This window comes from Scomber scombrus, chromosome 3 (assembly GCF_963691925.1).
Source record: "Scomber scombrus chromosome 3, fScoSco1.1, whole genome shotgun sequence".
Taxonomy (NCBI): domain Eukaryota; kingdom Metazoa; phylum Chordata; class Actinopteri; order Scombriformes; family Scombridae; genus Scomber; species Scomber scombrus.
In genome coordinates, this window is record NC_084972.1 from 15,872,688 (window position 1) to 15,925,709 (window position 53,022).

Consider the following 53,022-nt stretch of genomic DNA (forward strand, 5'->3'; position numbering starts at 1 on the left):
GTACTTAAGCGATGACACAATAGAACAATTCAAACTAAAAAACGTATCAACCCTATTTTTAAATATCTAAACTACAATTGGTCAGAATTATGTGTCGTTAAACCTTGGGAAACACCTGGTAGTAGACGCCAACCACTCTGACCTGAAGATGAAACACCGTGTTGATAAAGACATGTTACATCATTGCTTACTCATGAATATCAAGACACCCGAAATGATTAAATGCTTTTGTTTATTCTGTATGACTTTTACATAAAGTATAAAACAAAGTACAACAAACCAAAATAGAAAATAAGTGAGAAAAATGGGAAGGGGTATATCATCTGGATTTCTTAACTATATGAGTTAAAATGTCTCCCCAGCATTAAAGATTCATTAGTGGATCACGCCCTCACGGACCAATTAATTCACCAAATAATTAATATAGTACAACATATCAAGAGTGCATACACAAAATATTAATAGAACAACTCAAGAGAGATGAATAGTCTTAAGTACACTACTGGTTAAATTTCATCAGTCTCCTGTTCATAGTTATTACAAAATGTAGAAGCATCATGTATATTTCACCAGACTGTACAAGCTTTGAAATTAAATTGCACTGTCATTGGGATTGCATAGTGTGTTAGAAGTCTGACAGAGAGAAAGAGCAGAAACCCGAGGAAGCCCTTGTAGACTTCTCAGCAAAGCAGGTAGATGGTAGATGGTTGTCAGTAACGCCTCTTTCTGCTCATCAGATTCGCAGGGTCTGCCTTAATTAAAAGGAAATTCATATGGACAAACGTCTACATTTTATGGGTACTATTCACAGATTGCACCAAGGGACCACCAGGTCCATCCCTGTGTTTGTATGAGTTTTGTTCCCTGAATATGCAATTTCATACATATGCTGTAAATCACACTCCCACGTGTGCCTCGAGATGAGCGGTGTGTCAAGCTGATTTCTTATTGTGCTCGGCTGAGTCATGCAAAAATAGGATGTAATGTTAAAGCTAAGATGCGGTGCTATTTGTCTTTTTTCTAGGTGGACTTCATAACTGAGCGAAATCATATGTCAAGCGTTATATTTCTAAAGTTATGAACACATTTAATGAAACACGAAATGGGGATAAATAAATCAATCACTCAAATGTTGTTGTACCTACTGTAGGTACCACCAGTGCAAAGTGCAGTAATTCAATGGATAATATTCCTTTTTACATCAAAATGATTAAACATCTTTCTAACTTCGTGTTTGGCATGATTGAATGTTGCAATGAGACAGATCTACAACTGCAAAAGTCTAGAAATAACAGAAAACTTATTTACATGTTGACAGTAAGGGTTCATCACTGAAATACAGCATAATCCAGTACAAAGAACCTATAAATTATGGCAAGGAGCACAAGAAAAGCACAAGATTGCAGGAAACCAAATACGATTTGCAGATACATCTTGATGTAAATTTTTTCTATCTCTTTTTCTTTTTTCTATTTTTCTTACAAGTACTATTTTATTTGCCAGTCAACTGTGTTTCTGATGTGGCTCAGCTTAGCCACCACATCCACAAGTGCTTATAAATCCAGTGACTGAACACAGAAAGTAATCCAGACAACATGATGACTTGCCGCTATGGACTACAGACTTACCAACAACTTTGTTGGACTTTAAAGTAATTTTTTTTTACAAAGTTCCACAAAGACAAAACATTTAAAATCAACTTTGATCGTGAAGAGGAAAAGGAAAGGGCCAACTCTCAAACACTTGCTCTATTACGCAGTACAAAACTGAGAAGGGTATGACTGTGCAATACAGAGTACAATGGCAATAAAATTGGATCAACGGTTATGGAACTTTTTTTTTTTTTAAACATTTTTACAGAATAACCTGGTAGCCTGGAAACAGTCATGATATTGGTTTTAGCCTTCTCCTCACACATTTTTTAATGTTTTATGGCCTTCAGGAAACGTTCCTGTCATTAATTCCTCAAACGAGATTCCTCAGAATAAAACATGATCCTGAAACGTTAGTTATAATGCCTCACTTTTATAATAAAATAAACATTTTTTTGAGAAAGTGCAACATTGTATCATCCTGATTAACTGATTTATAGTTATTAATCTTTATCCTCCATTATACAACTACTACTCCACTTCAAAAGTACTCTAAAAGCTGTTAAATCTTATTTACAATCTTCTCTCTGCTACTATTGTCACCTCCCAGCTTGGTTAACTCTCCATAAACCATCAACTGAGAGAGATGAGTCAAGCATTTATACATTTATACAATTAAAAATATCTATACAGTAACATACAGTATCTAAAATACAAAGTGGCCTTTGTAGGTACAGTACAGAATATGGCCTCTTTTCTCTTATTTTGATCCTTTTGGATATCTGTCTGTCAGGATTTCCACTACTAATCAAAGCCAAAGGAAAATAAACAGCCATTAACGACAGATTCATTAAAATTTAAGATAGGAATGTATGGCTGAAGTTTTATAAGGCAGGAAATACAGTATATTAGGGCAGCAATGTTGTGAAAATCTATTTGGCTTCAGTATCATGGGACAATATGAGCTATTTAAATAATGTACACAGACTCCCTATTAGTTTAAGACTTTGCTGTCTCGTTCCCTCTTTTTTTTATCCAAGTTCGTGAGAAATGATAAGGGCTCGGCACGTGTATTTGTGTGCATCTGTTTGAAAGCTGCATGTAGAAAATATTTCAAGTTGTTGATTGAAGTGTAGTAGCTCTTGGAATCAGTGTAGACACAAAAGGGAAAAGAGGTTTGTGGTAAGTACATAATAAGAAAATGTATTTTCACAAAGACATTAATATAGAATTGATTTCAAAAGTGGTCCTGTTGTTTGTGTCGCTTCGCCCTTTCCCCAAAAAGTGCAACAAGGACTTTTTTTTTCTTTGCCATTTGAAGTAGAATTGTCCTGGAAGTCCCATTTGCAAAAATCTATCTATAAAACACAGTGAACAACTCCAGAACATGGCAGGTCCAGTCACAGACATGCAGTGGCCAAGATATGCTGGTGTCACACAGGGCTTGGGGGGCAGTACATGCTTTTGCCTTGCACTGTTTGCCAAGCCAGAAGCAGATTAGAGAGCCAGGATAATGGTGCAGAAGCATCCTGACTGTGGATAATGGCTTAAGAAGCCCAGACCACCACAGCCCCTCACATATTGTAAGCAACGTAAATGGGATCCAGCTGGTCAGCGAGGAAAGAATCCCGAAGGTGCATGCGTTGCTTCTCTCCCCTGGAGTTGATGGGTATAACCCCAGGGTCCACAATAACCACCACACCCACAATGAGGTGGTGCTCCTCCAGGACCACGTTGGTTATCAGAGGCACCAGGTCCAGCGCGTCCTGCTCTGAACCGCACAACTCTGACACCACCACCAGCAGGTTGGTCCACGTAAACACAGCACTGTGAGGGTCAAGAACAGGGTGGACATTTAACCAAGAATCAATGTTAAGATGACTTTCCATTACTTCAGTGTGTCGTCACTTATTTTGACTTTCAATGAAAGGTATCACAGTTATTATCATTTACACATCTTTCTGCTCCCACAGATATACACTAGTAAAAAAAGGCCTGATTCAGGATTACAGGATGAAAACAGAGAGTGTCAAACTTTGCATTTCCATAATTTTGCACAGTGAAGTTCAAATATCCAAGAAAAGTAACAATAAGGATAATCTCTATAAACAGATATGTGCATATGAATGCAGAATCTGTAGGCAACAGGACAAGATTTTGGCACTGAGAGCATTCTGGTTTCTGTTTGTAGTGTAAGTAGTACTGACCAATCACATTTGAGCACGCTGTGGTTGGATGCAAGTTAACAGTCCGTGTGGAAAGCAAAACACACATTTTGCACATTGGCTGAATACAATGTTAAAACCCATCAGTTTGACAACATTTTAGCTTTTTACACTTTACTTTTTTCTAAAAATTAATCTACATTCATATGCATATATCTGTTCATAGAGACTAACCAAAATGTAGTCTGGGCCGCCTCATGTTGCTAATCGGACTGTAAACAATGTGCCGCACATAGAAGAAGAAGTCTGGGCCCAAATATCTGTTATTCATTATTTGAATATTCACTAGCTACACCCAAAATATTGGCCGTTGCCCCTGAGGCTAAACTGTTGTCAGATAATAATAATAATAATAATAATAATAATAATAATGATAATAATAATAATAATAATAATAATAATAATAATAATAATAATAATAATAATAATAATAATAATAATAATAATAGGTGAGCTCCTTTCACAAACCCAAAGACGCTTTACAATGGATAAAACAAACAAACAAACAAATAAGCAAAACAAACAATTAAGATAGCTGATGGGTTCTGAGATTGCAATAAGGAAAACAAAGTTTTGAGTGAAGAAGGACCTAAATGTTGTTTGTAATGTATATCAAAAGCATTTTCACCTCTCAGCAATACTGCGGTGAGCTCGGGACACTGAGGTTTCAATGTCAATGGGGTGGTAGCGCAGCCCTCTTAGCTCCAGGGTCTCATCCAGAGAGCCCACCACAAAGAGAGCATCATGTCGATCTGAGCACAGAGACACAGGGAACATAATCAATCCAGAGAGGTAAGTAGATGAAGTAGAGAAAATGTGTGAGAAAGCTAGACATGTGCTTACTGTACTTCAGTTTGACACATTCAATGGTTTCATTCATTATAAGGTCAAATATAAAGCTCTGTTTATCATCTATAATCTATCAGAAATTCATCAAGATTCGACTTTCTTGATCCAATCTATTTTCTTAGCTGTGTAAGGGTCTATTTACCACCACTGGCATCCAACAGCTCGGTCCTCTTCACAAAACCCAAGTATCCAGTCCTTGCCCATAACGTCTGCGGGTCTCCAAAGCTGAGCTTGGTGTTGAAGTGGTCTGCCTGGAGGCTCTCCTCTCCGTAGATGGTGTAGTAGCCACTGGCATTATGAGGGCTGTTCACCCAGACCTGAGAGACAGAAGCATATGCTGGTTCAGAGCTGGTTTCAAACAGAAGAACACTTTACACATGGTTAACGACTGTTTACGGCTCCCGCTCACCTCTCCAAGATGAGAATCGCCAAGCGGACCTCGGGTCTCTGGATTCACAATTATCACACGAACACCCGGCAGTATCTGAACATGAGAGTAACGTAGAGGTACTGAGGCAAACATCAACATGAACAACTTTAAATAAACAATTAATTAATTTAATCTACACCACTGGAGAACATGTGGAACATCTCACCTTGCCAGACTCCATCAGGGGGAGGCTCTGAGGTGCTCCTCTCTCCACCAGCCTCACTCTGAAATGGTCAGCAACATAAACACACATTAGCAGACATGTACAATCATTCAAAACTCACTGATATTTGCATCTTGTACCATGCAATACTATCTTTGTCAAGTCAAGTCAAGTCAAACTTTATTTATAAAGCACATTTAAAAACAACCTCAGTTGAACCAAAGTGCTGTACAGTTATTAAAATACAATATAATCAGACACAAATATAATAATAAATAAAACAGTAAAGGAATAATAAGAGCTCAATTTAAAAAAGAGTAAAAGTAAAGATAAAAATACAATAAAATAAAATAAGAGCCAAGGATTCTCGCCTAGCTGTGGCTGAACACCAAGGAGAAAAGATGGGTTTTCAGCAGTGTTTTAAAGTGCTCAACAGACTGTGCAGCTCTGACCTGGATAGGTAGGCTGTTCCACAGCTTTGGGGCCGCCACTGAGAAGGCTCTGTCCCCACGGGTACAGAGTCTGGACCGAGGTACTGCCAGGAGCAGCTGGTTTGCCGACCTAAGTGCTCTGGACGTACTGTGAGGCTGCACAAGCTCTGCTAAATAAGATGGTGCCAGACCATTTAAACACTTAAAAACAATTAATAAAACCTTGAACTGGATCCTAAAATTAACAGGCAACCAGTGCAAAGATGCAAGGGCGGGACTGATATGATCACGCCGTTTCTTTCCAGTCAGCAGGCGGGCAGCTGCATTCTGGACAACCTGTAACCGACGCAGTGCTGACTGGTCGAGACCAACAAGTAAAGAGTTACAGTAGTCTAGGCGTGATGTAATAAAGGTGTGGATAACTTTCTCAAGATCCTTTCTAGGGAGATAAGCCTTTACTTTAGCTACTAGTCTTAGCTGGAAGAAGCTCGTTTTAACAATAGCGCTTATCTGTTTATCGAACCTAAAGTCACTGTCCAAGATAACACCAAGGTTCCTTGCAAAAGGGTGACAGTGAGACTTCAGGGTGCCAATGGCGCTGTCATAACCATCTAGGAGATTTTGTTGGCCGAATAAAATAATCTCAGTTTTATTTTTGTTCATGGAGAGAAAGTTCACTTCCATCCAAGATCTAATGTCATTGAGGCAGTCTAATAAGACCTGGACAGAGGCTTGCTCATTTGTTTTTAAGGGTATATAGATTTGTACATCGTCCGCAAAGCAATGAAATGAGACATTGTGCTTTCTGAATATGGATCCCAATGGCAACATATATATTGAAAAGAGGAGGGGGCCCAAAATAGAGCCCTGAGGCACCCCACAGCTCAGCGGCGAAGTGGCCGAAGAATACTGGCCCAGCTGGACAGAGAAGCTCCTGTCTGAGAGATATGACTGAAACCACTTAAGAACGGTACCCTTAATGCCCACACAGGTGTTTAAGCGAGACAGGAGGATGTTGTGATCCACTGTGTCAAAGGCAGCTGTCAGATCCAGAAGGACCAGGACAGCAGATTTACCAGAGTCAACTGTTAAAAGAAGGTCATTTAAAATTCTTAAAAGTGCTGTTTCAGTGCTATGGCGTGACTTAAAACCAGACTGGAACTTCTCTGAAATGCCATTTAGATCAATAAAAGACTGCAGCTGTTCATTAACCACCTTCTCCAAGACCTTAGAAAGAAAAGGAAGCTTGGAGATAGGCCTAAAGTTGGATAAAACTGTGGGGTCAAGATTATGTTTTTTGATGAGGGGCTGGACCACAGCATGTTTAAAGGCAGCTGGGACACATCCAGACATCAAAGATGAATTTATCAGATCCATAACTGTCTACAATGCATTTTACTTTGTCCCATTTCTAGTGTAAAAAAAACACCTGCAAAAACACCTGCAAAACATGACTGGGTTGCTACATTATGCCACTAACACTGCACGCAACATTATTCTAAAACATCAGCTAATATAATAAAGACAAAATACAAGTCAAGGTCTTGAATTTAGAAAGCTCAAGATAGGGTCGAGACTTTTCAAAGGCTTTGGACTAGTTGAAATAACTCTCACCTGTCATGGCGCAGGGACTTCATGTCCACATAGACTGTACAGGGGTCAGGACCAGTAGTGCCCTGTGACACGCAAAGAACAGGTAGAGTAAATATAGGTCTCAACTGGTTTTAACTCTAGGCATGATTCACATTATAGTTCTACTGTATGCAATGCCAGTTCAAGTTGGTTGGGGTACCTGCAGACAGATGGCCAAGTTAACTCTGGAGCCAAAAGCAGTGCTGACTGCTCTAGATGAAAGCCCCACGTCCTTAAACAGCTTAGAGAAGGAGTGTGAGAGGGCCAGGCGAGGGCGTTCCTCTGCTATCACCACACAGCTTCGTACACATGACAGGTTCACACCACGGGCCTAAGGCACACACACACACACACACACATATAGACACAATGAATGACTGAAACAATGAGCAAAAATTTGAATCTGTTGTGATTCATCATTCCCCAACCTTGAGTAACTCTGTCTGTGTGCCCAGTCCTTTAGTACAGAGCTCCATGACGGAGTAGGAGCAGAAGGTGTCTCTGATGCGGTATTGACTGAGCGTGCTCAGCCACAGAGACACGCAGCTCTCCAACTCAAAGGGAGGGATCAGGATGGACTGGTGACCTGAGTAAACACTGCAAGACAAGACATGAAGGAGAGGAAGTGAATGAATTGGGCAGAAACATTAGAGAACAAAATCAAAATTGTACAATAGGGGACGGTTCACTGTACCTTGCGAGGCACCACAAGACAAATCCCAGACCACAGTATGGATCCAGGCAGATGGCTATTTGGCGAGAGGAGTACAGTTCACACTGCAGCTTTATAGAGCGACACAGTGCACTGACCGCTGCATGAGAGATCTGGCACAAACAGAAAGACACATTACAACATCAAAGAAAAAGTTAAGACATACAGTATATCTTCATATAAGAATTGTGGCCCTATAAAATGCCACTGGCCTGATCTGATTCTGTAATTGTTCATTAGCCCATTACTTTTTTCTCACTCTATGGCGTGTAAAACAGGCTGGCTTTTACTTAGTGCACATGTAATTTCAGGTAGACTATACACTAGATGAAAGAGTGTTTCATTCATCACTTCTCCGACTCCTGACTGACTGATCACACCACTCGCTGAGCAGTCATTGGTCACATTCTCATAAAAATGTACATAAATATACACAAAACTAGCAACTTGTTCACAAGATTTCTGTGTTTCCAGAAGCACAAGAAGTTTTTCCATTACCTAAACCACTTGAAGAGTCATAGGCCCACCAAATAACACTAACCCTAACCCAAATTAATTGATTCTCATTGAATTTTTTCCAGACTTAATTTGACCTGAAAATTGGTTTTGTAAAATGTAGTAGTAGTAGTAGTAGTAGTAGTCATAGTAGTAGGCTTTGTGCACCCATGATTCTGGGAGACTGACAAAAACAATGTTACAGTGTTTTAGATTGTTGTAAAAAGTGTGAGATGTCACAATATGTGTGTTCGGACAATAAAAAAAACTCCCATAAGTACAAGGATTCCTTCATTGCAGCAAGATTCATATTCTGAAATGTATGGAGACCCAATGAATGAGGAAGATGGTGAAAGAAATATATAATAAGCTACAGCTGTAAATGTAATAGTATGTAGATAAGCTGGGAACAGTGCACCAGAATATTTGTAAGTGAACTTTGTGTGTCAAACCTTGACCCCAGTGAGCATGCCTGTAGTCGAGACACTGAAGTCCAGATAAGCTATCATCTCTGCTGTGGGCGGCTTATAAATCTGTGGAGGCCGGCGGCGAGGAAGGTCGTCTGCAAACAAGGACAACCATGTTTTAGATAAAATCATATTGAGCAATAATAACACAACAAAAATAATCATTACTACATGTGCCTGATACTGTCAACAGGTTGTTTATTGGTTGTGCAACTCATTTAACTTCTTTTTTCAATACAATTTTCTGGATGATAATAATAATAATATATATATATAATAATAACTGGAGAAAGCACTGCAGAAATGTTCCACTTCCTGTTTGTGTTAACACAGCAAGCGGTCTGTATTAACTGACATGAGTGTTCCTGACAGAACTGTGTGTTTTATACGATCGAATATACACTCATTATTATTACTGCTGCCCACTACTGATAAGCTCATTTTAGTGTCCACAATGTTTCAGCAAATCAATTATAGGGATCAACAATTGTGTTCTTAATTTAGACTACAGGCGTTTTTAAAAAAAAGACAAATAATTGCACGTACAGCTTGGTAAATCAAGAGTTTGACATTCAGTCAATGTTCTTAGGAAAAAACATATTAAAAGCTCTATTGATAAACTATAACTTTTGGTATCTTACCTGTGTCAATGATTGTTGGCCACGTTTTAATGTTGACAGAGGCAGCAGCTTCTTTGGAGCGCAGGATCCGCATTAGATTCTGAGTCGTAAGGATACACGCTGCTTTACTGACCTGGAGAAAAAAAACAAAAAAATTACATAAGTGACAAAAACAGCCCTAATCACTCATAAACTCAACATAAATTATTTTCCCAATATGACATAACCCAGGACACACGTGTATGCAGGACTACTATAGAAATAATTATATACAATAGTACTACAACTTTGGAGGTCTGACCCACCTGAAAATAATGTTGCTCAATAATAGAATGAGTAATAACTCTCAGCGGTCATTGAGTCGTAAGGTGACCCGTATCACCATAAATGGCCAAATTTACAATGTCTCCAAGCTACTGATTATAATATCTATGTATACCTTATACCGTACATATACATTAGATATCCCTCATGGGTGCACTAATGTTAGCAGAGCTGGTTTGTTTTTTCAAGATTTATTATCTGATATTTTTTTATGATTCTTGTAACTGTTTTTAGTAATTCCTAGTTTTTTGTGTGATTGTGTTGTTTCTGCCTGCTGATTGTGTTCGTGTCTTATGGCTGTTTCTTGTTCTAAGGTCTCTCTTGGAAAATAGATCTTAATCTAAATGAAATGGCCTGACTAAATAAAGATTAAATAAATAAACATAGAGAACAACAAAAAAAGACCCTGTTATTTGGATTAAATGAATAAACAGATATGCAAGTACACCCAAACCCATGAACATGCATTATTACACATGTCCAGTGTTGCACAAATGCACACTTACATCAATAATCATGCGGACAGTAGGCAGAGTGGCTGCCAGGTTCTGAGGGTGTGGAGGTCTGACGTTCACAGGAACACATCCGGCGTAGAGGCAACCGTAGAAGGCAGCGATCAAATCAATGCCTGAGAGAGAGATGAAAGACACCAGCAGCAAAAGAAAGGAGAGAAAACCATCCATGTTTCACTATAATTAATCTTAATGGAGTAATACTTTGACACAGACAGGAAGCCAGAGGCAGAACATACCAGGAGGATAAAGCAACACTACATTCTCTCCAGTGTTGATGCTGCCTTTCTCAGTGAGCGCCGCTGCTATCTTCTCTGCTCTCTTATGAAGCTGGACGCAGGTTGCTGTGCCCACTGTTACACCCTGGAAGGGAGGACAGGGCAGAGAAGAGAGAGATAGAGATAGGGTCAACAGAAATATACGGTGTAATTTTGTATGGCAATATTTTACATTTTTCTTGTGCATCACAGTTGAATTAACTTATGAACAGATCAGTGTGGTACCTTGGCGTTAAGAAGCACATAGAGGACATGGTCTGCGTCTGTCTGCGCCCTCCACTGTAGAGCCTCCGTCAAATACTGATGCTGGAATAAAAAGAGAATATAATTATTATAATTAGGTGTATACATTTGAGGGTGTCCTTTACTGAAACTTCATATAGTATTACAAACACAACCATTGAGGGCATTTATAAGGAGGGGTATTTGTGCTGATGGAAGAACTGAACTTAATACAACTTAATAAAATTAAATAAAATGCTGCTCAGACACGGCAAACCTCTGTCTGGCATAAATTATCACTTGTCAATGTGCAAGCATTTATACCACACACTGTGAGCCAATCCAGCTCTTACAATAATGAACAATAATTTAGGAGGTGAAAGGCACATCTGCAGTGAAACAAGAAGGTGCATATCTTGTAACACAGAAAAAAAACAATCAAACATGCACATTTTTGCTTTGTGTCACAAATTAAGACAAGCACACAAAATAAAAACCACAATACGCCATAAATCAGAGCATGACAAGAATAAACACAGGTGTGGGGGAGATGCCAGAGGGGGCCGTAAGTCTTACCATCACAGTGGGCCACATACAGAGCTACATCCAGACAGAGACAAGAGCAGAAAGAGAGAAGAGTCCAGATTTTTTTTTTTTACATCTCTAAAACCGAGCTCTAACTGAGCTGAGCTTAGGCCATTGTTACACTGGCAGCGAGGAGTCAAACCTAACCTAAACCTAACTATTTACCATCACAACATATTTTGTGCACAAATTTCCTGCTGTTCCTCAAATACATGCGTGTGGCTTTTCTGAAGATAGGAATGTGGTTAAAAAGTTCAGAGTTAGATAGATAGATAAATATACTTTATTGATCCCAAGCTGGGAAATTACAGCTAGAGGCTAGTTAAAAGTGTTCATGGTCAAACTACCTTCCGGACAAGATCCTGGTCTTCCATCATGCCGAGGTCCCTGCCTGCAGCCTGGGCAATCCTCTTCCCTGCAACCAGGTTGCCCACCATCACAGAGGCGGGACCTACACCAACTACAAGAGAATAAGAGTGTGAGAAAGGTAAAGAAAAGATAAAAAAGAAAGGAGGACAAGGTTAAGAGAGCGAAAACCCTAATACCACGACCGTAATGCTGTCAGAATCCACCGTGGCTTTAATTTCTACCTCACAGGGAAATAACTCTGTTAATATTCCAGAAAGAATTCTCATCTAGCCTTAATGTTCAGCAAAATAAGCACAAATCTCCTCCTACAGTACAAATGTCCCATTACAAAACAGCTTAAAAAACAAATGTACCTGGCTGCTTCTGCCTGGGTTTGGGCAGGTTGGTGACACAGGTGTGGGGACACATTAGGATGTTGCACGGGTGCAGGGTGCCGTCTAAGAAGAACTGCTTGGTGTCAGAGATGTGGATGCCGCCCAGGGGTGTTTTAGGTAAGGTGTTGGCTGGGACCAGAGCCAGGCAGTAGAGGCCCACCTGATGGATACTGTCGATAGCCTACAGAGGAAACCAAACAATGTAACCTGGTCTGTGGGTAGTAGCAGGCTGTATGAAACACATATTGTTTGATGCTTATTGCCTCACAGTAAAACATCTGAAAGAAGATGATGAGTGGTTTTACCTGAAGCACTCGGCTCATCCACTGGAAGCTGTCCTCCTCGCTGGCGTCTGGCCTCTGCTCCGCCACAATCACTACCCTCTCATCATAGAACACTGTCACTGAAAACACAGCGATCCTGCCACAGAAACAAACATTTATATCAATGATTACAATAATCATGCAGACGATGTCAAAAGACATCCTGAAATTCCCGTTCTGCATGCTATGTTTCCTTTTAACCAGCAGATGTCAGTAGTGATAAATAGGATTACCACTTGAAACAACATGCACATGAAGACAAATGGGCTTAGCTTGTTTCTACACTTTGTACTAATAAGAATTTGGTGCTCTTAAAAGTAACATCGGCCTTCTTTGGCAACACTTTCACAGCTTTCGTTGCACAAGAACTACCACATATCGATGCCCTCCATGCCCTCCTTACCTCCCACGGTACACAGTCTTGACTGGCTCCACAGCAAGCGCAGTGGCCACCAGGTCATCAGCGTTGTGTCTCCGCCCACTCACCATCAGCAGCCCCTCAATCTTCCCCACCACAAAGATCAGACTGCCCTGTACAGAGTGAGGAACACACAGCAGGGTCGTTATTAAGTAGCAGAAAGGGAAGGTTTCCAGGAGGGCTCATGTTACCACAGATGTTCTACTGTAATGAAACAGCCCCACTTACTGGGCCAACAAAACCCAGGAGTCCTGACCGCACAAATGGAATCTCTCCAATGGGAACTCCATTAGCATTAACCGGTATCACCTGAACACAATGACACAAAGACAGAAGAAGATGACAGAAAAATAAATGAATTAACTCTCCTGTTGTGTGAGATTGTATCAGCACAGGTAGGTTCTGGGTTTAACTCCGCTTTCATACCTCAAAGGTGTTTTTGGTGAGTCCAGGCAGACCGTAGTACATGTTGCCTCCAGCACGGGAGTTGATTATTATCTCTCCTATCTCATCGGTTTTGCACAACTGAGGAGGCCCGTCTGGTTTAACAATGCACATCAGAGCTAGAGGCACACAAAGGCATAAATGTACATTGTATGTTAGTATCTATTAAATGTTTTTTTTTTTAATCACACCACACATGAAAATCAACTTCTAGTCTAGTCCACGTTTCTCATCATCTTGCATTGATACAGTTGAGAGAACATATTCTTGTTGGTGTGTTCTGGTGCTTGTGGAAAGCTCTGAAATCCAAGACCTGAAAGTAAGCTGCTAAACACCATTCTTTTCTGTAATTTTCAAATACTCTTTTTCTTAACATCTACACTTGCTTATTGGGCATGAATTCATGACACCGCAGCTCATGAAAACTTTTTGGCGCTCGACCCTCAAATCTTGGATGTCCACCAAGCACCTACTAGTCGTTTGTTTTTCATCCTTTTTCTTCCATTTGACTCATTTATCTTTCCTTCTGTCCTCACCTCCAGGCATGACATGGCCCACATCTTGCACAGTGAGGGCTGAATTCTTGTCCTCGGTGTTGACCCTGATGACCCCGTGACTCAGACCGCCCATGGAAAGAACGGCACGGGCGGGGAGCGGTGCGCCCGGTAATCCCGGTCTACACAGAGGAGAGTCTGATCAAACATGAACGTTTCCATCCATCCCATCTGTTCGTACAGTTAGCCATCTGCCCACCCACGTATGCCACCACATAAATCAGAGTATGTCTTCGTCCATCCTGCTAGACCGGTAAAAATGAACATGAACCGTGACTGAAGCAGTGTGTTGCGCTTTTTCTTTGTCATCTTTTATCAATCATCAGCTAATGAAAGAAGAACTGGGAGGTAGGTAGGGCAAGAGAAAAATGCAGGATTTTTTACCTTCCTTTGAGTTTTCATCCTATAGAAGGATGAAAAATTCAGTAAAAAAAGAAAATATGGGTCAGTGACACACCTGCGTATAGCTACTGTCATGGCCTCAGGGGAGGTGGCACAGGGACAGATAACCTCAGGCTTTAGCCCGTGGGACTGGAACACGTTCAGGAAGGCATCGCAGGAAGACACCGACCCTGAAATGAAAGGAGAGGATCCATGAACAAGTGCCAGAGACAGACGATTCAGCATATTTCATCTGATGAATTACCGTTTGAAAATACATTGTTTTGCAAAACTATAAAGGTCATATGAAGTACTCACAGGGGTTAGCACCATCAGCAACAATCAGCATCCGCAACGATGCCAGGCTGGTGTCTCTCTGTTCCCGGTGAGCCATCATGGCCCAATGCAGGTCACGGCACTTCACCAAAGCTAAACGAGCTGCACAACAATAATTTAGATACTGTTTAACAAATGTAATTATTTACCCATTAATACTCAAACAGAGCAACTGACGTTATTTACCTTTGTGGATGTGGACCCTCTGAACCCAAGAGAGAGGACAAGCCTTCATCACTGCATAGGGAACACTTATAGTGTGTATCCTGTTCATCACAGCCTGCAAACAAGCAAAACCTGATTAAACACCTAATACAGTGTTATATTATTATTATTATTATTATTATTATTATTATTATTAATAACAAAAACAACAACAACAAAAGATAATAATAATAGTAATAATAATGATAATAATAACAATAATAATAATAATAAGTTATTTTTCCCATCATGAGAAAAACAATGATTTACTTAATTGTGTCGTAAGAGACCACCTTATTTCTAATACTAACAGTCTCTTTTGTGAATGAATTGAGTAACAGAAATAAGTGAAAGAAGATTAAATTGTGCGGGTGGGATAAAGAAAAAACTAAATGATTTCTGAAAACGTCTTGTTTTAGAAAAATTTGAGCTTAGCTGTCTGAAATCTGTATAATAAGAATAATGTATACATGACAGGAGTGAATCAGTTGAACTATTAAGTGATGAGAGTGCAGACAATCTAATCTCCTTTTCTGTGGTGATCTGCTAAAACTAGAATTATGTAAAATCACTCTGAAAACATTACAAAGACACATGGATGACATTTGTTTTCCTAATCATATAATAGGGCAACAAGTCCTAAAAACTAATGTAACAATTTTGTGAAATCCTTTACTGAGCTTGCATGTGTATCAGGCAATAACACCTATATGTACGTTCACACACACTCACCGTGAGAACTCCGTGCCACAGGCCAATGTCCTTTTTAAAGTCCAGGACATTCACTAAAGTTTCACCTTAAAATGAAGACACATAAAGAAGATAGATTTATGACAGCTGTGTTAATGAGGAAACACGACAAATAAAAGGTGATGACGACACTCACCCTCGCAGTAGTTGCAGGCCTGGGTCAGTGCTTGACAGTGGGTCAACATGGCTACTTTAGACACAGCCACACCCACCACTGTGCCCTCTTTACTCGCCTTGTACTACGCATAAACAAGACACAACAGAGGGGGAACATGAATAATTAATACAGTACAGTACAGCTTTCATAATTTGATCACATCAAGTCATGTCAAGCTTGAATGTTTCCGATTTCCTTTTATTGAGATCAAATGTACCAGATGACATCAAAATTAAACAATATGCTCTCAAGAAGATCACATGTAACTAAGGCAGCTCTGTTACCTCTATGTATGCAGGGTCAGTATTGGCGGTTGGGATGTGCGGCTGCCAGTCTTTGGAAGGCTTGGTTAGGTATTTTGAGTCTGTCACCACCCACTTAAGTCGAGGCCAGCCTATCAGAGAGAGGTAAAATTTAATACAAGCAGACTTATATTACACTTCAAAATATTTAAAAAAGGATTCACTTTAAAATGAAACATTGTATAACCATTTTGAGAAAATCAATGCATGAAATTCATTGACAAGTGTTAATATACAGAGTAAACTGTATCCTCTCTGCATTATAATTTTGTACACAAACAGACTGAAGGTGACCTGAAACTATTACATTATTACATGTTTTACTTTCAGTAATACTTAATTAGGGAGTGAGGTACTTTTTCTCAAGATGATTATATAATTATTGAATTATCTTTATGTTTTAGTATTTAAACTGATACTTTCACATTTAGGAAAGAGCTCACAGACCTTTAAATTGCAGTATTTCTCCTGTGGGGGTCTTGGGTAAACCCTTTAGACATATCTCACTAGTCAGAGCCAGACCGACACCACAGCTGCCAAGTAGAAACCCCACCTGGCTGATGCCTGCATCCTAAATACCCCACAACACACACGCTCAGGTTTATTATTAAAGAGAAAAAAATGTCTTTACTCATAAAATGCAAATGTTCCTGTGATGGCTTTCTTACCTTGCGAGACAGCGGCACCTCAATAGGTACGGGTATAACTTCAGCCAGGAGACAGCCGTAGAAGGCCACCCAGAACATCCCAGGGTCATTGTTGGGGTACACCAGCGCTACCTAACGAGACATTAAACTTTCCAATTAGGGCAGTCTCATGTTTTCTTAATATTTTGTAATTAGCTTGGTACATAAAGAGCAGCTGACGTTGATGGGCGTGTTGTTAGTTTTGTAGATATCTGTGAAAAAGGAAGGTCTGTTAGGATTATGGCTTCAGAGACCTATGTGCCGATTTACAGATTTTGTACATATGGAGAAATAACTTCTGAGTTTTTACCTATTAATTCTCAAATTACCACTATTGAAGTACACATTGTATGTATTGTATTTTCACTTTATTTTATCTTATGATTAGTTATATTATCAAGTGGATTTTATGTTCCATCTTTTGTACATTTACATGTTTTATGGTCTTTGTATGTCATTTTTGATGTGAAGCACTTGAAGCTCAACTGTTTTTGTATGAAAGGTGCTATACAAATAAAGTTTTGGGGGTTTTTTTGTCGTAAAGCAAAGTATTGGACAAATTGAAATGTTGGACTCATGGTGGCACTAGAGGAGAAGTTAAGGGATCACAAAACTCATTAATCTTTTAAGTGCCATGAATGTCTGTACAAAAATTCTCAAAAACAGCATAGCCTGACATTTCCATCCCTTAGGCAACACTGGTACTGTAACTACAAATAATATGTAATAATGTATTTATGCTTATAGCTCCCTAGACTGTTTTATTTCTGCCTTGCACAGATAATTCAAAGATCAGACACAGTATATCATCTCTGGAGCCGCAAGGGGTTCAGGTGACTTTGCACAAGTTCAAATCAACGAGGCAAACATTGCTAATACACAGGTTTAAACCAAGGCCTGCAGCACCTTGATGCACACACAAATTGCAAAAATATGTGCCTCTGTATTAATTTCTTAATATATTTGTCATAATTACACTACATTTGTAACATTTGCTGTGTATGTACTGTATCTCTTTTCTGTTGGCACTCTCACCCTGTCTCCAGGTTTGAGGATTTGCTCATTCTTGGTTCCCAGCTTGTTCAGGAGAGTGTACGCCAGCTTCACACTGCGACTCCACAGCTTCCCTAACAGACAGACGGTGGAGCAGGGAGGAGGGAGTTAGGAGGAGGAAGGCTTTACATCTTACCATCTTACACTGCCAAAAAAAAATCTGATGTCACAGAGTACACACATCTTTCTATTATAGATTAACTCAAGATAGATATAGAAATCAATCCCAACATAGCAATATTATCATGTACCTTTGAGTACAAAAAGTGCACGACCTCCAGCAGTTGTATTATACAAAATAACTCACTATAAATGTGCCTTTATGCCTGCTGCTTATTAGTAGTAGTAGTAGCTTTATCGTCATTATATTGAGGGTCACAAAACAAAATTTAAACAGTGCAGTCCCATGCCTCACCATATGTTAGTGTATAGAGAGGTTTGCCCGTGATGTCAAGAGCAGTGAGGGCGGGGCTCTTCCCCTGAGTGGCACCCCAACGGGCCAATGCAGCCTGCAGGGCTGGGGGCCAGTTACTGACCACTCCCAAAGGCTCCCCTTTCACAGGGATGATCTGACGGCCTTCTGGTTTGGGGGTGTTGGGGTCTGGCTGGGCCACTGTGTGAGAGAGAGACAAGAGAACAGTTTTAGGTATATTACAGTATGGATGTTGTCCAGGGTTTAATGTACGCCCATACATCACTACTGGCCTATACTGCATATTGCTTCACAGACGGAGCCTTTTGAATGGATTTCACTTTAATGTCAACACACGTCTGTCTTCCTCTCTTGTTAAACTGTCTAAATTCATGCAAATACATTAAAAAGTAAATAGAACACCCATTCCTGCACAAATGCAAATACCAAAATGCAAAATATGTCCAAACTTTTGCTGACAATCCTGTCCAGACACTTTTGTGTATTTTTGTACGGAGGCTGCTTTTCATGGTTTGGTCTAAGCCCCTTAGCTCCACTAAAGGGAAATCTTAGCATGCAGCATGCAATGATATTTTATGAAACACACTGCTTCCAATTTTGAGGGCTTTGTTTTTAGGGCCCGAGCACTGACCAGTGCGAGGCCCTATTGTATCTGTCCTGATTATTATTATAGTTCCTATAAAACAAACGCCTTTTTGAGCCTAAACGTGCCCCAAAACTCACCAAAACTTGCAATCATGTCCGATCCGGCGAAAAATTTTATATTTTAAGGATCGCTGAAATGGGCGACGCAAAATGGATCAATAGCGCCCCCTAAAACATTTTTAAAAACGAGCCCCTTCGACTCAGATTGACGTAGACAAACAAAATTCGGTAAACAAATGAATCTGGTAAAGACGCACTAAAAAGTCTCTTGGACCCATGACATCACTCCAACAGGAAGTCGGCCATTTTGAAAAATATGTGCGATTTTGGCGAACGAACTTGTCCTAGGGATTTCATCCGACCGACTTCAAATTCAATCAGAATCATGAGATATTGGAAATGAAAAGTTAAAAAAACTTTCTGATTAGGGATTCGGTTTAGGCGTGGCGGTGCCGACAATTTCCTTCGCCATTCCATCCTTCGCTAAAAAGCAACTCCTACACAGACATCGTCTGATTTACACCAAATTGATCACGCATGAAGAGGGTCCCGCCCTGAACACGTCTATGCATCAATACTGTGTCATATACACAACGCCACCTACTGGACACAGGAAGTCAGCCTCATATGACAAACATTATCCGATTTATATGAAATTTACAGGATGTGTTCTCCACATCACATACTACAACGTGACATATAATTGGTGGGTGCTCTCTAGCGCCACATAGTGGACACAGGCAGTGATATTTCACCACATCATGCAACGTCAAATACAAGCCTGCGAATGAAGACGTCTACCTGCGCGCTACCTGATTACTTTTGGGAAAGTAATCAGATCACATTACTTTTGTGAATGGGGGGGCGAGGGCCCGTTCATCGCTGCTTGCAGCTTTAATTTTTTCTTGTTTTCTTTTGGGATGACGTGCAACACTGACTGCAGGCGTTATCATCTAGCATCCCATCTTCTGGGATCAACCAGCCAGGCTTCAAAATCTACTGGAAAGCTTTACCAGAAGAGTAATAGTAATAGTAATAGTAGCAAAATTAATGCCAGTGGTTTTGGAATAAGATTTTAACCTTCATATGCAGCTTCAATGTTTCATATACATAGTTCTTTCCATATACTTTAGGTCATTTGGTGTATGTTATGTTAAAGTGTAAAGAAATGCACATAAAGGTGTCTTAAATTTGGTGTAGCAGCGCAGCCATGATAAAATGGAATAAAACATTTCAATATTTCACACATTGTAAGTGTAAATTCAGCATGCAGACACAGAATGTAGTAGTGTATATGATATAGTTAAGAAAAGGGGAAATAATCTATCTTGTGGGCTTTTTCAGAAGAAATTTAAAGGGAATATTGTTAAGACAAAGGCTGAGGTGATTCATGAAGCAGCTCACCTTCTACGATCTCCTCTGAGTCGTCAGTGAAGAAGTCGCTGAGCGGGGGCCTCTTTGGCCTCTTCAGGGTGTTGAGCAGCTGCTGGATCTTCGTGGACACCCTGCTGTTCACGGGAACTCCTATTCACAGGATGAGGGTGGAGAGGTGCAGTTGCAGGACAAACACAGTCACACACACCGTGGCTCGTGCACGCAGTGATAAAACACTTCCTTTTTAAACTTATGAGCATCTCACAGTCTGCTGCTCCTCATCCCATAACATATAAGACTGTAAATGTTATGCTAACATTTCATTATTTAACTTGAATTGATTGTAATAGATTCTGGGAATGAAAAGCAGCATACAGAGGTGGCATCAACACAAGGAAAACAAGGTGAGAACTGGGGTAAAGGTTGTTTTTTTTTGGTTTGGGATCACACGTGAGGATTCATTCTGTGTGTGGATATTGTTTTACTTGCAAAGTTTTTCTTTCGTCATCACTTACAAACAAGAGGGACAGTACGGGTACAACAGTAAACACAGAAGGCTACGGACAATATACATTAAGGAGTTTTTCTTACTCTGGGTATTACCTCTTCCTACAAGCCAGTCAAATAAACATGTGACACGGTGGAAACAGATCAAGAAGAAAAGAAAGCAGTAAAGTCTGATTAATAGTATGTCATGGTTGGAAATCTGCACTATTTTGAAGAGAGAATAGATTCGTGAGTGGTTTAAGACAGAGGCTCCCGCGAAGACACTCAAACACATATAAAGTTGTGTGGTAGCAGTTTACCGTCCGCAGTCTCCATCATGCTTGAGCGACTCTGCCCCCGGCTCATCCCTCGGACCACAGCGTTGGAGGGCAGGTCAACCCGTGGGCCTCTAGCTGGACGGGCCACAGCTGTCACATCTGGAGGGGGGGCACTGTTCTCTGAGGGGGCTGCAGGGGGGAACATAGAGAAAGTCTGAATCAGCTAGCTTTCTAATTATAAAAAAACACTGGAATATTTACAGGTGCTACAGCGTACTACAGACTGGCATTGGTGTAATACAAGCAAGGTCAAAATGAAGTAAGTATAAATCCTTGGAGTGAATACACAACAAAAAATAAATACAAATCTGTCCAGTGCCTCACCAATGCGACTGTGAGCCAGCCTGTCTGTCACAGCCGCGGTGTGTGGCTGCTCATGTAGCTGGTACTGCGGCTGGTAGTGAGGCTTATACAGAGGCTGGTACTGTGGCTTGTACTGGGGTTGAGGTTGAGCCTGAGGCTGGCTTTGTGGCTGCGGCTTGGCCTCCCCATGGGACAGGGTGGAGGAGGCAGAGGATGAGGTGGAGGAGCCCTGGACAGAGCGGTTGATCCAAGAGTCAGGGCTCTGCAGGTTGGGATTGACCACAGGCGGGGGAGCGACCATTGATGACTGCCTGCGCGCAGACGTCTCATCTTCAGAACCTGATGAGGAGTCTGAGCAACAGAGAAAAAGGTATGAATTTAAAGGTTCAACTGTCTGTAAAACTGTAATGATGAGACATGCAGGCTGTCCTTGTTACTATCCTACCTGGTGGTGTGCGGGTTTGGATAGGAGACTGCACATAAGTGGAGCGCCTTTTGGTAGGCATGGGCAGTGCCATCTTCTCCTCCTTATGTTTAGCCAGAGCAGCTTGTACTGCTTCAGTGTGGATATCTGAGATAGAAAGAGAACAATATACACTTTGAGTTGGGGATGCCTTGATCCAAGTGGCTTCAGATCTAATTCAAAGCAAGAAAACAATGAAAACAGCTTAAAGATTGAGAGGAGAGAGACAAGAGACACTCCTTTCACATTTCAAAGTCAGAATCAACTAGTGACAATGCAATGAAAGTGTTTTTTCCTGTAATTTCTGACATTTTACTTCAATAGGCCTTTGTTCAAGAAGAAACAGCTTATTCAAATGTTAAGGAGAAGTGAAGAAGTCAAAATAAAATCCTCAAAGGACAGCTGTGTTTTCCCACTAAAAACAGGAAACCACAACAGGAGGAGAAAGTGAAGCTGTTTATTGCCCACACATTTGCCTACACACATATGCACGCGCACACGCAAACGTGCACACTAATAAATGCAGATACTTCCCTCGAAAACACCCACAGGCACATTACACTACGTGAACAGCCGCACACTCAAGACTGCGTAACAAAACGTGCAACAAAAGCCCACTCACTGGCGAATCACATCTATTAACTCGAGGGAAATCATTTCCATTCAAACATCAACACATTTAAATAAACCATCAAGCACAGCTTGTTACACAGTAGCAGTGGGGATCATAATTACATAACCGCCATTCGGCTGAACAGATCTCTGGACTAAATCATCCCTTAAACCATACTTGTGCAGTATGTTTGTGTGTATGTATATGTGTTTTTATGTGTATCTTCTCTTTTTTGGGTTTTTTTGTAAATCACTTTGAACTGCTTTGCATGAGATGGTGCTACACAAATAAATTTAAATTCAACTTTCTCATTGTCATAATGCACCATCACACAGGAGCGTCAGGAGAGGCTGATTTCTTACACATGTCTTGGAGGATAAGGGCCAATAAGCATTGTGGGGTGTGTGGAGTCTGTCGATGAGTTTTACTCTGGCTTGTATCAACACTGAGTAAATAAGCAGCAACGAACTATCAGAGGTCTCACACACTCACACCTCAGAAACTAAGGGCTTCTTTGGTTTTCAATTGCAATTTTGAACCTTTAACTATAGAAACAGCAGCATCAGTAACAACAAACCAAGTCTACCGCTTGGGGTTTTCATAATATTTGATTGAAAACAGAACTGGCAGGCTGAATTGCAGCAATAACTGGAGGAAGCTACAGGAGATGAGAGGCAATTAAATTAAGGTTGTTCTGCACTTTCTCTGCAGCCCATAAAATGATAAGCACTTTCATTTAATCTGTTTCCCATTGCTTCAGTGTTTTCTCATTCCTGCTTGTTTATATTGTTTCTCTTTTGGGCCTACTTCTGGCTTTCAATTTTTTAGACCATCAGTCTGTCTGACAGCTGGTACACCTCTTTGATCCAGATTGAAATATCCGAGAAAATATTATACAGACATTAAATTTTGTACAGACATTCACGGTCCCTAGAGGATGAAGAGTGCTGATTTTGAAGTGTCTCTGCAACTACTGAATGTAAAGCCATCATGTTTAGTACAGATAACCATACCCACCTCAGGATCAATCCTACTAATTTTGGTGATCCATTAACTTTTCATCAAGCTCCATCATCAAGGTCGTAATTTAAATTTTTCCTCATTTGTGTGTGGTCTCAGCAGGGGCTCAACAGGGAAACACTGTCCGAGGAAACATAAAGAGGGAATTTGATGCTAAAAAGACTATAAAAATGGCAGATATCCACTTGATGCAAGTAAAACACTTATGACCAATAAAGACTCATATAAGCTTAAAATAAACTTTTGAATGCATTTTTGCACAAAAAGCATGGCTGTGTCCTGTATGGACACACTGTAAATTTTGGCCCTCATCACTTACATTGAAAGCTCACTTGTGTTCATGTGGGCACCTAACTGTTGTTTTACCCAGTCTTAAAATTGTGAGCCTATCCTTTAACACAAGCTGGTCCTTTAAAAATGTTGGTCTAACAGTTAACCCAGGCTATGTCCATTAGTCGACTGACTAATTAATTGGCTATTTTGATAATTGAGTAGTAATTTAGTCAATTTTAAAGCAACATTTGCAGGTTGCAGGTTCTTGAATGTCAGGATTTGAAGTGTATCTGTGTCATACATAATAATAAACTGAATATCTGTGGATTTTGGACACTTGATCAGATAAAACAAGACATTTGAAGACGTCATAATGAGCTCTAAGAAATTCTAAGTCATCTTTTACTATTTCCGGACATTTTATAGACAAAACGATTAATCGAGAAAATAATCAGCAGATTGGATGATTACGAAAATAATCATTAGTTGCCACCCTTTAAAAATCCTGAAGTCCAATACTTCCTGTTTGATAGAAATTACAGCCATCCAACACTACACTGAGTACAGTAATGGAGCAAAAATAATGTCTGAAATCCCAATTTACTGCTATCTAACTTACTGGGAAAGTGAGTGAGTGAACAAGGGAAGCCTCTGTGTTGCTTGTTGTAGATCACTTGACTGATGACGATAGGCCCTCCAGCTTCCTTTAAAAGCAGCCTGGGTGAAATGGTGCTGTATTAGTACACTTTTACTGTACTTGAACTTTAACTGCTCTGTGAATAGAATAAAATGAATGCCATGCTCATTATACGGCCAAAAAAACTCATCGTCATCTCTCGTCCTTGCTCTGTGCTGCTCTCCTTCAGGCCCTCTGTCTCTCTCCCTCTCTCAACCCATCAGTCCTACAAAATTTAACCTTTACGCTGCACCGTTGAAGCAGAAGACGACTACCTTCCCTCAGTCCATTTCATTTACCCTCACTCCCTTTCATTGTTAAACCACCAAACTCCAGTTTAACAGACTGACTTTAGATAAAGTCGGAAAAAGAGAGCGAGTATTCAGAAAAGAAACAGTGGGGTGTGGATCAGTCTGGATGGAGGATGCTATTACAGTCTATACCTCAGCTAGCAGACATTCTAATATCCTCCTCACGTGCTCTGTGCTCTTTCACCTCTACTCTACAGCTCTGTTTTCCTTTATTCTCGGCAGCGTCAAGTTTTCCCCTTCAGATCAGTATTCCTCTGTTCTCCAAACAGCCTCCTAACACATAGCCAGGCAGTGACATCACTCTTCTTTCACAGAATAGGGGTCCTCAATGAGGGGCTCTCCAGCTGCAGGGCTGCACTACCATCTGTCTCTCAGCCACACACACATACACAAACACACTCTTTTCTTTAATTGGTCCCTTTGAAACAACCCAGTGTCTGAGTTTAAAAGCAGACCAGCTCCACAAGTGGGGATGCTGTGAGCTAATCTAATTTCAGCAGGACAATTTATTTCCTCACTGATCTGTGTATCAGAGGTATGAGGTGTTTTACTTTTGGAGAAGACTCAAGCAAAATGTTGTTTCTCTTGTGATATCAGGCAGGGTTTTGATGTAGAAGTTCTGACCTGATCTGTAGCGGTCATCTCTGGTTCCTCCGCCGCGATGTGTTCTGCGAGAGCGACGCTCACGGTAACGGGATGAGCTGGAGGGTGGAGGGGCATGGCTGGAGGAGGAACTGGGCGCTGGAGGCTGCACGTCATTCTGAGGGGGCGGCTCCACTGTTAAACACACACACAACAAACGTGTTAATACAGAAAATACATGAGAATAATCAGCTTAATCTTAGCCATTGCATTAATGAAAACTCAGGGAGTAACAGCAGACATTTCTTCATGTCCGTAGGTATCCGATATCGTATAGCTTACTTTATGATGCTTTGATGATACTTATTATTTAAGTGGATGCATTTAAGGTTCAGCTGCATTGCAATGATTTATCTAAGGTTTATTTTATTGTTACTAAAATACGTATTTTTCCATATCTATCCAAAATACCAAAGAATAATTGAATTGGCCTATTGCAATGTCACATTTTTATTATTGTCTTTACATGTGTCTTGTTCATTTTGTTATCTCTGAAAATGATGATGAAAATAAGCTTATAATTACTATATATATCCGTTATCTGTATTTTTGGGCCCACATTTACAGTGCTCCTCCATCAGGTCACAGGTGACTGAAAGAATCCGCAAAGTATTTAAGTATTCTTTGTATTTCAGGAACATCTCTGACAATTGGTCGACTCATTCATTAGTTGATTGACAGAAAATGAATCAATAACTATTTTGTTTACCTATTCATTACTTTTGCTTGGTAAGTTAAAAAGTAAAAATGAAAGAAATTCTCTGGTTCAAGCTTCTCAGATACGAGGCTTTGTTATTTAAATGATAATAAACTAAATATCTTTGCAGTTTGGACTAAAACAAGACATTTAAAGACACCTTTGATTTCTAGGTTATTGTGATCAGCATTTCTCACAATTTTCTGAAATGTTATAGAAAAACAATTGATTGATCAATATAGAAAATAATCTGCAGATTCATGAATAATGAAAATAAAATAATACACAAATACAAAAAAAAGAATAAAAACAACCACATAGTACTAGATTACTGGATGAACTCCAGTGAATATCATGTGAACATCATCACGTTCTTTCTACTGAATAAATCAGTAAGAAGCTTGATGAGCATTCAGGAAATGTTTCTATCTTAAGGCTGAAGTGTTTGGTGGATTTCACCAGCTTCTGGTTAACCAACAATCTGATTCTTCCGGTAGGAATGGAGCCTCCATATTTTCCACAACAAATTACCAGTATCTGTCCTCCACCATCAGTGGCATGGGGGGTTGGGGGTGGAGTGGATTAGCAGAGAGTTGGTGCCACTAGGAGGCATAAGTCTTAATGCACAACACCAGTGTTATTTGGTTATTTGGTGTTATTAATGGTATTTTTTTTCTTTTTAAAAATACAATTGTTATATGGGGAAATCCAGGATGAAAAACTCACATTTGTATTCAAATACATTGATGTGACACCTGAAAACAAAGTGCACAGGGAAACATAACGGATAGTAAGCATAGCATTGATTCTGTGAGTCATTGAAATGAGACACAGGAAATCACAATCAAATCTGATCAAAATCAGTCAATTAATCATTCCAGATAAAACTGATCACATCTCCATGTGATAGTATGAGTATGTTGCTTATTTTTTAAAAAGCAATGGCATATTATTTTGTGTACAGGCAGGTACAGAAAAAATTACACAGAGCTAGGGATATGCAGTTATGCATGTCCGGAAAAAACGAGAGGTGATGTGTTCTTACCTGGAGTCTGGATGATGTAGGGAGCTAGAAGTTTAGTCTTCTTCTTCTCATATCCTTTCTGAGTAATGTCACCTGTGAAAGGAAACAGAGATGAGAGGGATTTAACAGACTGGGCATGATGAGACAAATCTGTACCTATAATGAGATAATGAATTTCAAATGTAGCCTGTCCTGCATTACATAACAGATATTAAAATGTGTACAGTCTTGATAAAACGTGTGTCATTATAACAGCGAGACCAAAGAGGCGAGAATAATTCAAGCACTTTATGTTTTGATGATCTTAAACTTTTAACTTTATGGTTTCATGATCCTGAGATTAAATACTTCTGAGCTGATGTACTTTCTATGATGTGTCTGAATCTATCAGTACCAGTTCAAACACATGAAGGAAGATAGAGACAGCACAGAGAAGAGAGAGACAGGTTTAAAAAAAAAAAAACAGTGTAAAGGAGAAGATGGAAACACAGATGGATGCACACAGTGCTGCAGTAATCTCCAGAGATGGCTGAGGGCGTCAAAGATGTGGCTTGGTTCCAGATTGAAGTACGACACGAAGGCAAAAACAAAACAGGACTAAATTTGGAAACGCACGGAAGCGTGGGCAAGTGTGAGATGATTCAGAGATACCCGCAGAGGCATGAAAGCTGAGGACAAAAGAGGTGGGAGACACACGGAGAAAAGAACATAACAGATGAGGGCACAGAGGAGGAGGAAGACTAAAAGAGAAGAAGTAACGAGGGACAGATGACAGAGGTGACTGACGCTACATCAAGAGGGCATCAGAAGAGGAATCCCATGTCACAAGTGGTAGGCGAGAAAAGTGTCCAACCCGCCCCCCCCCCCTGCACGCCACCACCATTACCACCACCGACAGCCCATCTGCATCGTCCTCCACCCCACCAGACCCAACTCAGGCTGACTGAGCTCTCTGCTGGCCCCCGAGTGATGCAGTGACTCTGCCAAATTCCTCTGTGAGCAAAGCTGTCAGATTTTAGACACGTACTGAAAATCCATCTGGAGAGCTTGCACTCACTCTGGTAGTGACTGTGTTGAATAGTGATGATTCATCCAGTATGTCCACCACTGGACCCTCTAAAACCTCACCTTTCAATGTACAAATATATCATTATGTTATCAACAAGAAAGCTGTCTCCGTTATAAGTCCAGGTTGTTTCGTCTCTGTAAGATATTGGCCAGCCTGACAGGTGATCCCATTTTGTGAACAGCAGCGACTTGTATCATCGCCTGAAGCTCCAAACTTAAATCCCAGATTAAAAATTAGGCTGCGGAGACACACAACTAGGAAAGGTTGAAGCTGTCTTTTACTGATGTTGTGTCTTCCCAGTTACACCACAGAGCACAACAGAGATTAGACGAGGATTTCCTGACACATAACTGCCAGATTATTACAACTTGGGGCTCATTTTTTATCGTTTTGGTTCTGGTAATATTGCGCTCACCAAGGTATTTGCAAAGAAATTGGAGGATAGTGATATGATTGCGATTTTGTCTGATGCAGCAAGAAACACGAGCCGTCAGACCATCAGTTTGGTCAAGAATGAACTTTCAATCTCAATTTTTAAACACAGTTTCATGACAATTGTGCAAACTCCATCTACAGAGGAAGATCAATCAAAAGCTGCTACTAATGATGTTGGTTACAGTAATCCCTCATTGCATATGAGTCAGAGACAGTCAGTCAAACCAGAACCAGAATGTTGTTCTGTAAACTGCAGTTTGATAACGGTTTAAGTGAACAGTTTGAGGAACAATTTTAATGCTTTGTTTTTCTTTAAAAATAAATTGGTTAATCTCGGGACTTGTTTGAAACCTGTATGATCCCGTTCCTAACCTGTCTTGTTTCTTTTTAGTGTTGTTGTTGTGTTTCCAGATCTTAGCAATTAACTTGATCCACACAATTTAACCATTAATGGGAATGATGGTCAAGATAACAAAAATAAGACCCAAGTTGTATATATCCAACAATTAAATCCAAAACTAATTTCGGAATCATTACTTTGGACAACAGAAATTAGCAAAATTATATCTCAAAAATGATGATATCATCTCAATACAGCTCAACTGAAAGGAAATACACAGACCCGACCCCTGCATTTAAATACTGATTGATCATCTTAGCTTTTATCACAACTCTACATTTATCACAGGTCTTCAGGGCAGCAGTGTCTCAAGAAATTGCACATCTTCATCCTGCTGACAAAAATGAGAGTGCTAATGTTTGGAGGATATTGCCCGAGAGCCCACTCCAACACCATATCTGCTCAGGGACTGAGGCTCTTTTTTTCTGAGGAAAAATGGAAGAAAAGCAAACACTTCCATAAGTAATGCATGAACGGTACAGTTGGCCTCGCTCAGTCACATGATTTATTTTTAGCTCATGTGAACAGGCAGTTTCACTGCAGAAAGACAGACAGAGAGAGGGGGGGATGGAGTCAGTGATTGGGGGAGGGGCTGGCGTAGCATTAAATGAATCTCAAAGTAATCACTCTTCCATCTGGATGATTTGAAATTCCTGTTTTTTTATTTTTGCATCATCATATCTGGGCTCTAGCAGTGGGAGCTGAAGAGTTAAAACTCCCATAAAGAAGTGCATCCTATCAGTGAACTACAGCTGAACATATGAGTCAGCTGGCTGCTGTACATCAGAAAGAAAGAAAGAAAATGTGGCAAAAATTGGCAAACTAGTAAAAGAAAAAGAAAAGTAAGAGGCCTTTATAATATCTGTTGTCTTTTAGATTCAGTTAACTTTGAGCACCATGAGCTTTGTCATGTACATGAAAGCTGCCTAACAAATAAAACATATTACATTTTTGCAACTTATTTTAAAATCTAAGACAAGAACCAGTTCCTGTCTGGTCACCATTCTTACTCGTGAGCAGTCTAAGGAATCTACTTAAGAGGCAAAGCACAGCTCTGCCCCACCTCGTTAACCCACTTTCCCACAGTGACCCAGTCATGTCTGCCCTAATGGTGGAGGTCACAAACAAACTATTCCAGTGTCTCAGTCAAACTTTGCAACACAGGTCTGCTCACTCATGACGGTTTAACAATTGCATTGGTGAGGATGATTTGTGCGTTCAGCTCGGAGCGTATGTTTTCTTTTTCAACAATCTAGAGAGAGAAACATCAAAGCAGTGACCGCCTGTACACTCTCACACTCGCTAGCCTCAGATTATTTGAATTGCAGCGAGACTGCTCTCTCCTTCTACCCCATAGGCACTCCGTCTGAATAGTAATTAGCTACAGACCTCTATTCTCTTTCCCTGCTTGTTCCCCTTGCTCATCGCATCACACTCATTTGCTTTCTAAAAAGAAGAATTTAGATACGTGTCAACACCTGCTCACTGAAAATGATCTGAATACATGTTGAAATGGTTACAACAGGAATTTCCACCTGTTATCTCACAGAAATACACTTTTTTGAAGATGTTGTAAAGGAGCCTACAGTAAAGACACTACATTAAGCTCTAAAAACAGTTAATATGATTGGAGACTGTGCAAAATAAAGGAGCACATATGCCCCCCCCCCCCCCCTAAATTTGGTGCAATGCCATCTCCCTACATTTGTTGATTCGAGTTCAAGTGTATTACTTGTGTGTGTGTGTGTGTGTGTGTGTGTGTGTGTGTGTGTGTGCGTGTGTGTGTGTGTGTGTGTGTGTGTGTGTGTGTGTGTGTGTGGGGGGGGTTGTTGTTTATTTGCCAAACAAACCTTCATGATTCCTAAAGAGCCGGCACATTTTTATCTAGAACAAACATCCAACTAAAACCTCCCAGTGGCCTCCTCTTCCCAGCAGGCCATGCTTCACTCTCAGCCAAAAGATCACCCACTCACAAAAAAGCACACACACACACACACACACACACACACACACACACACACACACACACACACACACACACACACACACACACACACAAGCCTGACCGCAGATACAGGACACGCACAAAATGTTACCAACAGTTTGACACGGTTTATCATCAAACAAACACGACACAATGCTGTAGGGGTTAACTACACAGCATGTCATTGATGTTTCTCTTTCACACACATACATGTTTCCTGTCAAGGAGAATGATGTCATGCTCTCCAGTACTCAGTCTTTAATCCTCTGACAGGGTTTTCCTGCAGATCTGGCAAACCATTTACAGCTATGTTTTCTTTTCTTTTTTTTAATAAGGAAAATCAGAAAGTCTCCACCACCATTTATTACAAAGTGTATCTGCAATACAGTTCATTGTGTAGCATATATAATAGAAGTGGTTTCATAATTACATTTAGGGACACAGATAATCACTAAAACAGCATAATATTTGTCATTCAAGACAGATACGTTTAACCGAGCTATTTTATGTTGAATGACAAGTGTGTGTCTGTGCATGTGTATGCTTGTCTATACATGCTTTCACATCGTAAACGGCCAAAAATCTCATTCAAGGAGTCGACAGTTCAGAGTGCATGTTGATACAGGACCATAAGTATCTCACCAAGAACCTGATGCGTGTGACTGAATAGATCTTGTTCGATTGATTGATAGATTGAAGCTATATGATGTTTACATTAATAAAATATGCAAACCATAACTCAACGTCTTTTATGGCTACATCACTCTAACAAATGGAAATATTCTAAATGTGTTGTTTGTTATTTTATTTAAATTTTTTAAATTTTTTATTTAAATTCATCTTGACATGTGATATCTTTAGAAATAATGTAAGGATTTTTCTTATGACTGTGAGTCTCTGAGATTTAAGAGGCAATATTATTCTTTTACCACGTGTTACAGTTCTTAGTGAGAAGCTTTACATACAGTTTATTCAGTCAGACAATAAAACTGGTATAACAGGCATTGGTGAGGGAGAGGTGCACTTTAAAAAGCCTAAATCCCTTACACACACACACACACACGCGCACACATGCACACATGCACACACCCACACACGGTCTCATATGACTCTCACTTTCTGGAATAGCAGGCAGGGTGTGGTCAACTCAGGTAACAGAGTGATTCATGTTTCAGTCCACACAACTCAAACAAGGAGTGACGACACCACACACACACACATTTGCAGGCTCCTGGGGTTGCGGTGGGGGTGGGGGGGTGCAGTAGAAGTAATAGCAACAGTTACAAAGCAGAAAAGAAAAGAAGTGCAGCAAGTTAATGGAAAATAAGGCTTGACTCAGCCGGTGGCTCCATTCTACCTCCGGTAGTTAACTCATTTCTTCCCTAGCTTCGCTCCATAGCCAGAGAGAAAGAAGGCGTGGCAGACACACCTGACACACTACACTTCACACACCTCAGCACTTAGTTGCGAAGCTGTTACATATGCAACACAACTCCAACAGCAGAGTATTCTTCAGTGGGGTTTACACACTGGTATGAGACAGGACATTTGTGACACAGATGTCTCTGGAGGAAGATCTCAAACTCAGTGGAGCATTCTGTGGAGGAGGGTTTTTTTATTTTGTCATTTCTAACAACAAAAAATACCCAGTGACATCTCCACTTTTGGGAAAATGTTTAAAACGCTGCCTATAAACTCCAAAGCACTCATTTGTCGCTGTCACTAAAGCTGATCTAGTGAGCAGATGCTGCAGTCAAGTCCAGTCAAGTTTATTTGTACAGCCCATTTCCACATACACTGTCTCAGTGTGTTTTACAAGCCTGCAACAGCAACAATTCCTAACCCAGCCCAAGCAAGACAGGAAAGCGAGGGAAAACTCCTGAATACAAGAAATGGAAAAAACATGGAGAAGAAATTTAAGGAGACATTCCTTTTCCTCAACAAAATGGGGGAACTGACTACAAGATGAGCCATTAGAGGAGACAAGTTATGAAGAGTTTATAATCCAATAAAAAGGTCCAATGGAAATGCAGTAAATTCAACAATTAGTCCATTAAATTGCTCAAGCAAAATGATTCCAATTAAATAACAAACATGGAAAGTCCATGTTATCAGTCCTGTCCATGTTCCAGGTCTAGTAAATAAATTTACTTCAGATAATTAGAAAACTGGATTACATTTGGGATTTGTTTATAACCTGTCTCATCATCTGACTGTATGTGTCTAATGATGTTACCTTTTTCCAAGAACTGAAATTGTTGAGTAAACAGTTACAAAAACTGGCAAATTAATGACCTAATTAAAATCAGTACCACACTATATGTTGTATGTATCTATAAGTTTGCTTACTTTTTCCCTAAACACCATCCACCTCATGTTTTCCACAGCATTAAAGAAGTGGAAAGGTCACCATGTATGTCTTGTTTTTCTTTGTAAGTGGCTCCACAAGTTTAATTCATGTCTAGAAGGACTCAATAGTTGTATTCAAATTCAAGGGTTGGGTCCCTCAAAGGTCAGTCATTTCTCATGAAGGTTGATCCTTCAGAGGGCTTGAAGGCACCGCTGAACCTGCATGTCCTTTTTTTTAATGAGGAGGTCAAATTATTGGAGCAGGTTTTAGTAAAACATAAATAAATAAATATAAATATGTATATATAATATAAGTATAGAAATAAATATTATACAATGTAAATATGTTTATGTGATATTACACATGGATGAACATATCTTGAATTCAGCACCAGCACTGTGGATTATGGGATACTGGGGACTGCAGAGGATATGCAGGTTGTTTCCTTCATATTTTGCCAAAAAATAAATAAATATATAGCAGCAACATTGCACAACATTGGAGCAGCCTTGGGAATAACACAGGCCTCGTGACAAGTTACGACTGGGTTTCCTCTGTAATGGTTTTAACAGCTTAGCAGAACATTCGATTGTGTTGCTGTATGCAACCGACATTCTGTACGGCCGTTCTAATCTCGAAAGGGTTTATCGAAAACTCACAAAGTAAAAATGAGTGTGTTAGTGGGGTTGGGGGCAGGGCGTGGGGGCTCCACATGGGCTGTGTCCATAGCAACCCGGCCCATGTGGCACTGCATTAGGGAACATGAGATGTAAAACCATGGTGATGATACAGGCCGGCACAGTTCAGTGAGGTTGGCTGCTGACACACAAAACTCATCAAGCGGCAGCAGACAAATGAGCAGCCTGATCAAGAATATTTACACCACTGTTGATCATTTGTTCAATTTACTGAAATTGAATGCACAATAAGTAATTTATCAAGCAATAAATGCTGAGTATTCATTGATTTCAGCTTCTCCAAAGTGGAGATGCGCAACCTATCTTTGTTTTAAATCATCATATTGTTGAATATCTTTGGATTTTGGACTGTTGCAAATAAAACAAGCAGTATGTAGATATCACCACTGGCTGCAGGAATTTGTGATAAGAGCTGAAAATAACAACTATGTGCAGATTACTTTTTTGAGTAATAACTTATCAGGAAAAAGGTATCAGAGCCAGAGGTGACAACTTCAAATGGACAGTTTTGTCCAAAAGCAGAACATCTCCTCATCAAAAAAGCTGGAACCAGAGACTGTTTGGTAGTTTTTCTTGAAAAAGGACAATTAACATTTTCTTATTTTTCAGTCAACCTGCTGATAAATTAATTGACTAATTGTTCTAATCCCTACTTGTGATGGTCATTTTCTACAATTTTTTCCACATTTAACAGATTATCCCCACTGACAATGAAAATAACCATAACTTTAGAAACCCACAGGCAAACAAAATAACAGAACAAGTGAGTTTGGTCAGTTTGACATATAACGTGTGAGCAAGAAAGATGGATTAAATGGCAGTGGAGTCTTTGGTGTGGAGAGTCTGAAGCATGTGCTGCAGCCAGTCGGACTGCAGCTACATCCACTTGGCACTTGTAAATAATTGAGTGAACAGCACAGTAACCTGACCACTACTTACTCCTCTACCTCCATCACACTGTCGCCCTCACTGGCATTTCTTAGAGTTGTGTTACAAACCGCAGAGGCAAGAAAAAAAAAATAGATAAGAGGAAGGTTGATTTTAATTATCAGAGGATGTAGTGAAGCACAAATTTCAGGAAGAAGAGGTTGATTCACTGTGGACTTTAAAATGAGATGGTTCAGCTACCCAGCTGACAATGTGTGTCTGTGTGGAGGTGTGTGCTCATGTCTCATCTAAATTATTCAGTCTTTTTTGTACACAAAGCTTCAGAGCATTCTTGGCAGTGTGCACGCAGTGTTTATGTGTGTGTGGGTCTGTATGCACAGTGAAATTAGACACATAAGCCATTATATAACGCTCATGATTCATTTCCAAAGACATGAACCTTGCTTTTGCGTTTCTTGTGGCATGGGTGGCAGAGGAGTCCCTCTTTTCGTGGTGTAAAACCAACTCTGTGGCCTCGAGCGCTGGCTGGAGATCACAGGACAGCTCCTCTGCAGCAGTTAATTAGCTTTTAAATAGATAGGCTAAATCAGCTTCCTTCCTGTCCCTGTCAATGGCATGTGTGCACACACACGCACACACAAATAAATGCACAACATAAGCACATGCATACAGTCAGTGTTTTTCAACCCACCAGCCTTTAAGGATTTTTAGCAAGACTAAAAATATATATTTTTTTTTTGGCTGTCAAGAAATCACACGCAAAGATCAAAACCAGCAGTGAATGAGGCACACTGTTGCACTGGGTGATATGTTTCTTCTTTACAATAAACATGGGCATTGAAGTCAGTTTTGAAATAGACACAATCATCAATATCAATCAGGTGCAGGAAAAACTCAATAGTACGCCAAATGTGTATCATTCCACAACAGCAAATAGTCCCCAACAGTCCCCAACAAATGCACTATTTACTTATGTTTGAGTGATGTTTGCTAAAGACTGCAGAGCCCAGCTGTTTCAGGAAATTAAGAAGCTTTTTCAAAAATCAAAACTATTTATTTGTGACCCGTTTTTAGAGATTTAGATCTTAGGAAAGAATGGGCTTGGGGCTGGGCTACAAGCTACAAGCAGGCTAGGCAAGTCAGGAAGTACTGAGACACAGGCTAATGCATTTTTGGTTTTGGTATTTTGATGGGATTTGTAAAGTAAAATAATTCTGTTGTTTTTATGTTGCTGAAACTAAAATAATATGGCAGCACGGATAAACAGGAAAACTGACAGAGGGACAGATAGAGACGAGGCAGTGATGTTGTTGAGAGAGAGAGAGAGAGAGAGAGAGAGAGAGAGAGAGAGAGAGAGAGAGAGAGAGAGAGAGAGAGAGAGAGAGAGAGAAAGCGAGAGAGAGAAAGAAAGAGAGAGAGAGAGAGAGAGAGAGACAGTGAGATCGAGAGACAGTGAGAGAGAGAGATCCCCAGCAGCAATCCTAGCCCAGTGTGACTCACAGACTAAATGAGCCAGGCGTGTTGCCCCCTGATGCTCTGTGACCTAGATTGAGAGACGCAGGCAGGACCATAATCTCTCATTTCTCTCCCCCTCTCTCTCTCTCTCTCTCTCTCTCTCAGTATGGAACAGGCTGCCGAGATGAAAACCTGCCAGTCCTCCGCAGCATCGCAGGCAGGCAACAGGACGGACGCGTGTCGCTAAAAAATCCACATATCTACTTATCAGTCAGACGCGTTACAGAGAATTAAAGAAAGTGACAACATGCAACTGTGCAGTCTGTGAGGAAGTTTGCTTCACTGGACATGCAATGCATTTACAGACACACACTCATATGAAATGGGGCAAAGCAGATGGCACGCATCATCCTGAAGGTCATAAGTAGTGCTGGGTATCATTTGAACTGTACTGATACTGGCATCAATATCAATACCGGTTGCCATGGAAATGTTTACGTACATTAATGGTCTCCAAAGGGTATTCCTCCACATTCCACATGACTAGAGCTACCAATTAGTTGATAATTGATTAGTTGACTGACAGAAAAATTAATTGTCAACTATTTTGATATTTATTTGATATAATACAAATTAATATTTCTTGTTTTGTTAAGTCTTCATCAATCGTGAACTGAATATCTTTGGATTGCTGGCTGCTGGCTTGGACAAAAAATACATTTGAAGTTGCATCCCGGGCTTGTTAAACAGTTATCTATGTTTTTCACCATTTTCTGACATCTTATAGACCAATTGATTACTCAATAATGAAAACATGATGTTCACATTTGTGGTTTGGGAAGAAATGACTTTCAAAATGGATTGTAATGAAATTTGGCATATTTATGTTGAATGTATGTTTACTTATGTTTACTGTAGTATCTTTGGTGATTTTCTGACTTTTTATCCAGTGCCATAATAAGGTAAAAATTTAAACTTAATAACATCCATCCAATGACATCCATCAACCATGTCCTACTTGACACCCATGCATGCTGCTATTATTATTACTATTAGTCATACTTCTAGTATTATTATTATCATTGTTGTTTATTGTGTCTCTCTGTCTCCCTCTCTCCTTCTCTGTCCTCTCTCCCTCTTGTTCCTTCTTTCTCTCTCAACCCAACCGGTCAAGGCAGATATCTGCTCTACAAGCGCCTGGTTTTGCTCGAGGTTTCTTTCCATTACAGATGAGTTTTTCCACTGTGCTTGCTCATGTTGGGTCTCTTCACATTAAATTAAACAGCACAGTCTAGACCTGTTCTATGTGAAATGGCCCTTTTGATCATTTTTGTTGTGATTTAGTGCTTTATAAATAAAATGTAATTTAATTGAAATGAAGACAATTTTGGTTTATGACCAATCTGCAAAATGTACAACATTCCCAGCAGCCTCAGCTGTGCTTTATGTTCAGTGCTGATGAGCAAATATTAGCATGCTAATATGCTAAACTAATAGTGAAAATGGCAAACATTAGACCTCCTAAACATCATGTTTTTTTTTTCATTTTCACAATAAAGCTAAACACCAAATGTTCTCTCAACAACAAGCAATGTAAGAACTTTGGGTAAACTAAATAGTCTTAAAATATAATCTTAAGTAAATATCAGAATCAATATATCAGTATTAATATCTGGTTAATGAATGACTAGACAAGACTATGACAAATCTGACCCAACATTTGATGCCAACTTTTGCCATGTTTGATGCGTCCAATTTAATATTTCTTATAACTGCGACATGCTGCCTGTCTTCATGTGTAAACAGCATCTGTACGATGCAAATTGTCTCTGGTCATTTTCACACTCTGGCAAACACACAAATACAAGAGCTGCAGACACTACGATGCCCACACACTCTCAGGCTGAGCAGCTTAAACAGTTGTGGTTCAGTGCTCTAAATTCCTGGCCGGCTCAATCACCAAGTCTTTGATCCCCTGAATGGCTTTCTTTGTGTCCTTACAGTCACAGAGGTTAAAGTAGGTGGAGCTGCTCTCTTTCTCTCTCTCTTGCGCGCACAGACACACTGCAGCCCACAACTATTGCTGTGAAAAAAACTGCTGACGCATATTTTCTTCTGTTTGTTGCTAAGGGAGTCCCATCCATGGGGACAACAATGGGGTGATTGTTGCCATGTAAAAGATATCCATGAGAAATTTTCAGACTCATTGGGCCGCCAGCTGCTGCTCGCCGTGTCCCATCAACCCTGTGCAGGTAGTTGAGCAGACGGTGAACGCGCTTCATCGAGCCACACGATGTGGACACGGGAGCCTGAAAGGAGTGAAAATCATCACCAGTGAGTCTAACTGTACTCATAGATTTCTGATTGTTCTGTCAACAGACCAGCACCAGCTGCCCCAGGCTGACCATCGACCAGAGCAGCAGCAGCCGTTTACAAACTGTCACACAGCAGAAACACTGAAGACTGAAAAAAGTCACATGACCTCAACCTCAACTTCGACTCGAGTCGATTTTATTAACTGGAGATCTGATAGATATATGAAGGGCATTACTTAACTTGAATTTGACGACAGGATTTATTTTGACTTTGCAAATAAACCAGTAGGGTTGATATGATTAGATCATTCATTAGTCAACTACTTATCGACAATTTTGATGAATCGTTTAAATAATTTGTCAAGCAAACAAACATCCACTATTTCAAACTTCTCACAATGTGAGGATTTACTGTTTTTCTCTGTTTTATATCTTGTAAGTTAAGTTTTTGTGATGTGACATGGGGTTTTTTCCCCATTTTCTCACACTTTCAGATAAAGTCGTTAATCAATTAACTGTAGACATTATCAACAGTTGACTAAATAATGGTAATAATTGTAGGTTGCAGCCATAATACTCAGTAAGTACCCTTTGTGCTCTACTGAGTAAATTTAATTGATTTTTGTTCTAGTTGTGTAATTGACACTTGATTGTTTAATTAATTCTGACTTGCCTTGATATTCTTCATTTCATTTATTATTTTACATTTTTTTGTAGACTATGAAAAAAAACATCAAGTACCATATGTCTTCAAAGTTAAGACATACAAGCAAAGTTGACAAAAAACATTTAATAATCAAATCATAATCAAAGTCTTGAGATTTCACTCTTTGTGGTAAATACTGATGTTATGTACACGTTTCTTTACTGTATCCCAATACATACACTACACTTGATTACACAGTGATTTCCCATCACCCTCTGATTTTCACCATGGTTAAGTGAGGTGAGACAGAGAGAACATCCCTCCTCCATTATACACCCTCATTATCACACTGTTAATTGGTGTCTATTATTAACCACGACACACATTCAACTCTACAGTAGTTCAGGTCAAAGTATGCCACAGCTCCGCTTGCTGACACTCCGTGGATTTTACAAAATAGGAACATACTGAGAAGGTAAACTGGTACCTTCAGACAATAAGTAGGCTATAATACACTAAGACATGTAGTACTATTGACACGTATTGCTGAAAGGGAGGAGTGGGAGGGTTATGGGCTTTTGAATGGGGGAAAAAGGAAGACGGAAGTGAATATAAAGTATCCAAATTATCCAACTAAAGTCATTTTTCAAGCAAAAATGCAGAATATTCCCTGCAGCTGCAGATTCTCAAGTGTAAGGATTTCCTTCTTTTTTTGTGTTGATATGATGGTAAAACGGATTTTCTTTTAAAATATCAGCTTCATATTAGACATTTTTCATTATTTTCTGACATTGTGTAGGCAATATAATTCAATTGGGAAAAGAATCACCAGTTTAATCAATTATGAAAATAACTATGCGCATATAAACAGGACTATATAGCTGTATTGATTTGTTAATGAAATGTTTTCACATCTCATGTAGTTTAGGAACACTACAGTCTCCTGGGAAATGTAAGTGACGGGGAAAATCAATGAGAGCCGCAAAGGCTTCAGTGGAGAGACTGCCAGCCAACATGTCCTGTGAGATTTGCTGCCTTTTCATGAATGAATGAGAAAACATTCTTGACACTGATACTGCTGCTAGTATTACAGTAATAATGGCTGAACATGTGCACAAACTATTTATGTATATTCTGACACTTGTCTTCTTTCGTGGGCAGAGCAGTTTCAGGTACGGGTGAGTATGTGTCTGTGTAAGATGGACCTGCCCCCCCCCCCCCCCCCCCCCCCATGCTTGGCTCTCCATACATGTGAATAACATTACTCATCCACCCCCGGGCACCTGATAACTGCACAGCACCAATCAAGCTGCTGCGCTGTGATTCACAGTGTTGAGGAGGAGACTTGCATAACAGCCAGCACCATATTCCCATTTTCTCACAGTCTTTCATATAAAACAAATAGCGCTCCTGTATCAGAGTTCAGGCTGTGTGAGTAGCGCTGCTGATGGTTGGACAGACTAGAGCATCATTTAGTGTCCGCTGATGTCTGAGGCTGAACACTCACACAAGGCCTCCGGGATGACAAACTTGACCCATTTTCTTCGACAGTAGTGTATATGCTCATATATCTGTGCTGATAAGCAGTGCATGACATACATGCAAGCAGATAATGTCCATCAAAACAACAACATGGAGGAAAAATGACAAAAACATGTCAGATTCATGAAATAAACAGATAGCTTATGCATGCAGTAAACACATCTATGTATAATAGCAGCAACAAGGAGAGTTGACAGAGAAATAACAGCTTGAAAAGGAGGTCAGAGTGTTTTTATCATTTGTTGTAGTCGTGCTCAGATCCTCTGCAGCAGCACTGACTCTCACCCAGCTGACCCAGGACGCCTGTTTGTGGCATATTTCACATAAACACGAGCAACATCTGCACCTAACTCCCGTCTGTGTTTATAAACGCTGCATGTCCAACTATTAAAGCCGCTGTGTGGAGACCTTACCTTCGGATAGCTCCAGATCCAACTCCGCCAGCTGGTCCCTGACCTCTTTAGGCAGAGCCGACAGATCAACGCAGCGGTCGGCCATCGTTGGACGCACAGCAGCCTGCGGGATGTTAGCGGTATCTCGGATGACAGCAGGTAGGGTCCGGCATGAAGCTTAAAGGAAATCAAGATGTAGGGATGGTGTTTACTCCATCCTCCCGACTCCCCGACACCGCCATGACTGTGGGAGCTGGGAACAACTCGCCAGAGGAGTCTGTCAGTCACATGACCAGGGCTGATGGTAACTGCTGTGACAGGATAGATGGAGAAAGCAGACTCTCTGCTCCCTCTGCTGTTGTGTTTTGTTTTGGGGTTTTTTACAGCTGGGAGGCCAAACGGCATTCCTCCAAAACCGACCCACCTGCCAACCTCCCCTCAGGTGGAAACTACCTGAGTGTGTGCCTGTTTTCATCTGGATAGAAAACATATTCAGTCCTCTCCACATACAAGATCAGTGTGTAGGATTTAGAGGCAGAAATGGAATATGATATTCAGAAGTATGTTTTAATTTGTTTATGATCACCTGAAAATAAGAGCAAGTCCTCTCTATTAGAGGCTGCCATGTTACTACAGTAGCCCAGAAAGGACAAATCAAAAACTGTCTCCTTTTGTGTTTTTTGAGTTTCACACCCACTATAGGTTCTCCTACATGATTGGAGGAGCAGGGTAAGGGTGACTGTGCATTTAGACAACAGGCTACAAAGCAATAGCCAACAAGTCATTTCCAATGGAAATTAGCAACGTTTTTTTCTGCTCCAATGATGTAGTGAAGGCTCAACCATGTTTTTGTTTTACCATTTCCAACTCCTGTTCTGTGCTGTCTAAAATATGAACTAACTCTCTCTCTCTCTCTCTCTCTCTCTCTCTCTCTCTCTCTCTCTCTCTCTCTCTCTCTCTCTATTAGGTTTTTTAAAAATGCAGCTTGGTAGAGGTTAGCAGCTACTGCAAGAGTAAAAGGCATGTAGCATGGTGTTACATTTTCAACACAGTGACTAGCTGTGGTATTTATTCAGCTGACGCTTTGCTAGCTAAACATAGTTTCTGTGTATTGTGGTGCACAAGGGGATGCAATGGGACAGCGACACACACAAGCCCGTGATGACATAACTACATCAACAAGCACTTGAGCAACACTTAAACAGCGACTCGGTGACAGTGCAGCTGGCCATGCTGACCATTTTGTAGCTTTGTCGCTCGTAGTGTGAACACCCCATGAAGGGTAATCAGTCGGTTGCAGTCTGCAACCTCACTGCTAGGTGCTATTAAATCCTAGACACTGGTCCTTTAAAACAAACTAAATTCTCAAATGACACCCCTGTGCTTCATTTGAACAATGTGAAGAAAATAGGTTTAATATAACCCATTATGTTGCATTATGTGGCTCAGGAAGTAGAGCGGTCGTCCACCAATTGGCAGTTCGATTCCCGGCTCCTCCAGTCGATGTGTCCTTGGACAAGAGACTTAACCCCAAATTGCTCCCGTTGCTGTGTGAATGTGTGTGAATGGGTGAATGAAACATGTAGTGTAAAAGCGCTTTGAGTGGTCATAACGACTATAAAAGCGCTATATGAGTACAGTCTATATGTTTGTATATCTGTTACAATTCAGGCTGCTATTTAATATTTTCATAGAAAATAATGTCACACAAAAGAAGCATTTCCTTTTCCCCACATAGGAATACAGTTACAACTTGGGAAACGGTTGAAAATATATTTTTATTTTGAAGTGGACGAATTGGGTCTGTTTTCCACCCAGATAGTTAGAAATAGGTTTAAAGGTCCAGTGTGTAAAACATAATGCAAATGGTCCTGTCTAGAGCCAGTGTTTGGTTTGTCCATTCTGGGATACTGTAGAAACAAAGCGCTGCAAAATTTTCTGTGGAGGAGGGCCTGGTCTCTATGTAGATATAAAAGGCTCATTCTAAGATAACAAAAACACAGCGATTCTTATTTTCAGGTGATTATACACTAATCAAAACACTTAAGAATATTACATTTCATTTCTGCCAAGTCCATTCCACTAGATGCCACTAAATTACACACACTACACCTTTACATTTTAACCTACAACAGAAAATGTTTGGTCTCTTGAGGGCAGCAGTTCAAACAAGCTATGAATACATCCCTGGTAGATTGTCTCCCCTAAAGTTAAAAGTTGGCCAACATTAGCAGGTGTTTCTGGTCACCAATTAATGAAAGTTCAATATATGATTCCCTTTTAGCTGTTTTTGGTCTTTATTGGTTACAAAATGAAAATGTCTGACTCTGACTAAGTTAATCATCAGGTTGTTGACTTTGTATGCTATTAAGTGCTGGACAGGCAGCATACAATCAATTTTTATATTTTTTTGTTTTTGTTTTTTTGCTGAAATGATGAGAGCGGTGAGGGTGAATTAAAACAATACATTATCTGGCCAGAAAACCAAATGAATGAGCTGAAAGAAGCTGAGAGAAACCACAGTATCAAGTGATCATCTGTGGGTTTATCTGTGAGGGACCCCTTTCACATAAAAGTAGTCATGTAACCAATTGTCAATATAAAGATATTGATAACAGCTTTAAGGATTATGGATATACATTCAGAACAACAGGAAGATTTTCAAAGATCACTGGGTATTCATTTATCAGAAAACAGATGCTTGACTGTGACTTGGATGAAACCATAGTACTGAGGCACAAACTGATACTAGGTGGAAACATGCTGATGAATTTACTTTTTCATTAATTTATTTTATTATTTGCCCGAGACAACTTATTCATTAGTTGAGACTATACACAAGTAATTTTTCCCATCTTGAGGCCTGAGTATTGTAGAAACTCCCTCCATACACATATCTGTTTGAGACATTTTTTCATGTGGTTCAACCTCTGTTAAACACATTAAAGATCTACCCTCTTTGACAAAACAAGGGGACATACTATCACATGATGGGGGGAAAAAAAGTCTACCATGCCCACAGAGAAAAATAAACATCTTAAAACAATGACATGTAAAAAAACAACAAAAAAAAACAACACAGTGACAAGGGGAAAACAACGTGATAGTCTTGGAAGTACGATGTGGTATAAAATAATCTGCATTTTAAAACATAAATTTTTAAAAGAAGCACCTTGCACAAGCATTAAGTCTACTTCATGATACAAGACAGCTTTTCAAATGTTGGAAAGCACCCCAGACCTGGACATCTATATTTGTCTACAAATGTGCACTAATCACTAATCTCATTCACTCAAGAACTCACATCTTCACATTTTCTCTGGTCAACTCATAACTTTATCTTATAACTGAAATGGACCAAACCCCTCTCAGCGGCTGGGCTGCACACATCAGCTAAATGCAAGAACATTGATATTTAATAGAAAAATATATTGCACTACTCTTTCCTCGACTGAAATGCCTGGGTAAATGATTTAAAATCTTGTAGGTTTGATTATCATTTAGAGGCCATCTAAAGCTAACCATTTCAAGTGTGTTACATTAGGACTAAGGATGGAATCCTCATAGAACAGGACAATTTTTGCATCAATAATTTGATGTTATAAGTAGATCAATAAACAGTGATGGTATAATGGAGCACAAACGAACAGTGGTTTTCTTCTGCCTTGAATAATTTCATGCAGTCGATAGGGTTTGATACATACACGACTAATGTAATAACATCCATTTCAAATGGGTTAAAACTGATGGTAAAAAAGTCAGGCACACACTCACAGAGTAAACTGTGTACACATCTACAACTTGGTTTTTTATGCACTAGGCAGACTAAACCATCATGTGAATTAACTCAAAAGGAAAACATAGACAGAAACTAAAGGACAGATTAAAAGTAAACCCCCCCCAAAAAAAGCTTTAAAAACACCTTCCAGGCTGCCTTTTACTGCAATCAAACCAGCCAATCATTATGTCAACGACATGTTTTCAGGCATAAAAATCTTTTCTTACAAATGAAAAATACAAGATATCTTACAGTTAACTGTCAGCCTGGAAAGCATCCAACCTCATCACAGCCAAGCGTGTGGGCCAGAGTTGGACTGAAGCTGCATTTTAAGTGAAATGAAAACAAACTGATGATTACGACGTGAAGATTTTTCATTCATACTGTTCATCCAAATAAAACAGTTTTCATAACTGATACGAGACGACCCCAAAACCCTGCAGAGTGAGTGTCCGACATGTTTTCATATTTCATATTTACATGCACAGAGTGACGAAGCTTCTCGGATCAGGGAGCCTGCGGGGAGTGGAGGGCTGACAGAGGCACTGTGCCGTGTGTCTTTGTGTGATTATCATTGGCTGTGAGGGGGGGGGGGGGGGGGGGGGGGGGGGTGTAATCTTAGTCTTGGGTGGGGGGTTGAGGGCGGCTCCCTCTCTTTAAAACTTTGCACCAGTCCAGCCTCCGAATGCCACTCGAGTTCATACTGGCTACCTGCGTCAGCACATCATCTTGGGTTAGACTGGGACTGCATTGCCATGACGACCCCTCCCGGCTGGCCCGATCCCATGCCGGCTAAGACCGACATGGCCACTGCCTCTGCAGCGCGGACGCTCAGCCCGTTGATGGTGGCCCCTGGGCTGGAGGCTGAGGCAGGTGGTGACGGTCCGTGTTGGATAACTGCCGCTGGGGAGCCGATGGGTTCATTGGAAGTATCCCCGGAGGCGTCCTCTCCTCCTGCAGCTAGAGACAGAGAAAGAAACATTCACCCTTAGAGAGGTGAGCGAGTAAAAAGAATACATTAGATGGATGAGATGATAGATGGATCTTTAAAATCAGTGATACAGTGCCCGGACATTTGTTGGTCAGCACACAAATTTTAAAAAGTTACCTAAGAAAGAGGCTTTCTTCTGCATAACAGTAACAGGGCAGTCTTTGTGGGCAAGGAGGAGATGCTTCAGCTGTGCCACCTCATTCCTCAGTAGGGTCACTTCATTCTGAAGGCAAGACAAAGCACACAGATCATTACTAGTACCCCCCTCGGTGTGGTATTATCAAGGAGACCAACCGCTTGGAATTTTTAAATGGATTATCCACTCCTGAGGTGACACAGACATTAAAAACTCACCGTCAGAGAGACATTCATGTTGGCGAGATCATCTGCCTTCTTCTCCAAAGAACCAACCCATATCTTTCGTTTCTGCCTGCAGCGGGAGGCCGCCGCCCGGTTTCTTTCCAGAAAACGCTGCCTCCTCTCGTCAGGGTCCATCTCGGAAGCTCGCCGCCGCCGGCCCCCTGTTGGCTGTGCAGGAGAAACCTGGGGAATGAGGAGGGTGTTAAAAGTGAGTGGTTTTAAAAGCTACATGAATGTCCTAAATTTGGGAAAATACTGAATTACGTATATTGTCAGTATGACAACGTGGTACAGGAAGCTTTGAATAAGTGCATAAGTGCAAAATGGACTAATCGCAGATAAAAATGTGACCACCTGCCACTTTTAGCCCAAGACAAATTTCCTTCGGGACAATAAAGTTAATCTAATCTAATCTAATCTAATTTAATCTAATCTAACTATGTCAGGACTGAAAAGTGTGCTTTTGCATGTGTAACTTAACATTTAATGTAATGTTAGAAATCCAAAAAATGTTGTGTACTACAGTTCCAAACAAGGGCAACTAAGACTATAATGCTGAAAGTAATGCTCATCTTTGACACTGAAATGTCAACTCAGTAACATTTCTTCAGTGGACAAAAAGACATGTTTTGTTTCCCCAAGGCACTATCTATTATGTTTCAGTGTATATTTGACTTGACTCAGAGACAGCACTGCATAAAACAACACAAGTGTAGAGTTCTCTATTAAAGTCTTTGCTGTCATCATAATCATTCATGTCAATACAAAACATGTTTTATATCACCTGTGGTTGAGCAGGTGATGGTGCATCAGAGTTTTGGCTGGGTTGCTGGCTCTGTTCCTGTCTCTGGGGAACAGCAGGGATGGACCCTGCCCTCCCGCCACTGCCATCGTGTGCTCCTGGGCCCTGATGAGTTAGAGCTGCCTTCAGCCGCTACAGAGACACACAGTCAAGACTTCAGGTAGGTCATTTAGGTCTAAGCTCACCAAAAGAACTGTGAAAGCAGGTTGTCAGAAAGTTTCATCACTTCAAATACAACATATAGAGTGATGCCAATACAACTGATCATCTCACCATCTTGGTCTCAGAGTGCAGACTGTACCCCGATGGGGAGGATGACCCACTGCTGGCCCCGCCAACTGGGGGTCCTGGAATCCCAGGGATATTAGGCACTGTATTCACTGTCCTTGCGAGCTTCACATTGCAACAAATAACCAGAGACAAAGAGAAAAAGATACAAACTGGATAAGGTCAAGTATAGAAAAAAAAGATTCTTTCAACTATATATTTTCTTATTTAAGAAAGTCAACTTACAGATATAACTGAGGTCATCTGGGCAGGACTGGGCAGGAGAGGGACTGTCTGCCCATTGGGGAGGTGCCTCACTAGTGGATAAGAGCTTGTTGGGGAGCTGTTGAAACAATTTGACACTTATAAACATCTGCTTCTCCATTCTGAACCCATGGATAAAAATACAGGTTAAGGACCAGATTGAAAATGTATTTTAGTTCAGTATCTCAAGTCCTGGAGACAAGGGTTTTCTGAATGAAGCAGAATATGTGAAGAAAATATCATTTTGAGGGGGATTTAACTTGATCTCTCAAAAGTAGGAATGAGTTTGTTAATATGAGTCTCTGGAGAATTACTACACTGTTGTAGAGCTGTAGAGGTCTTTTCGCCTCAACCCACACCTGCTTAATTCTGGACTGCGACGAAAAGGAGGGAGAAATTAATAGAACACACCTCAAACTTAAAATCTCGATCCAGAAACTGATGTGTGTTCTAGAGAGGACATTTATTGTTTGACATAAGCTAGCCAGTAATTCTACTTACAGAAAAATTCCCACACATTTTTTAGGTGTTTTGATATGCTTTATATTCCACCCCAGGCCAAAAAACATAAAGATATGCAAACAATAACACAAAGACACTGCAGTTTACCCTAGCTGTCTGTTGGAAGCTGGAGCTTGTGTGATGACAGATGTTGGAGATGGCAGAGTTGGGTGTAGTGCGTCATTACTCAGGTGAAGGGGAAGAAAACCTGGACGCACAATGGTTGGAGTTGGGGCAGAGCTTGCCACAGGCTTTGTGATAATCTCCTGTTGACAAAATAAATTAAAAAGTATTATGTCTTCTCTTGGGCAAACCAATACCTTGATCTAAAATAAATTTGTACACTGGTGTATTCTACATACAAAAGCTCATGGCAGGGTGTTGAACCTTTGCTCTCACCATTGAATCATTGCTGTTGTCCGACATGCTGGAGGAAGAATCTGGACTTCCAGGAGGGGAAGAGTCAACTTGTAAAGGACCCTCATCCTCATCTTTTACTTCAGATGGTGTTTGTAAAGGTGCAGCCTTAGTGGTAAAAAAGCAGAGAAGATGAATATAGCCTCTCAGAACATCTCAGATCATCTAAAATTATCTAATTGTCTAATTCTGATATGATTTATGGGGTATCAATTCATCCTTACTCTCGCTGGGTTTTTTACCCTGTGATCATCGTCCTGTGCTTTGCAAAACTCCTGCTCAAAGGAGCTGGCCAGCTCATTGAAGAGTCCAACCTCCTCACAGTTCTTCAGGAAACGTGTGGGTGTAGGGGTCTGATCTGGGGGCAGGGGCAAATCATACATTGTTTTAGTCAACACAGAAGTTTATCCATTGACAGCTTTACTTCTCAGCAGAACAATTCAGCTTCATTCAATATTACCAATGTAAATATTAATGTCATTACCTGCAATGATAACAGAATCTGTTCTGGCAGGACCAAATTTTAATGTCATTTCATGTTTGTGTTTATGGACTGAAAGATGATCTTCATTGGTGAATCTCTGCGCACAAAAATACACACACACAAAAACAGCAGATGATACAAATATAGTCCTAAAGCAGTCATACAAATTATAGAAAGTATAGCATTCCATCAATCTCAAGGGTAGCATCATGATAAGAGAGTGTTATGTAGATATACATGAGTAAATGTATTAAGAAATCATACCTGCCCACATCCAGGGGCAGTGCAGACAAAGGGTCGGTCATCCCCCATCTCAGACAAAAGTTCTGCAAAAGAGAGCACAAAAATACAGAGCAACGTGTTATCAGCTTTATTCGTTAAAACGTATGGAGGTAGCCAAACAGCTACAAATACTGCTACTGCTTTAGAAGCTAGGTGTTATGATAGTTGCCACCCTATCATGGACTCCTCATATAGACTTTATTCCTATCTTGCTATGCTACATGTTGTGTTTAACAGTCTTCTCAACATTCACGCCGTGCACCTGTTGAGAGTTACACCATCTGTGTACACCTGTCACCAAGACTATCGAAGTATACGGTGAGACAAATCCTAGTGACAACTGCGAGGGACGCAAACAGGCCAAAGACTGCTGGCCTGTTTAGGGCATTTGCTTTGCTCTCGGTGGTGGATGATCGAGCAGCACCAAAGACAGTCACCATGCTGCCTACTGATGGTGTCATCAAGTCATCGGCGTTACTGGCTACGACTTATTGTAACTATCTGCGAGGTTACGGGCTGTGGGTGAGGCTAACCTAAAAAGACACATTCTTTGGCGAGAGATGGGCCTCAAGCTAGCATAACCTTATCACAGCCACACCAAAACAGGCTGTTTACAAATCCTGACAGCCTTGTCATCATAACGGGCGTAGAGATTAACATCACAGAAACTAATCACAGGGTGGCAGGTAGATAAATACTTCTCGCAAAGCGCAAATATTTAGTGTGGATGCCTATCACAACACAGCTAGCTCAGCTAATGCTAACTGCTAGTCGAAGCTTCGTTAGCTTGTTAGCAGGTCCGCCAACGTAAGCAAAGCTAATGCTAAAGGAAGCTGTGCCCACGGACCAAGCCACGGTCGCACGGAAACAGCAAGCTCTTTATGAACATTTACTGAGTATGTTAGCATTTTAGACGCTCCGAAATGTGGTCAGGACTCACCCGACGTAGAAACGGGCGCTTTTCTCCCCCCTCCCTGCTCCGGACAGTGCTGCTACGCTGCTCCTGTACCGATGTTGACACTCTGACACTAACACGAGCCAACCATCGCGATAGCTGAACCACGGCCGAGGTTACGTAACGAGATTACTAGCAAACATGCTGCCGAGTCCACCACGGCTGCATTTTATATTTATTTTATTATTACTGTTATATTTATAAATCCACCTCTAGTTTGTTGCATTTCCTCGTTGAGTTTCAAAGTAGCCTGCACTCCTAAAGCAATATGAAGGACTACAAAAGTGCCTTATTACTGGCTTGACACTCAGAACTTATGTAAACATGTAATTTTATTTATTTATTTATGTATTTATTTATTATCTTTAGTCTAGGGTTTTTGTTGTTGTTTGTTTATGTGTGTGTGTGTGTGTGTGTTGTGTGTGTGTGTGTGTGTGTGTGTGTGTGTGTGTGTGTGTGTGTGTGTGTGTGTGTGTGTGTGTGTGTGTGTGTGTGTACACATACATAGGGGAGACCTGGGGGGTATTCCAGAAAGCGGGTTATGTGAAAACTCAGAGTACGTTAACCCTGAGATGAGGGAAACTCCGTGTTATCCGTTCCAGAAAGAGAGGTAACTGAAACTCTGAGTCAGTCACCATGGTAACTGACTCTGTGAACATAACCTGCTCGCTGGCAGGTTTTCTGTAAGAAACCCTGAGTTTCTACCGGTCTCCTCCCACCTGAAGCAAGCTGACAGACATGGGTTGTCCGTTTCTTCGCAATCCGATAGATATCGAGGCAGAATTAATTCGCAATGCCTTATGTCGGGAGATGTATTCAGAGCTCAATTGGATGTGCTTTCATTCAGAGATGAATATCTGTTAGAACGGTATCACTGTTCATTACACTCAATCATTTCTTAACATTGTCCGGCCATATCTGCCTTTTTGTTAATCTAATTTTTAGGAAGTATTTTATTTAATATTCATGTACACATCGTCACATGTTAGTCTTATAATCAATGACTCCAATGTGTATTATATGTAAATTTGTGTTAAATAAAAGTGTTAAAATAGTGTAAAATGTTAATCTACTAAGCAGGATATTAGATGAGAGGACAGTGTGTTAAACAGCTTTCTGTTGGGGGTTTAAATTACTACATGTTGAAGTAGCCACTGAATTAATATTTACTTTGTTTAATACCCTACGTCAAATATGAATGAAATCAAAGCGAGGTACAATCATAGCCCAGCAAAATGTGCCTTACTTTTCTGAATTATGTTTTTTATTTCATTTTTAGCTGCTTCCAAATACGTTACACCACTTTTTCACCTGTATGCTACAATTTTAAGTGAGGTAAGTTAAGTCAGTGGAGTAGTGCATTACAACTTAAGAATTGACTCTCTCTCCTTAGCGTCTGCAGCGGTGTTACTTTTTGTGAAATATATGATCATATTCACCACAGGCCTGCGGGGGGAGCTCCAGTTACAGTGAGGTGACGTAACTCGAGCTTTTTTTCTCAGCAGTTGCCATGGTGAATCAAGGTATCGGGGCTCCATTGATGATGGCTCTGTATAGTGGTCGCGCACGCGCTAAACTCAAGGTTAACATACTCAGAGTTGATTTACCTAATTCAGATCAGCTGTTCTGGAACCGGATACTCAGAGTTTCCCATCTCAGAGTAAGTCAACTCAGAGTTCTGGGTTAGACTCAGAGTTTGTTGAACCTCCTACCTGGAATACCCCCCATACCATGTAAAGGAAGAAAACTAGTATTCCACTTTTTAGTTGCACCCTCTGGTGGAGAAGATAATTGCAATGTGACAACTTACCCGTGTGACAACAAGCCCCGGTCTCCCCTACTATATATATATATATATATATATATATAATTTTTTTAAATTTTTTTTTATGTATGTATGTTCTATGGCTTTTATAGATTTGTTTGACTTTTTTGTGTGATGGTTTTTCTTGTATCTGTGTATGTGTTTTCGACCAATAAAGTTGAGGGGGGGCCTGCTGAATCCACTGATATTGAAACTGAATTTTGGGAAGAAAGAAATAACCTAAATTCCTTTTATTTGGAAGGAAGAGGAGATTTTAGCAGGCCTGGGAGGTGAAGGCGGCATATAAGACTGGACTTTAAAATATATAAAGGAATATTGTCAGATCCAGAATACTTTTGGTATTTCACACCACAGAATATTTTTAGAATTTCATCAACAGGTTTTTATGGGAATGAAATGATATCCACAATTTCTCCTTTCACAGAAGTATTATATAGAACAATGAGAACATAAACAGAAATAATAACTAACTATATTTACAATACTGGATTGACAGGAATATAATTTCTCTTGCAGACCTACAAAACAATTAAGATGAGGAATTTCTCAGATCTGAAACCCTTTGTCACTTATAAAGAATATTAAAAGGCAATAAATGCTGTCCTTATGGTGGAATCCATCAGCTGATGAAGTGCCACTCTGATGCTGCTGAATCCACAGATGTTTTCCTGATTTTTGCATGAATATACCATCATAATGTCATAACTACAAATACTCGTTCGCTGTTATTAATGCC

General features: G+C 40.3%; 2 protein-coding genes across 4 annotated transcripts; both read right to left on the reverse strand.

The window, feature by feature from the left end:
- Positions 1-279: 279 nt before the first annotated feature.
- On the reverse strand, positions 280-41,600 carry dip2bb (disco-interacting protein 2 homolog Bb). Of its 2 annotated transcripts, XM_062444185.1 has the most exons (39): positions 41,382-41,600; positions 27,208-27,279; positions 25,448-25,600; positions 21,913-22,038; positions 21,489-21,818; positions 21,147-21,293; positions 20,371-20,490; positions 18,304-18,501; positions 17,871-17,962; positions 16,818-16,928; positions 16,597-16,720; positions 16,132-16,241; positions 15,827-15,929; positions 15,673-15,737; positions 14,923-15,016; positions 14,719-14,838; positions 14,477-14,591; positions 14,002-14,141; positions 13,448-13,584; positions 13,250-13,330; positions 13,007-13,134; positions 12,586-12,700; positions 12,260-12,461; positions 11,885-11,997; positions 11,529-11,552; positions 10,956-11,036; positions 10,692-10,815; positions 10,447-10,568; positions 9,638-9,749; positions 8,982-9,091; positions 8,017-8,147; positions 7,751-7,919; positions 7,483-7,653; positions 7,305-7,366; positions 5,263-5,320; positions 5,076-5,150; positions 4,809-4,983; positions 4,446-4,569; positions 280-3,419 (listed from the first exon to the last, which is right to left on the reverse strand). In XM_062444185.1, exons 1-39 carry the CDS (start codon positions 41,464-41,466, stop codon positions 3,167-3,169), a joined length of 4,872 nt encoding a protein of 1,623 aa, XP_062300169.1. In that variant the 5' UTR covers positions 41,467-41,600; the 3' UTR covers positions 280-3,166. The 2 variants fall into 2 exon arrangements, with proteins under 2 accessions (XP_062300169.1, XP_062300176.1); XM_062444192.1 differs by lacking the exon at positions 11,529-11,552.
- A 2,531-nt stretch (positions 41,601-44,131) lies between these two features.
- atf7b (activating transcription factor 7b) lies at positions 44,132-50,522 on the reverse strand. Of its 2 annotated transcripts, none has more exons than XM_062416112.1 (12): positions 50,447-50,522; positions 49,489-49,550; positions 49,225-49,321; positions 48,965-49,098; positions 48,723-48,848; positions 48,432-48,589; positions 47,805-47,901; positions 47,565-47,684; positions 47,274-47,423; positions 46,484-46,672; positions 46,247-46,352; positions 44,132-46,098 (listed from the first exon to the last, which is right to left on the reverse strand). In XM_062416112.1, exons 2-12 carry the CDS (start codon positions 49,534-49,536, stop codon positions 45,863-45,865), a joined length of 1,461 nt encoding a protein of 486 aa, XP_062272096.1. In that variant the 5' UTR covers positions 49,537-49,550; positions 50,447-50,522; the 3' UTR covers positions 44,132-45,862. The 2 variants fall into 2 exon arrangements, with proteins under 2 accessions (XP_062272096.1, XP_062272097.1); XM_062416113.1 differs by having other exon boundaries at positions 45,965-46,125; positions 50,447-50,483.
- Positions 50,523-53,022: the final 2,500 nt, after the last annotated feature.

Coding starts and splice junctions, on each gene's coding strand:
- dip2bb (XM_062444185.1), bottom strand. CDS start 41,466: ATGGCCGACCGCTGCGTTGATCTGTCGGCTCTGCCTAAAGAGGTCAGG. Junction 12,701..13,006: donor AAGACTGTGTACCGTGGGAG/GTAAGGAGGGCA, acceptor TTTCTGTGGCAG/GATCGCTGTGTTTTCAGTGA. Junction 11,553..11,884: donor ACCAGGATCTTGTCCGGAAG/GTAGTTTGACCA, acceptor GTCTGGATGTAG/CTCTGTATGTGGCCCACTGT.
- atf7b (XM_062416112.1), bottom strand. CDS start 49,536: ATGGGGGATGACCGACCCTTTGTCTGCACTGCCCCTGGATGTGGGCAG. Junction 48,590..48,722: donor ACAACAGCAATGATTCAATG/GTGAGAGCAAAG, acceptor TTTTGTCAACAG/GAGATTATCACAAAGCCTGT. Junction 47,424..47,564: donor TGCACTCTGAGACCAAGATG/GTGAGATGATCA, acceptor GTGTCTCTGTAG/CGGCTGAAGGCAGCTCTAAC.